At 44.1% G+C, this 71,291-nt stretch overlaps 3 protein-coding genes across 11 annotated transcripts in view; all 3 read right to left on the bottom strand.

The window, feature by feature from the left end:
- The window catches only part of SLC45A3 (solute carrier family 45 member 3), a 19,347-nt gene extending 13,964 nt beyond the window's left edge, over positions 1–5,383 (bottom strand). Inside the window, exons 1-2 of one of the 4 annotated variants that reach the window (XM_036909740.2) lie at positions 4,078–4,728; positions 3,800–3,954 (exon numbers count right to left, since the gene is read on the bottom strand). The gene's annotated coding sequence lies outside the window, so the exon portion shown is untranslated. Of the gene's footprint in view, positions 1–3,799; positions 3,955–4,077; positions 4,729–4,880; positions 5,006–5,283 lie in introns of those variants that run through there. The other 3 variants (XM_036909744.2, XM_036909737.2, XM_036909741.2) reach the window with 3 other exon arrangements.
- Positions 5,384–31,294: 25,911 nt separating this feature from the next.
- Positions 31,295–55,839, bottom strand: NUCKS1 (nuclear casein kinase and cyclin dependent kinase substrate 1). Of its 2 annotated transcripts, none has more exons than XM_036909747.2 (7): positions 55,689–55,839; positions 40,667–40,716; positions 38,952–39,057; positions 36,288–36,343; positions 34,337–34,489; positions 33,416–33,562; positions 31,295–32,501 (listed from the first exon to the last, which is right to left on the bottom strand). In XM_036909747.2, exons 1-7 carry the CDS (start codon positions 55,703–55,705, stop codon positions 32,302–32,304), a joined length of 729 nt encoding a protein of 242 aa, XP_036765642.1. In that variant the 5' UTR covers positions 55,706–55,839; the 3' UTR covers positions 31,295–32,301. The 2 variants fall into 2 exon arrangements, with proteins under 2 accessions (XP_036765642.1, XP_036765641.1); XM_036909746.2 differs by having other exon boundaries at positions 33,416–33,565; positions 55,689–55,838.
- Positions 55,840–62,714: 6,875 nt separating this feature from the next.
- Positions 62,715–68,717, bottom strand: RAB29 (RAB29, member RAS oncogene family). Of its 5 annotated transcripts, none has more exons than XM_036909750.2 (6): positions 68,620–68,717; positions 68,059–68,306; positions 66,086–66,157; positions 65,242–65,423; positions 64,846–64,967; positions 62,715–64,563 (listed from the first exon to the last, which is right to left on the bottom strand). In XM_036909750.2, the coding sequence occupies exons 2-6, from the start codon at positions 68,180–68,182 to the stop codon at positions 64,452–64,454; spliced, it is 612 nt and encodes a 203-aa protein (XP_036765645.1). In that variant the 5' UTR covers positions 68,183–68,306; positions 68,620–68,717; the 3' UTR covers positions 62,715–64,451. The 5 variants fall into 5 exon arrangements, with proteins under 5 accessions (XP_036765645.1, XP_036765643.1, XP_036765644.1 ...); XM_036909748.2 differs by having other exon boundaries at positions 68,059–68,301; positions 68,592–68,716; XM_036909749.2 differs by having other exon boundaries at positions 68,592–68,713.
- Between the last annotated feature and the right edge of the window lie 2,574 nt (positions 68,718–71,291).

Genomic DNA, 71,291 nt, shown 5'->3' with positions numbered 1-71,291 from the left:
GAGGGGCTGGGCAGACCTACAGATGGGCAGAGCCCTGGGCTGGGCGTCACACCAGAGGGCTGGTTCCAGCTCTGCCATTCCCACCTATAGGACCTCAAATTCAATGGTCGCTAAGGCCCTTTCTGCCTTGATAACATCATCAGAGGGCTTGGGGCTAGACTCAGCCTACGGAAATGTGTTCGCAAAACAGCCATTTAGCAGGGAGCTGGGGGCTGGTGGGCTCCAAAAAAGACATTTTTAAATTAATGAGCCCTACTTTGCCCACCCTTGGAGGAAGTATGCCTCAGTGCTACAACCTCCCCTCCCCTAAAGGAATGCCAAAGAGCGCTAAAACTCATTCATCCACCCACCCACCCACCACTCACTGAGCAACGAGCATGTGCAAGCCCACTGTGAAGTGCTGGGCACGGCAGCAACCGCCTGCAGCCCCCCTTAGCACAGGGGATAAAATCAGAGTGCACTGAGGTGGTACACCTGCTAACACTAGTCCCTAGAGTGGGGGCCCAAGCTGTAGGGCATGTTCATTTTTCCAGGGCTTCCTAGAGGAGCTAGCAGCTGAGCCTTCCAAGATGAGCAGGTAGAATACTCTGCATTAAAGGGCAGATGTCTGCAAAACACGGCCACTGGAGCCTAGGATTTCCGCACACACCCACCTCTCTTTTTTGCCCCCTCCCCCGTGAGATGTGATGGAAAGTGTAACGGAGCCCCAATCATGGGACTGGGTTTTGATCTCAGATCTGGGCCCAAGGTGGTAGAACTGATCGGCACTGGGCTTGTTGTGGCTCCCAGAGTAGTCACTGTGCTCCAGTTCCTTCCCAGGGATGCCTCTCCCTTTCCCTGACTCCTGCCCGGCTCAAGTCCCATACCTCCTCCAGGGCTCCCAAGCTGTCAAGGATCCCCTTTTTCTTCCAAATCTTGACTGCGCCTGCGCTCACGAGGCAGCCCTCAGGGTTGGATATGGTTCATGGCCCCCCTGCTCTCTGGCTTCTGGTCTGCTCCACCCCCACCCAACTGGCCCTTCAGCTGCAGGAAAGCAGGGAGGAGTCCCTGCCAGGCCCTGAGAACGGGGGCTGCTCAGCAGAAGGCCCTGTAAGTGAGGCTGCATCAGGATTCCCATCTGATGTGATTTGAACAGGGTGCCAGGGATTCAGGCAGGACCACACTCAAGGTATCTGGGTGCTCAGCAGCCTCTAGCAACAGGAGCCAGGAGTGGGAAGCTAGGTTGCCACATTCCTAGGAATGGATTGTGTGCTCCCAGTCTGAACACTATTTGCCAGCTCAAAGGATACTTAGGATTAGCGGAGATGGGGGGTAGGGGGGTGACATAGAACATTGAGGAAGGAGGGACTGCCGTCTCATGCGGCTGCTCCCAGGGGCATTTATCTGGCTGGGTATCAGGTCTGGCCTGAATATAGTGACTAACGGACTATATTCAGGGACAGGCACTGGTCTCCAACCGCCTTCTTGCTGCTCATCCCAGCTGCCCAGTGAGTGACCTCCAGGATTAACAAAGAAGGGGAAGGGGACAAACAAGGATGAGCCCCTGGTCTGTGCAGGCACTTTGCTAAACATGTCATTTAATCCTCACTGTCACCTTGCAAGGTGAATACTACCAAGTCTATGTTATAGACACAGAAATCAAGGCCAACCAGTGAGGCAGGTCCATCTCCAACGTCAAAAGCAAGAAGTCCCACAAGTCATTCAGGGTTAGTGGCCAAACTGTGGATTTTGCCCCATGGAGGAGGAAACAGACCCTGTGGTAGAAAAAGCAATTAAACAGGAAGCTGTGGCCAGAGAGCCGGACCATCCCGTGATGGCTCTGTCAGCCGCCGCCCCCAGGCAGGGACACTTAATACACTGGACAAAGCCCCATACTCCAGCTCTATTGCTGGGAGTCAAGTGGCATCAGCATTCAAGATACTGGGCCTGGTACCAACTGGTCCAGCCTCTATCTTCGCTGTCTAGAAAACAGGACCACTGACTGTTCAAAGAAAGCCAGGCTGGGTTTTTCTTCTGAACACTAAAAGCACTGCAAAGGATGCCAAGGGATAGGGAGGGAGGACAGAGCAGAACCCCAGCTTCAGAGCACCCCTCCCTCTTACATGGTTTCCCTATCACAACAAATAACCTTTCTGCTTGGACAGTTCTTAACCTTTTGGGATATAAATTCACTTCCATCACCAGATGGTACTCTCTTTCAGCTTGAGGAGCTGGGCAGGGCAGGGGGTTCAGGACTGATTAAAAAAAAAAAAAAACAGTTGTACTCAGTATCAACAGGAGAGACCGGGATGTCCACTGCTGGTTGTATTCTTTGCACCGGCCTCAAGTTCAACTGCAGATCTGTCATTCACAGTTTACGTATGTTATAAATGGTTTAATTCTCTTGCTAAGAAACTGGCTTCTGAGTGTTCACACCACAATGGTTGCATCCATTGTCACCAAACAGCAGCTGACAATTATCAAGCTCTTTCCCATGCAGCTGCTGTGCTCAGAGCTTTACCTTATCAGCTTGTTTAATCCTCACAGTACTGAGGTGGTGCTGCCCCCCTTTTACAGAGGACGAAGCTGAAGTACAGAGAGGTGAAGTGACCTGCACAAAGGAAATGGGATTCAAACCCAGGCAATGGGTTCTAGGGGCGGGTCTCTTGACTCTCCAAAGTCCAGGACACCTGCTCCCAGGGAAACAAGGTCTAGAGCAGAACCCAAGAACAGATTCCCCTGCCAGGGGCTGCTGTCTATTTGGTAACAGGTACAGGAGACATAGTTACTAATAGCCAACATTTATAGAGCACTTTTTGGCTATCAGGGACAAAGTCCAGTGCTCTATATGCATGATTTAATAAAGCTCTATTTTTAAAATATTTAATAGTATACATACTTATAGGTATTTATATTGGTTACATTTATTATTTAATAAGTAACAAAGCTATAGAGTAGCTATGTTCATTATTATCATCATCCCCATTTTGCAGGGCGGGACACTGAGGCGAGGAGGAGGTTGAGTGACGTGACCAATGTTCCATGGCGGTGAACAGCCAAGATATAACCCCTATCTTTCTGATAGTCCGGGTTTTTATCCCGAATGGTTTAGAAGACAGTGCTTAATTTCACTTTCAGAGTCCCCAGATCACCCCCACTTTTCTGCCCTTTCTCTCCAGAGCCCTGCCCGGGCTGAGAGAGGGAGCTCCACGCCATCCCCACCACCCAGCGGCCTGGAAGGACCTCTGTGGTACCCAGGGATCACTGCCCCCTCCTCCTCCTCCTCCTTTGGGATAACCGAGAGAGCCAGTGGGGGCAGGCAGGTTCTCCCCACACTCCGTGAGTACACAGGAAAACACCCCCTACTAAACCGGGGCCTATATGTCTACAGCTGTACATTCATTCTAAGCTGTATTTTGCTCTTCAGACTCATCCGGCTGCCTCAAGGTCCATTTTTCTGAGTGCGTTTAGAACACCAGGGTTCTGGCTCCGTGACAGCCTCCGGGAGGAGATAAGGGAGGAATGAGGAGATGGGACCCATCCAACAGAGGGGCCTATGACCTCAAATAACATCGCACTCACTCCCCAGGCGACATTGCTCCACGGGTTTCCGGGCTTCCCACCCAGCCTGCCCCGCCTGGGCCCTCTGTTCCCCGCCCCCACATGCCAGCCTGTTCGCCAGGCCTTGGGCAGGTGGGTACACCAAGGCTGTCTCGCTCTGAAAGATCTTCTACGTACATGGGAAAGGCAGCCAGAAGACCTCAGAGCCAGAAGACTTCCAGGAGCCCAGCAAGGGTCACTCTGGGCCCTGTCCACTCACTGGTCATGTCAGGCTGCGGACTCCAGGGCAGTAAGACAGCAGCTGGGCTATTCTTAGTGCCGCTCCACAGGGATCAGGTCTGCCTGACAGCTGAAGGACAAGTCCTCACCAGGTACCCACCATGCCAAACTCTTCCCTCCCGCCATCTCGGGTCCCTTGGGAAAGGAGGAAGCAGGGTGGGGGAAGTAGCCCTGGGGAACGGGAAAAGCTGAGCACGTCCAGAGAGCCTCTCAGGAAGATGGAAACTGTTTCGGAGGTCAAGGGCACGGGCAACTCACAGGGCTTCGGCGCCCGAGGGCAGCAGGTGTCTAAGGGCAGGGCTGACCTCACTCAGGAGGCACCTGCCGGTCCCTGGGGGGGCTTCTCCACCAAGCGCGCTGCCAGCCTCAGCCAGGGCCCTGGGACGCGGGGCCGAGGCCGAGGCACGTCCTCATCACACCTGTTTGCTGGCCTCGGACATTTCTCACCATCCCTACGGGCGCCCAGGGAGGAGACACGCCGCCTCGACTTTCCTCCTCCCCTGAGGCAGGATGGAGGCTGAGAAGGGGGCAGAGGGACCCGGACGCGCACACGCTCCGGCCTCAACTCTCCCCTCGGGGCCGCGCCCCAAGCCCGAGGTCCCAAAGGGCCCAGGCGCCTTGCCCTCCCGTAACCCCCTCGCTGCGCCCCGCGCCCGCCCGAGGACCCCGCGGCGCCCCGGCAACCACCCCGTTCCCGGCTCCCGAGTCCCGGACGGCGAGCGCCGCGGTGACTCAGCCTGTCCCTTTCCGGTGACGCCGAGCAAACGGGAGAAAATAAATGCAACTTTCCAAAGAAAACTCGGCCGCGCGAGGCTGCAGCTGGGGCGAGGCCGGGGCTCCGGGAGGGGCCGCCGCCGGCCCTGGGACCGCGGGGACCGGCGCCGCTAGCCCGGCCCGCCCCCGGCGGAAGGACGCGCAGCCCCGCGGGGACCCGGCGGGTGCCCAGCGCGCCCCGGCCCCGGCACCCCCCGGGACGGGCGCGGGGATCGGCGGCCCCTCCCCGCGGGGCGCCCAACACGCGACACAGCGGGGTCTCCGCTGCGGGAACGGGGCGCTCCTACCTGGCCGCGGCGCGCGGCGGGCCCCGGGGCGGCGCGTGCGAGCTCGGCCCCCGCCGCCCCCGCCGCGCGCCCGTCGGAGGCTTTTAAATCTCCAGGTTACTCCGCCGGGGTGGGGGGAGCATGCGCGCTGGGGCCGCCAGGAGGGGGCGGGGCGAGGCGGGCGGGGGTGGGGTGCTGGCGGGGCCGGGGGGTGGGGCTGGTGCCCCCGGGAAGAGAGCGGGACGTCCCGCAGCCGTGTTTGCAGCCGCGGCCGCGACGGGCAGCCCCGCGCGGCGCCTAGGCTGCCCTCTCATTACCTGGGGCAGGGCGCCGCCCCCTCGCCGCTCGCCGCCAAGACATTTCGGGGGAAGCCACCCGGGTCCGCGGGGCACCTCCCCTCCGGGGGCCGGTCTGCGACCCTTACCCCGCAAGTGCTCTTCTGGCGGTCCCGTCGCTGGGCAGAGCTGCATCCCACCCATGCAGGACCAGCCCTTGATGGGAGATGCCGCATTCTCCCTACTGTTTGCTGTTCTCGGACAAAGAGCTTCCTTAGAGCTAACTCAGTCCCTCTTCCTCAAGTTAAAAGCCAAATTCCTTTAATTTTTTTCTTCCTCAAGTCTGTGTTTGGGGAAGAGGAGGAGGGTGATAAGTTGCCAGTAAAATGTTCCCTTGTCAGCCCTTGAGCAAGGTCCCAACAGATACCTGTTTCCAGAACAGAATGCCTTTGACAAGAGCAAAGCAATGCAGCTGGGAAGTAGAGACCTGGAGGGCCAGGCTGGCCTTGGGGCAGGGGCCCTGTTGTGTCTCTTTTCCTTCATGGAGTTTTACTGGGGTGAAAAGAAACCCTATTTATGTGGATTGTTGACTTGGATACTACAGGATCACAGGACGGTGCCTGTGAAGGGGAGGGCCTCGTGGGCTGCAGCCCGGACTGGGGTTCCTGGGCTCCAGGCCTGGCCCTGCCGCTGGCCAGGTGTGATGTGAACAGTCCAAGGCATCCGTGCTGAGAATGAATTGGCCGGGTGGTCTCTCAGGGCCCCTCCAGCTGGCAGGTGGAGGAAAGGGAGAAGGGAGAGGGGAACAGTGGGGCCTCGGAGGCTGTGGAGAGTAGAGAGTGGGTGCAGGAGAGAGCAGAGCAGAGAAAAACCAAGAATCCACTTTGTGGGTCACTAATCAAGTTTAACTTGAAAACTGTCTCAGCATTGCCTCCCCGGGAGCACCTACTCTCCAGCAGGCGACCCTCCAGGGCCGCAGGGGCTTTCTAAAGCCTTTGGCATACCCACTGTGGCCTGCAGAGAGACTGGGGTGGAGGCCTGGGTCCCTGAACTGTTGTCCCCTGTGAACTACAAAAGCAGGCAGGAGGCAGGGAGAATTCCAGGTCAGCTGGAAAATTCCAGAGCCAAGGGAGCTGAAGGTGGTATTTTCCAGGCTTGAGGAAAGCACACGGATCAGGAGGGAGCTGTCCCACCTCACAGGAGTGGGGGTCCCTCTCCCCCACTGGCTTTTGCCAGGGGTCTGCTCACTCTATGCCTTGTGACTTGGGCACAGGGGAGGAGGTCTCAGGAGAGTGAGCAGACAGCATGATGTCAGATCCTGCGTCCCAGCAGGGGCCCAGCCACCTGAATCCGTGCGGTCACTCCTCCCCAGTGCAGGTGACCCTTCTTTATGGAGCCGGGTGCATGTGCGCTCCTGGCCCCACCCAGCACAGGGTGGTGAGGGCCCTCTGCCGTGAAAATGTTTCCTCCCCTCTTTTCTACTGGTGTAGCCTTATGGAATAGTAATAATAATAGTTATTGATTATGCCAGGCACTGTTCTAAATGCCTTTCATGTATTAACTCATTCAGTCCTTAGGGCAACTCAAGAGATGGGTACCATTTTCAGATAAAGAAACTGAGGCAATCTCAGTCCATTACTATCCCCTACACATACGTCAACATGCAGACTTCAGAGCCTTAAAGAAAACCCAAACACCCATACTGCTCCTTGTGATGATGGATTGTTCTGGACGAGTAGCCGCTTCTCAGGGCCTCAGTTCCCCACTAAGCCTGCTGCAGGAAAACCACCATGTCCTTTTCATTTCCTCCTTCCCCCTCCCCCACCACACACACACACACAAACCTGACTCCCATTTATAGGAAATGAGGATGACGTGAGGAGCAAAGCCATCCTTGGGGAACCGCTAATAGTCTTGCTGAATATTGGAGAAACCGAAGATGCTAGCAAAAATGCATTAACAAGTCCTGCCCCACCCCCCACCCACAGCCCCTTCCCATTATCCTTGGGCTCAGAACAAGCATTCTCCTTTTTCTACAGAGATAAGATTCCCAGCTGGGGTTTGGTTAGCCTGGAAGTGGGCTGAGAAGCCATGGGGGACTTGGAGCTCCCGTCTCCTCTCGCCATCTCCACCATCCAAGGCGGGGGGGGATTCTTTGCTTCTTCCCCTGCCTGCCTCAGGATGAGGGGTGAGCAGTCTCTAAGCATGAAGGCCACCAGCAGGGCCAAATCCTGGCTGTGGACTTGAAGGCAGGGAGATGGGGCCCCTGGACACAGCAATTCCAATTCTGGGATTTCTTTTGTGGCAAGATAATCAGAGATATGCAAATCAAAAGATGTTCGTCTGAGCATTCTTCACAATAGTGAAAAATTAGAATCAATTTAAATATAGAATGATAAGCTATTGGCTAAGTAAATCATAGGAAATCCATATAATGGAGCATTATGCTGCCATTAAAAATGATGGCATAGAAGAATTCTAATTGACCGGAGAAATGTTTACGTTACCAATGAAGATAGCTGACTACAAAATAGCATACACAATAGGGTATACATTTTTTAAAATTTAGGTATATAATAATGCAATGTCCCCAAATCCTGGATTGCACCTTAGGACAGAAAAGGGACATTAGTGGAAAAATGGGTGTACTCTGAATAAGGTCTGCAGCTTAGTAAATATTCCACCAACAATTTCTCAGTTTTGATCATTGTGCTATGGTTATCAGAGGAAACTGGTAGAAGGGTATACAGGAACCCTGTGTAATTTTGGCAACTTTTCTGTAAATCTAAACTTATTCCAAAATAAAGTCCTTAAAATCAGTATACATATATAGAGAGAATAAATTACTTTTTAAAAAAAGATGCAACCAAAAGGTAAAAACTGATTTTCTATGAGTGGGAAAGGCAATTTTGACTTGGGGGGTGGGGGAACTATGGAAACTTACCTGAATCTCCAAGTGTTCTGTATGGGTCATACATTGCTTTTTTAAGTAGAAAGAAAAGAATCGATAAATGTTATCCTTTAAAAGGGAAAGAATGAAATAAAACAAAGGAAAGAGGAAGAAAGAGGGACGAGAAATCCCCTCTGGGCTGCCCCCAGTGTGGACTCCCACACCTCATTTCCATTCAGAGGGCTGCGTGGAGGGGAGATCAAGGACCCGAGCAGCAAAAGAGGTTCCGAAGGGTTTGGGTGAAGGCTTGAGATGAAGCAAAGTTTGAGAAAGGTGATAAAGAAATGGAAGGAGCACCTAGACCGTGTTTCCATCACCACCAGACACTGTGCACAGAATCGACGCTGAGGCCACGGAGGGAACTGGCCAGGGGCACCTTTCTTCTCAAACCCCAAGCTTGGGAATGACCATGACCTCCACTTCCTGAGCTTGCCCATGATCCCCACCCCCCCATCATTGCTAGAATGCCGAGCCTTAGAATTGCTAGTGAATGCAGCCTCCTAGTCCACACCTGGGGGACAGTCAATCTGAGTGGGCACCCCATGCAGGGAAGGTTTTAAAACAACAACAAATACCTTCAAGGGGACTTGCTTCAGGAGGGATCCCTCCACTATGCAAAACAGAAATCCTTCTATGGAGAACTTTTCTTTGGATGGGAACTCCCTTCTGAGTCCTCCCCCCTGGCCTGTGGGTAGTCAGGGCAGAGACCAAAACTGCCTCCACAGCAGACATCCCCCTGAGCAGAGATCAGAGGTGGGGAAAGGTTGAGCCCGGCCTGTCCTGACAAGGTGTTAGCTTTTCTACAGGTGGTAGCAAAGTCAACGTCAACAAGAAGGGCCTCAGAGGGCCAGCCTAGACCAGAGGAGACAGTCAAGGGGAGCCCGATCACAGGGGAGTTCAATAAGAGGCAGGCCCTAAGCAGGTATGACCAGATGAACACGGTGGGGACGTGGCAGGGCTTCCAGGCTCCAGGTAAGGGATGAGTCTGGGTGAGCACAGCAGTCCTTTCCAGCTCTGAGAGCCAGCAAAGCCCAACCCACTCTCTTCTCAAAGGCAGAACTGAGTCCTTCAGTCTCCCATATTTTAGGGGCATCAGCAATATTCTCCCAGTCAAGGGACCCAGAACTGGAGCAGAGGTGGCTACGTTTTAGAAACCGAAATAACAGGGTGGATTGGGACCAGGGTTAGATGCTTGATGGGGATCATTCAGGCAGTGGAGCAGAGGCAAAATAATGCTGTCTTCTTCCCTGAAGGGTTTCAGGAACCAACCAGACAACCTCCTATACATCTGTAAACGGGAAAAATACCTAGTTAACCCGCTGGGTTCTGAAACGCCTGGAGCAAGGAGGTGATTACATCGCTGTGAATACTGGAGATTCTATCCTCTGGAGCCCAGATACCTGAGGGCCTAAGTACCAGGGTGGGGCTGGAAAGGGGGAGGGACAGCCTCTCAGGCTCCTGATATAGAGCTCCACCTGCTCCACACACCCCCAGAAATCTTTTACCGGCTAGTCACAGGGAGGCTGTGTGCTGTAGAGGAAAGAGCAGACAGATTCAATGTCACTTACTGTGCATTCAGTCATTCATTTCTCATTCAACACACACTTATTAAATAACAATTACGCATCAGGATTTGTGCTAGGATATAATAAGTTGACGCTTGCAAGAAAGACATTTAATCTAGTGTCTTGATCTTTGTGGAGAAAGCTTGTTGGGAAACATACAGGCTACTGCACAAATAATGTACTTAGAGCAGAACCTCTATGCAGGTTCATTCATTCTGTCTTATGTACAGAATCCTAAATGTGATGCTGAGCAGAGATGGAAAAGACTGTACAAGGTACATTCTCTGCCTTCATGGAGGTTACAGTTTTCTCTGGGAAACAGAAAGCGGTAGGTACAAAAGTAGGATTCAGCAACATGTTAGCAAAAATCTCAGGGCTACAAACCAACTCTGGAGGCAAGAAATGATGGGCGTTCAGTGGGATGAATCCCGGGAAGTGGGGCAGAGTGTGGAAGTTCTGAGCTGGTTTTTGAGGCCAACTGGCGATGGTGAATGATAATTACTTGCCTCTGTGCTATACATTAAAAGCTTACAAAGCTCTTTCACAGACATCAGGTTTGATTCTCACAAGTACCTCTAAGGTAGGCAGGTGCCACCTCCTTTTACACATTGGGAAACTGAGGCCAGGTATTTGCCCAAGGTGGCAGAGCTGAAGCAAGGGGGAGAGCCTGAGCATACCATCTGGGCATGCTCAGAGTTCTGCATTCCCTGCCTGGGGCAGAAGCCAGGGCTCCGCTCTCACTGAATCCGGGCTGCGCCTGGCAGTGCGCTGGGACAACTGCTTCAGGCCCAGGCAGAGCCCAGAGCAGGAGGCTGAAGAGCTCAAAGGGGCTTTGGTTGCTGGTTATGATTCCACAGACTTCAGATGGGAAAATAGAGGGGTCAAGCGTGGGGCAGGAGGGCACAAGGGAAGAGGCCCCAAGGTCTTGCTCCCATTCTCCCTGTAGGGCTCCCTGTCCCCCGACTGCAAGGCAGGATTAAAAGGACAAGAAGTCTGCTAACACCTACCCTGAAGGACCCTTACAATTTACTTACAGAGGCAGGGAGGGAAACCAGAGGGAAAACACTAGAACTGCAGCAAGAGGGATGGAAGTCAGACTAGAGGAGGGACTTCCCTGGACATCTGAGGTAAAGTGTAAAATCTCTAATGTCCCCACAAGCTATCTGTGTCCTGTGCAGTGCAGCCCAGGGATAAGGGGTGGGTGAAATGATGGGCAGGCCCATCTCGGAGGTCTGATGCTGGGGATCCTGCTGGTCAGGCAGCTTTTCCCATTCTGGAAGGGACGGTCCAAATGTGCCTGAAATTGTCGGGGATAGACTGGGGTTAGAGAGACTTTGTCAGGAGTTACTACTGGACCTGGGCCTGTGTGTGTGCGTGAAGGGTGAGGGGAGACGACACTAATTTAAGTGGCTATAAAGCCATTCTCACGCTCCTGATGCAATGCTCAAGAGAATAAGCAAGTGAGTAATTAATAATTAGATTGTGAACTAGCCTCTTGCCTCAGGGTACATCACCACTTTGGCATAATCTGTCCGCAGGCCTGCAGGAAAGAGAGGCACAGACCTGAGTCCAGGTGCAGGCAGGGCCAGCGGCCCCCAGACTCGGAGCTCCAGGGGGACCCCAGGTATTGGTGGGAGGAACACCTCTGCGGGGCTCCAAGGCCAGGAAAGGGAGGGGAGATAAACCACAAAAACTTGTTTGGTTTTCTTTTCTTTAATGAATCCATTTCTGAGTCCCTCTCAGGGCTGCCATGTGCGATTGTCCATGGAGGCTGAGCACCGTCTGGCCGTGTGGACCAGAAGATGCCTCCTTGCTCGGTGAGAAGTGGACCTAGGACACTAGGACACCCATCCTCTGCCCGTCTGGAGCGGACAGCCCGGCGGGGGAAGCAGCAGGGAGCCAGCACCCACACAGCTGTGCTTCCCAGGTGCACCGAGAGGCCGGAACAGCAGGCCTCTGGGCGGGACTGGGAGCAGACAGGCAAAGGGCTTCCCCACCTCCCTTCCAAACATCACAAACAGCCTCCTTTGACACCCTTTCACTTGCATATTTTTTCCCACATTTTTTTCTTATTTTTTCCACCCCTAGTTCCTCATTATCGTTCAAGTCCATCATCTCCTAGACTTTGCTTGGGTTTTCTTTTCTTTAATCAGTCCATTTCGGAGTCCCTCCCACGGCATTCATGCACCGTTGTACATGTTTCTCACTTTCCAAGCACAAGAGACAAGGCTCAATGGCTGTGTCTGCCTTTTTCTAAGATGCGTGAAAGCTCTTTAGGGGCTGGTAGGAGCCCTGGCACCTTCCATGGACCAGGCACTGTGCCTGGCACTGAAGAATACTTTCTGCCTCTTCCTTCCTCCACTGCAGTCCACTCTCCTCCTACTGCCTCTGTGATTTATGCCCATACCCAGAATAGGCTCATGAGACTTGGTGCAAAATCATGTACTCTGAGGTTAGACAGATTTGGGCTTGCTGGCCAGCTCTGCCCCCACTAGTGGTAAGCTTGGGGCAAATGCCCTAACTTTGCTGAGCCTTGGCCACCCTCTGTAAACTGGGGGTTAGAGTGTCCACCGCACAGGGCTGGGTGAGAGCTGGAGAATGCTGAGTGCAGCGCCTGACACAGAGCACTAAATGGTTACTGCCCTGGTCCCTTCCTGCCATCCCCTGCCTCCCTCCTCGGCTCAGGACCATTGCCTGCTTCTGTCCCTGTTAGCCTGCCAGTCTGTCTGCTCCACGTTCCCTGTTCCATACGTGTAAACGGCACTGTGTCCAGAGCCCTTGCACAGACACCTCCGCTTTGCTCCTCACCCTCTGAATGGAAGGCAGGAAGGGCGTCAGTGCCGCGTTTTGTAGGCTGAGGATACAGCTGGAGAGGCGACTGCCATAGCGGGGCAGAGCTGGGCCAGAACCCCAGGCCCGCTCCCTTTGTGCTGGGCTTCCCACGGGTCACACCGGGGTTCCTAGACTTCACCAACGCCTTCCAAGAATAACAGGGGAGAGAGGGGGGTGCCACCTGAAATCCACACATTCAAGCCTCGCAGCTGAGCAGCTGAGAGCCAGGGACCTGGAGGAGCTGTTGCACAGCCTTGGCGGGAAGCGGACCGCTATCTCCAGCTAACTGCCAGGGCTGACACAGGAAGCCTGCGCCCGATCAGAGAGATGCTGAGATCAGACCACAAGCAGGGGGCTGGCTGTGATGGGGCACTGATAGCTTCTCCGAGGCCTTCCTGCTCTGGGACAGCCCTCCTCCCATCACTCACATCTCCGAGATTGTGTGTAACATCTTAGTGAAGGTCTCTGGCTCTCTAGCTCTGTTGTGGGGCATGCTGTATCGAGCTCATTTCAAAACCTCAGCCCCTTTGTGCCTGTCTCCCTGTGCAGTAGGTAGCCTCCCTCTGTCCACTGGGATGTGGACACAGCTCGTCCCATGAACATTCCTTCCTGGGCTTTATGGCTTTCAAAGTAGTTTCATGTGCGGTGTGTCGTTCAGTCCTTGCAGCGACCGGGAGACAGGTGTATTAAAGGAGGGAAATGGAAGTTTAGAGAAGCAGTAAGTGACTTGCTAGGGCTACAAAGCCACTAAGTGGTGGAGTCTGGCCTTGACCTCTAGTCCACTGACCATGTCTGCTTCTAAGGAAGGCGACCCAAGGGCACAGAGGCTGCTGGGTGCTGGGACCTGGGGACAGGGGAGACAGGACACTGCCCCCTCTCCACCCCAGGCAGTCTATAGCAAAATAGGCCCTTTTGTCTGTAGAGGGAGCAGGGTGGCAGGTCTTGGCCCCAGGCCCCAGGCTTCACAGTGACCGGGAGGGAGGAGGAACGCACTGTGCCTGCCCTGCACTTGGGACTCCCTGCATGGCCCTCCTGCTGGCAGCTGCCTGTTCATTCCAGCACCCTGGCTTCACATGTATGTTTTGATGCTCGTCCCCTCCCTCCACAGCCCTGAGAATGCACACTCACCACCCCCAAAGACACACAACATCCTTCCACGATGTGGGCTCCATCTCTGGGCCCAGCGTCTCTGCCACACAAAGGGGGAGCCTCCCAAGGTGATTATAAGCCCCCCAGAGAGACAGGCCTGTTACTGGGTGCAGACTTTCCACTTCCTCAAAGCAGCCAGCACTCCTGTTTTTATTCTAAGACTCTACCAGGGCTCTGGCAGGCTGCTTCCTGCAGGGGGCCTGCAGGGCTGACGTGCACCGGCTGTGGGAAGGAGAGAGGATGCCTAGGGCTCCTCCCCGGGGTAGGTTGCCTTTGTCTTTGACAGTTGATGTCTGGAGGTTAAGCCACTTATCACCTTACCTCCCACCTTCTAGAAAAGACTAAGAGAAATAGAGATTAGATGACCTGCAACAGAGCAGGGCTCCTGTGGGGCTCCCCCCTTCCCCAAAGGCTAAGCAGCTGTGCAGCCCCCCTCAGCCTCCCCCTGGACTCCGGGAAGCCAGCACTGCCCAGAATCCAGTGGTGAAACGGGGCCCTCAAAGGCCTGCCGCAGAGCCCTGAAAGAGGACAGATCCCCGGAGGCCATGCTGTCCTCTCTCTGCCGTCAAGCAGCCTCTTAGACAAGCCTTTAACTTTTTAGAATCAGCCAGGAATCGGCACACTTATTCTGCAAAGGGCCAAATAGTAAATATGTGAGGGGCCCCGTGCTCTCTGTCACAGGTAGTCCTCTCTGCCCCTGGAGTGCAAAAGCAGCCCAGGCGGCCACATGCGATGGGCATTCTGATACAATTTTATTTACCAACTCTGACATTTGAATTTCCTACAATTTTCACACATCACAAAGTGGTCTTCTTTGGATTTTTTTTTCCAACCATTTAAAAATGTAAAAATCCTTCATCTCTCGTGGGCCATACAAACACCCGGCAGTGGGCTGGCTTGGTGTGCGGCGGGCGACTTTCTGTTGCTCCCTCCGTCAGACCTGTCGTCTGTGTCACCCTCCTTAAATAAGAAGCACGGTAAAGTTGATCAGAGTGGAGGGGAGGTTCCTGTGGAACAGCACCTCGGCTCCGTTTCCCTGTCTTTGATTAACCATGTGGATCTATTTCTAAACCAGCACTTATTCCATATCTATTTTGTACTTTCATATTGTCTTATCCTCACCACAATGTTACGAAGCCAGGCGGTAGCTCTTCTCTTTTATATATGAGGAAAATTAAGTGCAAAGAGGGAAAGCGACTTGTCTGGGACGACACAGTCAATAGATGGCGAAGCTGAGATGCAAACCTACACTTGGTGTTCTAGGACCCAAGGCCAGCGTTCTTCCCACATTATGGGCCCTTCCTACCCCACTGCAGCTTCAGGAGGATTCACCTGCCATCCAACAAAAGGTTATCCCCTCCTGGATGCTGGGGACACACTGGTAAAGAGGACAGGCAACGTCCCTATGGACCCTGATGTATATAGTAGGGAAAGCACAGACTTATAGCTAAATAGTTTCAGCTGCCTGTGAAGGAAGTAAAAGCAGATGATGAGTTAGAGGGCCTGTGGGAGGGGACAGGGAGGGAGGTTCCAGGAGAAAGGACCCTCCGAGGAGGTGACATTTAAGTTAGATCCTGAAGATTAAGGAGGAGCCCATCCCAGGAAGATCTAAGAAGAAATCATTAGGACATTGGGACAGCAATGCAAAGGCCCTGAGGCAGGACTAGCCAGTAAGGCAGGTGATTGCCAGAAATGGAAAGCAAGCCCGAGCAAGAAGGAGGCAGAGGCGGGGTGGGCTATGCGAGCAGAAACCAGAGTGTGTGAATTTCATTCTTATGCTATAGGAAGACACTTAGGAGTCAAGCAAAGGAGGAACATGAACTAATTATGTTTTTAAAGATCATTTTGGGAGGTATGAGTTTCACAGGGAGAAATATGAATAGATCCAGTGAAAAAAGTAGTGATGGGCACAAAGAAGTTTGGGACAGAACAGGACATTTGCTGTGGCCATTCGGGTGACATAGAAGGCCCTGAACATGGGGTGGGGAGGGCTCCATTTGATTGGCTGCACCCAAGGGAACTCTGTCTCCATCTTCCCGCCCCCGCACTTGAGGCGTCCAGCCCTCTGAGATCCAAAGGGAGGTGGGATGGAGAGATGGCAGAGAGAGGAGGCCGGAGCATTTGGGAGAGCCGTGACCTGTTGCCTCCTGCGTCCCCCACTCTTCGCTCCATCCTGGCTTCAAAGGCCAGGGGCCCTTCCCAGACACATGTCTGGCCCCAGCGTGGACCTGGGAGGCACCAGAGGCAGGAGGAGTGGATGAAAACAGGTGTCAAAAGCCTTCAACATCCTTTTCCAGAGGACAGACCCAAAAGGGAGCTAATCCTTGTTCAAAAGAAACTAGAGTGGGAACAAGGAAAGGAGGGTTCTGTTTCTCCCTCCCCAGCGGCAGAGGGCTGGGAACCGCCCCAGGGATGGGCTGGAAAGGTTAAACATCTTTCTGAGATCAAAGACTTGGCTGGGAGGGGAGCTGTGCGGGGTCCAGGCTGTTTCTGGAAAGCGCTGGAGGCACCAAGGACTTTGCAGGTTGGGATTTGGAATTTGAAGGGGCTTGCCGGTTGGGGGACAGGTTGCATATGGTTGGCAGGGAGGGCATCCTACTTAGCACACCCCAGTTCCAAAGGGTGACACCCACTGTCCATCTCAGTCCTTTCATACAGCAAGGAGTAGCTCCCCTTGTAAAGTACAAAAAAAAGGGTGGGTGGCATGTCCAGCCATGTGCTAGTGGAACTGCCACTCCTTGGGGCTGAACCCTCTTTGCTACTGTCCCTACTCTGCTTTGAAGCAACACCAGGGTTGCACAGAGGCAGCCGGTGTCCAATCCAGTCCATGGCTGAGTCCACCCCCCACCTTTGCTCGAAACCACCCTGTCCGGGCTCTGCGGGCTTCCTTTAAACCAGACTCCTGCGGTCCATCCTGGTGAGCTCTGCTCCCCTGTCTATTACTGCTTCCTTCCCCCTGGGAGGGGAGGGGGGAAGAAAATAACATTTACTAGGGGGCTATGGTCAGTCAAGAACTTTATATATCCTGTTTTTAATTCCTTATGACTCTTAGGAGAAAGAGCTTATTTTCATTTTACAGATCAGGTAGTGGAGTCTCTGAGAGGTGAGGTGCCTGGCCCAGAGCATGCAGCTAAAACGTGGTGGGCAGGATGCACACCACATCTGCTTCCAAAGCCCCTCTTCTCTGCACGGGGGCTCCCAGCAATCCCCAGCCTTGGGTGTTGCTTGCCACATGCCACCTGTCAACGGTGCTCATTCTCTTTCACCTGCATCTTGAACCATTCCCTTTTGTTTCTTGATATAATCTTCTCCTGTTGTCCCAACAGCTTAATGCTCATAAGGGCCATGTGTCCCCTGATGAATCCTTTCTTCAGAGGCACCGTTTTGGTGCATTATTGAAGGTAATTCCCGTCATGCATCACGATACTCATGTTTTCCCTCAGCCCCGCCTGGAAAGAAGGGTGGCAGCAGATTGTCTTCAGTCATTACCAAGGAACAGTGGCTGAGGAGCCACTGTGTGCCCACATGAGGCTGCCACTGCATGGTGATGGTCACATAGAACCCGGACACGAATGTGCATAGCAGCCCTTATTTGTAAGCCCCAAATGTTGTTTGACTTGTGAACAGTTAAACTCTGGTACTAACATAGCAGGGGTCACTGCTCACCAATAAAATGGGATGAACTACTGATGTGCACAGGAACCTGGATAGACCTGCAGGGCATGTGCTGAGAGAAAAACCAACTCTCCAAAACCACATGCTCTAGGACTCTTTATGTAACATGTTTGAACTAAAGCTTTAGAAGTGGATTAGGGATGGGTAACAGGGGCTGGGAGGGTGGTTATAAAAGGGCAGCAGGAGGGATCCTTGTTCCCTGTGGCCGTTGTGACTATTCAGAATCTGGACTGTGACGCTCGAATGTACACAGGAGATAACATTGTATAGAACTAAATACACACCACCCCCACACATGCACAAACACGCACAGTAAAACAGCCTCTCTGAGTAAGATTGGCAGATTATATCAGTGTCAACATCCTGGTTGGGGTATTACGATCTGGTTTTGTGAAATGTTACCATTGTGGGAAACTGGACCGAGGGTACAAAGGATCGCTGTGTATTATTTCTCACAACTGCCTGTGAATTGACAGTCATGTCAATAAAAATCTCAATTAAAAGAATCGATTGGAGAGATTTCCTGCCCTCGAGGGGCCTATAGTCTCTTTCCTTGGCCTCTCCATCTAGTCCTGGGCTGAAGTAATTGAGGCATAATAAGTGAGTGGCCTGGTTTTTCTCAGGGAAAAATTGCCCAGTGATCCCTGGGATCATAAATTCAGGTAAATCTTCACTCCTCTTCCTGGTTTCCTCAATCCCAATCTCCTCCACTTTGGCATTTTTAAAAAGAATTGGGAAGGGAGGAGGTGCTTAGAAACTTGGGGGTAGCCCTGAGGTCAGGGGTCAGGGAAAGACTACAGAGAAGTGGCCAGAGAGATCCTGTCCTGTGTGGCTCCACACCCAGGCCCCCTCCCACTGACCAGCTTTCACCTCACCGTAGGGATGGAGGACACTGGGGGACCAGTGGGGGATGCTTCTCTCTCCCTCTCTCCAGGAGTGGAAGGCGGGAAGGTGCACCCACGCCTCACATCCTGGCATCTGCTTCATGAGTGACCTTTCCAGGGAAGCAGCAGCCCGGCTGTTTCCTGCTCCCAGAACTGCTCTAGCCACATTCCTCTCATCCACAGTCCCATGTGGGACTGTTTTCTAAAACCACCTCCCTGGAACGGTGCTGGCTGAGCCCTGGAGGGAGAGGAGGACCGCGCCGCCCATCCGGGACCCCAGCCCGTCTCCCCTGCCTCCCCACTGAGCGCCGTCCTCCCCTCCCTGACCCCCAGCCAGGCCCGGAGCAGCCGTACACAGCAGGGGTGGGGACGGCCACACTTCTCCCTCCCAGGCAGCAGCTGAGGGGCTGTGGATAAACAGCTCCGCTTCCTCAGGACCTTCCTGACGTTCCGCCTGTGTCCACCACCTGACCGCGTCCTTGGCCTGGCTTTCCTCGAAGGATCCTGCATGGCCATGCCCAGGGGCAGGGCTGGAAGCTTCTGCTGGAGGGAGGAAGGACGCCCTGTCTCCAGCCTGGCCTGGGCACTCCTGGAGAGCGCAGGGCAGGCAAGGGGTATGCGAACAGCCGCTTCCTTCCTTGTCCTTCCCCTGATACCCACAGCGAGGGGGCACCAGGGACTTGGGTTTCCCAGCTCGCTGAGAAACTGTTTCCTTTCACAAGGAGGCATGTAATTAGCCTGGGGAAACGGGAGGCTCCCGGAGAAGTGCACGTGTCCTTTGGCTACACTGACAAGAGAGGGGCTCCAGAGGGATGGGAAGCCCCCCTTCCAGCTTCCCACCCTCCAACACACACACACACACACACACACACACTTGAGACTCGGTTTCTCTCTTTTACTCACATGCAGGCCAACGTGCAGACGAGAAGTAATATTAGGTGTGCTAGAGAAGATGGAATTTTGAACTCACGGTGAATCCGGAGCCCACTGCAGCAGGTCGGGGAGTCAGATGCAGGACCCCCCCGGCCACCTAGAGGGAGGGACTGTGGGCCTTTTCTCCCTGCTTCACAGTTCATGTTCACTGTCCCCTCACTGTCAGCAGTCCCCCGATGGAGACCCCTCCGGAGGTCTTCACAGGCTGGCAGCTGCGTCTCTCACCTGGGTGTGGATGTACCTACCAGGCACCTGCCCCCCGAGGCTCCCTTAAGGAGCATTACAGCACTCCCAACCCAGCTGCTCGCCAGCCCGCATACCACCGGCCTACTGCCTAGGCAGAGCTCCCATACGAAATGCTTCAAGAGGGGGGTTAGCTCCCTGTCGTTTCCAGCACGCACCCCAGCCCCCAACCAGGGAGATCTGAGCAGCTCAGAGAATGTTCTGAAGCAGGCGTTCCAACTGAGACCCCTGTCTGGCTCCACCCACAAGTACCAAACCGCGCATAAGCAGCCTGTTGTTTGCCAGCTATTTAGCGGGACAGGTGTAAATAAACAGACAGGGCCCGTGCCTGGGCCCCGCGGCAGACAGGCAGCCAGGAGCGGGGTGGGGCGGGGGGTGGGGTTGCCAGCCTTCCTCCCCTCCCCTTACTTACCTGGATCGCACCATCAACCCACCGTTCCCTCTGCAACAAGAATGAAAGGTGCTGTGATTCACAGCTGAGGCTGCTTCCTGCTTCTGCTATTAACCCGTCTCAGCCCCAGGGGGCAATCCTCCCGCGAGGCCCCCCCAACAACCCTGAGAAGCAGCTGGTACCGACAGAGTTAGGGAGGCCAAGTGTCCTGCCAGGGGCCCAGCTGGTTAGGGGAGAACAGGAACTCAAACCCAGGTCCCTGACTTTCTGTCCACAGTTTCTTTTGTTTAATTATTGTATCTCTCTTTTCATCTATTTGTGGTTAGTTCACTGCTCCCCGATGCTTTTGCTAGTGGCTGATATTCCGGGAAGCAAGCGAAGGGAACCCACAGGCAGGTGCTCAGTGTTGCCCTTTGTGTGATCACACGTCCAGTCGCACGGCCAAGCGGGCAAGCCGCGACGGGAAAGCCCTCAAGAGGCCGAAGGAAAGCCCTGGAGACTCCGTATGAGACATGAGGGCTATTGGGACTTACGCACGGGAGTCCAGGAGCGGCCGGCTGGACGAGCTTGCACATTGCTCTCGTGGACAGAGAGGGAACTGCTTAAATGGGGTGAAGGGACAAAGACTATGTGCTTTGCAAGAAGGGATCGTCCTTTTTTGACCAGTGCCCCACGGAACAAAACCTCCATCAGAGGGGTCTGCCTCACCAATGAGATGTTTATAACGATAAGGCAAACAGGGATTTGGCCAGCCCCAGGCCATCGCCATACCATGTACCTAGCATAGTGCCTGAAGTGGGGCGGGGGAGGCTGGTGGACACATGGGTATCCTGGGACGGATGGTTACCAGCAGGCAGTGCTTAATCCCACAGCCATCGTCCACGGGAAGGGTGAGTGCTGTGGCCAGCAGGCCACGTGGTCTGGGCCGCACTGTGTGACCGTCTCTAGGCTCTGGTTCTCCTCTGGACACTGGAGACGGTGACTTTACCCGCATCTCATGGGACTGTTGTAAGGAGTCCATGATGGAAGGCATGGTAAATGTTCAAGGCGATTCCTTCTGGAACACAGGCATTCAAAAATACGAGCTATTGTTATTATTAAGACAGTATTGGAGAAGTACAAGTTAACAGGCTGAATGAGTTTTCCAGGGAGAGATGTAGATTATTGAAGGATGGTACTATGTGTATTCTCTTGGCTCCACTCTCGAGCATGAACATCTGTGGTTTGTCAAAGACATTTTCAGGGTCAGGCTGTCATTCCAGAAAGCAAATGAAAAGACTTGAAACCAAGGCCTGAATCTGTAGGAAGTCCAATAGCAGGCAGGATTATTGGGCCACAGGAGGTACATGACAGTGGGATTCATCAGGAGAAGAGGGTCAGTTGTACCTCTGGTGACTCCTACGGAGGGATGGGGCTTCCAAGAACGGAGAAAACTGTTTCCAGGACGGGCAGATAAGGATGGGACTATAGGTTTTAATTGGTGCTATTGAGCCAAACCCAGATGGATACAATAACTATCCCATCTCAGTAACATCAACAAGGCCAAACTGCCTTTTCTAATAAGAAGAAAAGGGCAAGGATTTGGTGCAAGCAGACATTCCTGTTAAGCATTCCCCCCTCAACGAAGTTTCTGATTCAGTAGGTCTGGGATGGGGCTGAAGACTTTTGACTAAGTACCCAGCTGCTGCTGAGGCTGTTGGTCGGGGGATCAAATTTTGAGAAATACTGGTTTAAAAAGAACTTTTCTATGGGCAGCCAAAATGTATCGAGTTGCAGAACCCTTAATGCCTTGCTTTCCAATACATGTAACAGTTGTATTTAGTTCTTAGCTTTTTTACTTTTCTATCACATGGATTAGAAAATGAAGATGTGTTTTCTCAATTAAGAATTGTATGTTGAAAAACAGAGAAAAGAAAACCACCTCAAAACAAAGAAATCTCTTTTGAAAGTCTGATTCACCTACACAAGAACTGCGTTGGCCCGTCCAGTGAGTCGAGAAAGGAACCACAGGAAAACAGGATTTCTCATGCCTCAGGCTGGTCCGTCCCTGCTGCCGGCTTTCACGCCGAGAACCTGCCTGGTGTGTCTCTCTGTGTGGCCAAGCTTGGGTTCTGATTCTACAAGAATGCTGTGAGAGCCCAGGGGAAGAAAGCTAGCTTAGTATTCAGCTAAATTTCTTTAATACCATATTCTGAAGAGGGAACAAAATCCAGTTCTCATGACCTTAAATGCTGACACTTGTCCAAAATGTCTAACAAGGGAGGAAGCATATGTCATGCACATTAACAGAACTCAGTGATGGTAACTGGGTTGAGAAAGTTTTACTAACGCCAAGATCACCACCAGTTCTATCTACTTAAGCAAGATAACATGACAAGAGGAACTTTTGCCTCCTGGGAGTTATCTTATCTATACAAGCGGCTCAAATGATGTTCTTCAAAATCTGATGAAAGAGGGTATTACAAGATAAGAGGATCCTGACCATAATCTCAGTATTTATACAATGTGACCGTTACTCAACTCACATTAATCACATTTTTAAAAGGCCTTCTCGCTATTGGTTGACATTGGGCCTTTCTTCCCTGAAGACTGAAGATAATTTGTGGGGAGTGTGGGCGGGGGGGAGGCGTCCATCTTGTAGCCCGTTTCTGGGGTTCAGTTGCCAACATGCTCTTTTATCTGTGACGGGGTCTGGCAGAAGCTCCCCACAGCACGCACCCTAGTAAGGCTCCAGTGTCGTGAGAACACACGTATCAGTACAACAGTTCTGTTGCGCTCCTGGGTTCTGTCCCTGATAATGGCTCCGATATTTTTTTTGTGGCTTCTTTTCTGGTGTTAAACTTGAAAGACCAAAGACAAAACTATGGTATTTCGTATACCGAAAATATGCTACTGGTGAGTTATCTCTAAATCTGTTTTCCAGTCCAAAGGGCTCTCCCTCATTTGCAGTCTATGTAACTAGGAATTCAGTTTGCAACTATTGGATGAAATTTTCTTTTTCCTATGAGACTGAAGAACCATCCAAGTGCCAATCAGTTGTGCTACTTACACTATGAAAAAAGACCCTTCACCAGTGCAGGTGACTTGGGATTGTCACGCTTCCCTCCCCTCTAAAGCCACCCTACATTGCAGGCTGGTTAAAGTTTGCTCTTTTGCAAGAGTTCTTTCTAATAAATAACTCATTTGGACTTCAGAGACGAAGTTGAAAGGATTTCAGTTGTGCAGGAATGAAGCTGCTACCAGGCAGCAGGCAGCAGGGACCTTGCCTGGAGGGACCCTGATGCTTTCCTCTGAGATGGGTTGGTCACCAGGACCAGCAGCAGCCTGGGGGCACAGAGAGCCTCTTCCGAGTGTGAGGTGCTCACAGCCTCACTCACTCGCTCAGCGCCCCTTTGAAGTGAAGGACAATCAGTCCCTTTTTATCCTCATTATATTAAAAAGGAGAATGACACTTGGGGTGGTGAAAGACAGGGAGCAGGGGAATAGGTGACTTGCCCAAGATCACCCTGTAAACGGATTTTTTTCTGCTCCATGGGCAACCAGCTCCAAACTTCTCAGGTCACAGATGAGGAAAGGTGCCTGGGGGTTTCCAGAAAACAAAACAAGTGATTGCTCAAGTGGTGTGTGCTGATGTCAACTCCACTCAGAACACCTGTGGCGCTTTTTTTTACCGGTCACATGAATTTCCTAGACGAATCAAATTTTACACATTTCATGCTTTAGTTCCTTAAACCATAAAAATATCCCAGAGATGCCAATATTCTGAGATCCAAACTCTATCTCAGGTTTTCCTACTAAAGAGTAGGACAAGGTTCTCCATTATACCATAGGTCCCAATTTTGGGTTTGGAATCTAGTCACCATAGTTTTCATTGTCAATAAATATTGCCGGCTAATTCAGGTGGAGTCCTCTAGAATGTCCTAGGCACTCCCATTTCCCAGAGTCGGGCATCTGTGTCTCAATGACTGCTTGGTGGTGTTGAGTTCTGGAGAAGTGAGTGACCCTGGAGCCAATCATTGGCTCTTATTGCTTCACTTGAGGGTGTGGGAAGGCAATGTGGGCAAGCAGGAGAGAGGACTGACCTGCTTTGCTGATGGCCCAAGACTGGCCCATTGTGCAAGGTCTAGGACAACCACTGCTCTCTTAAACGAGGCGCTGTGTGTATCCTGTATACCTCAAGTCATACCGCCAGTGCCCTAAAATGGAGCTTTGGAAACCAAGCTTTGCATTGTTCCAGGTTTACCAGGAAATGATATTTATCTTGTACTTGGGCCAACTGTGTCGTTGTCTACAGGACAGCTGGTTCCCCAAACACTCCTAGAACTACCTGGTTCATGTATAAACACTACATCTGCCTCAAAAACGCCAACCCCATGGAAACTGTTCATTCACAAAAACAAGAGAAGGAAAAGAAAGAGAGTGGGAAATTACAGCAGAGGTCCTGGTAAAGACCAAGCAGGAGGCGCTTGGAGCTTGTAACTGAGATGTGGCACATGCATCAGGTATGAAGTTGGGCCGCTGCAGCCCCAGATCATGTTTCAAGATCTAAACAGAATGTTAGCCGAGTCCCCGACTACCGAAGATGTTTAGTGACTTACAGAAGAGCTTTGCTGTATTATTGTTCTTAACTACTTTAGAAGTAAAAGCAAATTGTAAAAATGCTTAGTATTTTATTCCATTAGGCTGAATGAGTGAACTACAAGAGAACCAATTTAAAGTCACAAAGTGAGGACCCAGTATACGTCACTGTCTCTACACACTTCCTGGGTACAGATGAGTGTTTCACAGTCTTTTGATTAATTATATCGGGATAATGTCCAGTTACTGTGGATGTGCACCACTTACCACATAACCAGTTAGCTGTAGCTACCAAACGAACAGTTCTCTCGTCCTAAAATACAGGCTATCATTTTTCTTGTTCCATCATTTTCCTTGTTTCTCTGCCTCCTTCTGAGACTTACCTAATCCATCTCCCTAATCTCTTACAGTCAGGAGAGCCCCAACTACATACAGACTACATATTCTTGTTCCTACCTGAGGTGGAAAAAGTGTAGCTATTAGACACGTCAGCCAAGGAAGTGGTCTTACACAATCTAATGAAAGGGTTTGTGTGGGTGCATAGGATGTTACCCACTCAGGTTTTGGGGGCTGTAAAAAGAGAACATCAGAGGCAGACACACATACACAGACACGCACACATATATATATATATACATATGTTCACAGATTTACAGTAACACACACACATATTTAATAATGCAAACATTATCAGTAATAGTAATATGCATGTAATCTTCCTTGATCTACCTATTCCTTAAGAGTTAAAATTTTAGACCAATCATTATGGGAGCCAGTGAGAGCTAAATCAAGCCAGTATAGAGCTAAATTATAAATGAAAATTTCATGTTATTGTATTTTTAAGTAATTATTTGCTTTACTAGGATGGAAGCTCTGGGTACACCCTCTCACTCCCTGATTCCAGAGCATTTGTTTCACAATATTTGTCCAGGACGTTAATACTGAAACGGGGCACACCCGAGGAATGATTTCTCCTGGTGGTGACACAGCCCAGACACGTCAAAATGGGCACTTGTCCCTTCTATTAAGATAACAGGGGGAAAGAGAGCATGCCATCAAGATAAAGGAACACAATGTACCACCTTCCCTTGAAAACATGCTTCAGTATTCCCTGTATGCAAGTGCCTATCTGTGCTGTTTGTGCAAGATACAAGGCTTTAGAGCTAGAGGGCAATTTCAAAAAGCGACACCTGTTTCAAAATAGGGCCAAGAGTTTGCATGGCATTTTTGAAATCTCAACAAACTTTCATTTTGAAATGTTATCCACATAGGTTTTGGGAGTTGTAAAAAGAGAACAAGGTAAGCAGACAGATGTGCCTGAATCAAGATATCCTACTTCCCACTAACAATCTAGAAAAGACTGCTGCTTTATACACTACAATGTGAAGTGGGCACAGTGATCACCGAATATCTCTAAACCAAGTAGGTGGTAATGTGTCCTGAATGTTGAATCTGGGGAACAGTTACATGTCTAAAAAGGAGCTGAGAGCAGTCCCACTAAGCTAAGTACTCTATATGGAGGACAAATGCTGCCCTCTACTGGTAGAGGATTAGGCTGTATAGACAAGGTGATTCATACTTTCCTTCACACAGTCACTATCTACAGACTTAACTAGAAAATAAAGCTTTTTGAAAAAATAATTTGAGCCTTCATATCTGGGGACCACAGGGATTTTCAAGTAAATTTGTGTTTAATGAGAAATTTTCATATCTCATGGAAAAGAAAATTTTCCCATTATATCTTTGATTACCATTAGATTGGTTCAAGTATGAGTGTTAATCAGCAGATGCTAAAGAATAGCAATGTTCAAAAGGTTATCAGGAAGAAGGCTTAAGGGACCCATTTATACAAGATAATGGGAGCTGGCTTTAGAACTAACAACCGTGACAACTTAAAGCACACAGAACCATCCACCTGATTCAAAGCCTGTCAAATCACATCCTACCTGAACCAGCTTATTTTCTAGAAAATTAGAGGAACATGGCCGATCTCAGTCGTGAAAACGGAATGAGTAGTATGTAAATAAACACTTCATAAACTGAAGCGCTGTACAGCTGCAGTGTTCCATTACCGTCACGTGCACGGACAGAAAGTGAGAGCTCCAAATGTTTTACCAAATCCAGCCTCTTGCCTATTTGTTCACCTGATGGTGTTTGAAATCCTTTAAAACCAGACTGTATTTCTTCAGCATTGCACTGAAGCAGACATTTGGTATGTTAACCATAAACCACTGACAGGTTAGGAGGGAAAGTGGCAGGTTAATGTTCTTCAGAAGTTAACTCTGACCTGGGACAAACAACTCCTTAAGAAATAAAAGTGAAGTTGTCTAGTCACTGAGGGATCACATCCAGCAAAAAGCATTCAATTCCAAAGTCAAGGTGAGTCTGTCTGTTAATTACAGTATTTGGATGACAAGTTAAGAATGTAAACAAGGGGAAGCGTTAAAAAGAAGTTCTAATAGCTACAATGTCAGCTCAATTTCTAAAGAGGGATTTTATGCCATGATCTTCCTTTAAAATAAATAGCAAGATAGTGTAGTTCTCAACGATATTTGAAAACGAACGCGTATCTGTTTTGTGAGTACAAATATTAATACAAAATTATGACTGAAGAGAATTTTGCCCAAGCACTTCATAAGCTTGAATACCAACATGAGGAAAAACGCTTACCAGGAATCTGCATGCACCCAGTCCGCCGCTCCCTTGATTAATGAAGCTAGTGAATCTAATGCATCATATACTCTGAACTGTTAATTACTCCTTTTGACACACAGGACCAGCAATAGTGATGGTTACAGTTAGTGTCTGAAGAATTCATTGAGGAAGCAACCCCCACCCCGGACCTGAAGCTGAGAGGCCAAGGTGATCATCTGTGTAAGTCAGTGTATTTGCTTGCAGGTGTTACAAGAAGTACACAGAGCACACATCTGGGTTATAAAAGCCCTTTTATAAAGCCATTTTTAAACAAAACAAAACAAAAAAAAGTTTACAAAAGAAAAAAAGATACAGAAAAAGAATAACTTGCTTCATATGTCCCAAAAAGAAAAGAAAAAAAAAAGTAAAGGGGACAATGCCAACATGCTCAACAATAAAGGGTTCTTTTTCTTATTTTTTAATACAAAATACAAGCAAATGATACACATACTTAAAACAGAGCTCAGGAGCAGACACGCAGTCCTGGAAACCCTTTAGTGAAAGAAAGCAGGAGTTTGTTTTTAATTTGTCTATGCAGATACATATAGAGACTGGGATATGTAAAAATTAAGTATCACAAAAGACCATCACATAAGTCTACCAATGCATGTTGCATCTATAATTCACGAACATGGTCAACAAAATCATGTTCACTTCAACCCCATTTTATTTAAATTAAGAAAAAAACCTTTTAAATAAAGTGGTTACATTCAAACTAACTTCCTTAGTACCACGCTGCAGACTTCAGCGCACTGTTAAGGTATCGCAAGAATGCCCACCCCTCTGGTGTCTGATGACTCGGCATTGCAGTATTAAGGAAGAGATGCCCCGGTCTCCGCTCAGGGACTAATTACATACATTTCAGCAGGTTCCTCTCTCTAACCCTTCCTGCTCTGAACATAAAAGGTTAAGGACTAAAATCAAGGAAGGTGGGGGGAGTTTTAGGGCTGGCAAAATGAAGTCTGGAGGATGAATCAAGGCAAACAATTACTGAGAACTTGACTGCTGCTTAACCTGGCAAGTCTTAAAGTCTTTCCCTAAATCTTGCAGGAATTACACATATAAGGTTTGCTGCAACATGTGGTAAACAAACTAAGTAGAGCTCTTATTTACAAATCTTGTAACAAATACTTCTGGAGGAAAAAAAGAAAAGAATTCACTAATTTCCAGAAGACCAAGGTTTAATTGCCAGACATATACAAACACTCACACACACCCACACAATACTTTGGGGGTTTTTATACGTTAAGGGCATAAGTTGAGTGAGTACTCTACCCCTATACCCCACTGAAAAAGGAACCAAAAAAAATCCCCATTTTACCCACCCCATAATCTAGAAAACCCTCCCTTCACCCTGATGTACAAAGTGTATGCACAATGGTGGCACTCCCCCAGCCACGCAAAGCATGCTCAAACATGTCCCCGGCTCACTCACTCCATTGGCATGGCAACAGGCAGGCTTACGGGACTTTTCCCAATAGTGGTTAATGCAGTCAGCACCACTGTGAATTTTGTGAACTAGGCTTGTAATTTAGGGATTTGGGGTTCAAAAAGTCATTTTGAATTAAGTACATCCCCAAAGGGAAAATAGGTTGTAGACAGAAACTTCACTATGGATAGCTTGATGTCCCAATATCCAAACAATAAACTCTCTTTTCAAATAAACCCAGCTCCACGCAGAGAAAAGGATGATTTTCTAACCTCAAGGGCAATCAGCTTGTTGTATTTTCCCTGTCTCTTGGCAGGCAATGTCTGTTACTCGTTTTAAGTATCCATCTGAATGCCATCGGCCGAGCCCCGCTTTCTCCCTGTCCCCACTCCTAAGGTAACGACGGCTCCTTCTTCTCAGTGCAGCTACTGGTGACGCAGGCACAGGAACTGTGTACACGGACACTCCCATTCTTTACAACAGCAACGACGGCCACGACCTTTCCGTTGCTCCTGATCATCAATTCTGCTCTTGCCTTTTCAACCCTTTAAAGCAGCCCCCGAACTCCATTAAGTTAAAGCGCTATTCCCTCCCGGCAACCAGTATTTCTAAAATCCACCCTTATTTGAATGTTCAAGGATAAAAGAAACGTAGCAATTAAAAAAAAAAGGTGTCAAGTTCAGTCTCACTGACCATATCCACAAGTCAGAAACGTCACTGAATTATAACCTCAAATTCCACCTGTGAGAAAATGCTATTTGAACCAGTACCAAGAATAAGTATTGAGTTGATGGCTGAACCTGGGGCAAACCAGTTATAGCGGGGGGGAAAATAAACCAACCAGTATCAAAGCTCCTTTGTGGGAAATCAACTACTAATCTTCCAGGTTAAAAGATTTCCCCCAATTGCCTCCCTCAAGGAGGACACACCGATTAATTTTTTTCAAGACTCAATAGGGAGTGAAGATGTTTACGGTCGAGATGTTTTAGAAAGCAGGACCATCCACCATTACTGAAATTTAAACATGTCCTTTGGGCCCACTCTATTGATTCCAATCTGAGGTGGGGAGGGCTAAAAGCAGCAGCAAGTTACAGATTTTAATAAGACGTAAGCTATCCGGTTCTAGCTGTGTGGCACACTGGGAAGGGAAGTCTGGAAAACAATCTTCAGAACTAGAATGTAGTGTCAGTCAGCATAGCTGCCAAAATCCATGTTCAAGAGGGAAACCTATTAAGAGCTAAACAGAGAATTCCAATAACACAAACAAGCATCTTCAAAGTTTACGTCTCATGTCCTGAGCACTGCAAATCCAGACAGTGAATGCTATTGCCATTTCACGATAGGCACACTGGAGAAAAAGGGAGCTAGTCAAGGATGGTGCCAATGGCCAATGACTATCAGCTCACAGCTTATGACCCGTCCTGACATCACTATCAAGCCTGACTACTGAGCACCCGTTTCCAGTTGAGACACCACAGCTGTCCTCCTCTATGTGTGCATGACTTGAGGGGAAGACTAGAGTGTGTTTTAAATCAATAGAAAGTGGAGAAAACAAAGGTCATTCAGAGCCTGTCTCACTTGGGGACAGAGAGCCTTTTGTCCAGTCTATTAGAAATATAAATACATTTTTTCAATCTCATGAATTTTTAAAAAAGGGATCCCAAACAAAAAGCCCAACCAAATGCACACAAGTCACCCAGAAGACACAATTACCTCTAAAGCATGTGCATGTATCACAGAGACACCAGCACAGATTAATAAAGAGACCGTTACATAAAATATTCAGTTTTAAAAGACTCCTCCCCTCAATCGTCACCAAACATAATCTAAGAGAAGCCCAAATGTTACTAGGAATGTAAGACTTATTATAAACCCCTAAAAACAGAAGTGCATGGTGGAAACACTGATAGGTCTTTTACTCTATGAACACAAACCTTCTTGCTAAAACCAGATACCTGCACAAACCCATAAAACAAATAGATTGATCTTTTAACACCCTCACAGTTAACCATCATGAAAGATAATCACCCACCTGCTACTTAATGTTCAAGTTTTGTATTTTTGGCCAAGTACTAAAATCTCCAAATTCATTCTTTCACACACAGTGCAACAGTGAAATGACTTCTCTGCCACTGGATGTTTTTTAAAAAAAGAATCTGAGTTAAAATATTCACTAAATAACCCTTTGTCCTAGAACAAGAAAGCCATGTTGTCTGAGAGAAAAATATGCTGTAACTTGTAAGGCAGAAAGAAAACCATGTTAAGATATTGAAGCAAATCTTCAAAAAAAAAGGCAGAGGTTAAATTTCACTAATTTTTCAACTTATTAGCACATTAAAACCCCTAAACCTTGCTCCCATTAGCTCAAGGTATCAGCATGTGGAGGATCGAACCTACAGATCTGTCTCCTGACTGCTTTGGTAAGGCATGTAAAGTCAGTTATCAACTTCACACAGGCCCCCTGAACACAAGGTGTCTCTAGCTCTTGAGCTCCTTAAATTCCTGCTTTTTAGCAACATGAGCAGGGGCACCAGTTAACAAGACAAAGCAAATGGAATTTGAAGGAAGCAGCATTTAACACACTCCCATCATCAAGCACTGGATGTGAAGAACAGCACAGCTGGTAGGCACTGGGTGGGGTGTGCAGTGGGGTCCTAGTGGAGGGATGCCCTTCAAACCAGCTTTCTACAAACAAATGGGAAGACAGGTGTATGAAAAGGAGAATGTTCTATCCCCAGATAAAAACAAAGCATGGTTCATGGGATCTGAATGCACATTTATGGCACAAAAGACTTCCAATTCTGTTTTTGTAAAGGAAAAATCTCAAGTCTTTGTGATCGAGTTTCACATTAACTGGTACTTTATTTGCTTAAAACCTAAACATTGTCAGTTGAGAAGAAATCCACTGTGATGTATAGACCTTGCCATTTAAACTCTACGTTTTTTTTGATCCTTGGTAAAATTTTATCCAAGAAACAATAGATACATATATATTTTAAAAACATGAACCATTAAAGAATGAAACAGGAAATCAAGAGTGATTTAAGTTTTGGCGCCTTTGCTTTTTTTTTTAAAGTTCCTTAAAGACTGAAGCAGGATAAAGGGATCACTGGCTCCGCCTGAGATAACAAGTAATGATATTAAAAAACAAAACAAAAAAAACCCCACCACACCCTCAAACAAGGTCAGGTAATTCCATTCCCTGCCCTGCACCCAAGTTAAAAATATGAATACTTTCAGTAACAATTCAGAATTCCTCTTTTATCTCTTACCTGCCCCATCAGTGGAAGTTTAAAGTCGTAACTTTTTTAGACATCTATACTTGTGTATATATACTTGTATTAGGTGACAATTGATTTTTTAAAGAGTCCAGACAAAGCAGCAATCATTTTTTAACTAAAACCCTTTACATTTTGATTACTGTTCAACTTGCTACTAGTTAGCAAAAAGCAACATTTCCTTATAGTTCATCTCTAATCTTATTGCTTTACAACTGAGATACACCTTCCATTAGAAATGAAAAGATGAAGCAGCCAATCCAGTGATGAAGTTGACATGGCTTTCACTGGGAAGGGGGGAGGCAAGGGTGATGGCAAAGAGAAAAACAACAGACAAAAAGGTAAATTCAACATACTATAGTTTGTTTAAAAAAAGAGAAAGAGAAAGAGAAAGAGAAATGTTATTTTTGACAAAAGGAAAAAAAGCACGAAAGCCCAGGAGTTGAGCCAGAGCCAAGACCATGTTCTACCTTAAGTAGGTTTTCTTTTTTTTCTCCTCTTTTTACTTTTTTCTTTTTTTTTTTCTCTTTTTTTTAATAAAATCTCTCCCCAAGCCATCATCCCTTTTAATCCTCCCCAGACTGGGCCTCATCCTCAGACCCCTCGTCCCCAGACTTCTCGGGCGGGGGGCTTGCAGGCGTCTTCTTCTCCGGGGGGCTTTCTGGGTCCTCGTCGTCGTCTTTGGGAGAAGGAGTCTTTTCCTTCGATGCCTTGGAAGCTGTGGGGCGACCCACTTTCCCTTTGCCTTTCACAGGACTTGGCGTCACTGAAAGAAGAACAATACCAATTTGGGGAAGAGAAAAGGAGAAAATGTCCTTAAAATCAGCTACAGAACAAAAGCTAAGAATAAAATCTATGAAAACAATAGCCCAGCTTACTAAATATCAAGGTGGCACTCGTTTCCACTTTTCACCAACACTGTAATGTTATGTTAGCAGTAAAGCTTACAATAAAAGAAACGGGATGCTGCAGAAACTGCACCTCATCCTCAGTGGCTTTAGAGACTACAAGTTGTTTATGTTTATAAAAAGCAGGTCAAGGAGAAAGGATATAAAGTCTGAGGAAGAAACTGAAGACATCAAATAACTTCTGATACTTTCATGATTCCCAATGAGAGTAAAAGGTTTAAAAAGCATCAGTCCTACTTGCCGAATAAAAAAAAAGCAAACCCAGCTTTTGGATTTAAGGATAAACTTGCTCTGACCAGGAGAACATCTGGCAGAAACCACAAGGGCCCAAAGACAACGAACACACGTCATCAGGTGTGGTTTCATTCTGTAAGCACAGAGGATGGCGTGAGCATCCGAACACAGACTTAAATATGTTACTGCATGTGTGCATTTCCCCAATTTCAAGTCTTTACTGGCTGCTGGGATTGTACGGCATCGGTGGGAAAAATGGGGGTAACAGCTGTGCTGATGTAGTGTTTCTACCACCGTGCCTGACACAAATAGGTCACTTCCCAAACCCTGATTATGTAAGGCAGCAGCGGAGGAACTGGGCTAGGCCAGCAGACTCTTGGAGAGGCTGGAGTACTTATTAATAAATAAGCGATCACTTCAGGTGTAGGAGACAGGATCCTCTCTGAATTCTCTTACTCTGTTAAGTGTGTGGCCAATGCCAAGCCTGAGGAAGAATTTCGGTCGAGGAAGCTTACTCATCTCACTCTGCGGGGCTCACCTGTAGCCTTTAGCCTGGGTTTGGGCATTTTCTTTTCTTTTCTCTCAGGTTTGGACTTCTTAACCATCTTCTTGTTTTTCTTTTTTGAACTGCCGTAGTCACTATCGTCATCATCTTCCATTAAGAAATCTTCATCACTGCCAGAATCTTCTGAGAGGAAAGAAGAATTTCAGTGTCTGACTTACCGTACACAGCCTTCCCAGTGAGTACAGGGAGAGTGCTCAGAATGACCGGAGGGCAGGGCCTGGGAGCCAGACACCGTGGGCCTACTTGCAGCTGCACTTCCAGCTGGGCTGGGGTTCCCAAAGGCCCCACCGGTAAAAGGGGTTTAGGATTCACGTGAGGATTCCACAACTGATTAGTTTGAAGAGGAGGTTAAACACAGGAAGAGATAAGACTTAGTCTGGATAAAACTAAAGCCATCAAATAACTTCCGGTAGTTCCATCATTCCCATAGTGTACTGGTGAGACCAGGGAAATGAAACTGAACTGATTTGACACATTTGGTCCAAATACATGAATAAATGAAACAAGAAAACTACATACAAGCAAAAATGCATATAATTAATCTGAGTGACCTGTAAAACATCTGAATTCTGTTATTAGCCCTTTTTTTGTCAGGGGAGGAGGTCTACAGCCTTCTCCACCAGGCCAAAATACAAATCTTAATCACAACATCCACTATGTGACTATCATTCTAACAATTATTCATTCAATATTTGAGTACAACTGATGGGCATCACAATCATGAGCATCTTTGAACCTTTTAAAATATCAACAGATAGCAATACAGTCATCTCTTTTCATCGTGAGTATCTAATTTCAGGTACTGGCTGTATCGTTTAGCATCCACAAAAAAGCCAAAGGGACCAAGGTCACAACCCACAATTGTGACCAGAGTAGCAAGCCAGCTTCACATACTCTCTTGGAATGGCGCCTCATCCTCTTCTTCTGGTTCTTCTTCACTGCCCACGTCTTCCATGAGCATCTCTCTCTGTTTAGAAGCTGCTTTAGAGGCTGCCTGCCGCTGCTGGCGCACATTTTTATGATCTTCCTTTTCATCTTCACTGTCCTCTGCAATTATCAGTTACAATGCAATGATCAAAGAGTTTGCATTTATTTGACAGCCGACTAGAACAACCAGTATGAGATATAACATGCAGCTTTATATCATGCAAAAAGGGTAAATCCTATCCTTAAAAAATTCCTACAAAATATATAAAAGATGAGCTAAAATTCAAAGAATGAACTTGAATAAGACTATTAAAATAACTCAGGCATTAAAGTAATAACCAAGTTGAACGTAGGTATAAACAAATGGTTTCCATAACATTCTTTAAACTTATATCACTACTTTGTCCCAAAATTCTCAATTACACTCAAATCTATGTTCAGTTTTTAGAAACTAAGGTTTGAAAGTATTTTTAAGTACAAGAGGGAAGACTGTATTCCAATGACATTTACTCTAAGATACAAAACATGTAGACCCTAAAAGAATGCCAAATCACTACCCTTTCCAATGAATGAGGTGTGGCCATTTCAATTTAGAGAGGATTGAGGGAAATCTCTGAAACTTATTTAGATCAATTAGCTCTCAATACAAGTTTCTAATAAAACATAATTTTCATATACTATAGTCTATTAATTAAAAAAAAAAGTCAACATACAGATGTATTTGTGAATACATTTGTTTAAAGGGCAGGCTGCGAGCCCACAGGCTCCAGACCAAAGTATGTCTGTACTAGCATCTACCTACAGCCCTTCTGGACTCTGGGGCTCCCTTAGACTTAAGGTTTAGCCACTGCTCCTCTGAAAACTCACAGTCCCGTAAGCCTTCTCATAGCCAGCGCTCCAGCTGTTACTTTCACTGCCCAAAACCTCATCTACAGACAGACAGACACAGGGAGGAAAGCTGCCTCTGACAGACTCAGAACTAGCCACCTTGGTGGCAGTGTGCTTTACACTAGTACAGTTTCATAAACCAATAAATGTAAGAGATTCAAATTGGGGTTCACAAGGCAGACGAATAAAAGTATGTGTTAAATCATCACAGCATAACTACACAGTGCAACAGGCTAGTATTTCTTTTCAGCTTAGGCTGACGGACAGATCTGAAAAGGAATGAAAACAAAGCAGCTGAGAGGTGTGCAATCATCAGGACCTTGGTCTGCCTTCTAGGGGTCAGCTAAACAGTGTCTCCTTCAAAGGGTGACACAGGAAGGCAAAAGCAGGGGAATGTAGGTCAAAACCAGTGGCCGTGAACCATACGGAATAAACTCAATTCTTGGAAGAGTTAAATTTAACAACAGGTAATCAGGATTTAGTATTTTATTTAATATTTATTTTATTTGGGTCTTTCCATTAATTCTTTTAAGTTAAAATTCTTACAAAAATCTTTCTCTGCGGCTGTTTCAAAGCACTACTTTCCAGCAAAAATTAGGAGGATTGAAACTAACAATTTGCTTCGTTTTCAAACCAGCATCAATCACTCACCCTTTTTTATACCCATGTTTCAAGGTATATTCTTATTATTCTATTTAGTTTGATGTCTCTTGTTTGTTCACACAAATGGTATTCAATCTTAACTATGCACGAGAATCATCTGTAAATATTTTAAAAAACCAAAGCCCCAATATCCCACTTAGATTGAATCAGAAATCCTAGGGTGGGATGGAGCTCAAGTAGGTTTAAAAACAACTGACACAGTGACTATAAGCCACCAGGATTGGACGAGTTCCTTGAGATGGAAACACCTTTGCAGTGCCAGTATTTATAACAATGCCTGACATTATTATGAAACCACTTATTAAAGTGTCCAGTCAATAAATACATAAACAGAATTATACCTATTACATTAACACCTGTTTAATACCTGCTGAGTGAGAATCATCCTTCTTGGTCTTCACATCTTTTTCTTCTGAGTCCTCACTGTAAGAGTACAGAGGGAAAAGGTTAAAACTCTTAGATCAAAATCAAAGTGAACATACATCTCTGGGATCTAACAGGAAAAGAACACTGGAGAATACCTTTTATACATAAAGTGCAAACAGATGCCAAGTGAAACTGCTTCCATTATTTCCCTCCTTTACAGAGACGCTGGTGAATAAGCACAATTTTATCTACTTTTGTAAAAATGCTTCCAAAGATCCAAAGTAAAAAAGATGTCTCAACACAGGCTAAGAAGTCTCACCTCTGGGCAAGGCCTGGTTCATAAGAACACTTAGTAAGAGAAATAATCCTCTGCTATCAAAGGCAGAGTATAAAATAGTAAAAATAAATTACATAATGTATCAGTGGTGGTAAAGTAGGCAGACAAATGGAAGCACCAAACACAGATGCAAAAAATACCTAAAATACAATTATTAAAGAAAACTTGAGTTCAGTTATATAAATTACAATATCCCTAAAAATTTACCCTAAAACAGAATGAAAAAAAAATCAATTAACTAATTATCCCCTAACATTTTTTGTCTCCCAATATTTCTACGTATCAGAAACACCAACACATGGATCTGCCTTGTATCATGGAGCAAATAAAAATGAGCTCAAGATTAATGCAAAGTAAAATAAGGAGTTAAGGAGCTTCAAAGGTCAATGGAGAGTTTCATAAAACAATTTTTTTAAAGACACAAAGATACACATTTATGTCTTCATAAATCTTAACTCAGGAATCTGGGGGCTTTAGTGTCCTGTCTCTGTCATTAATTAGTCATGTGATCTTAGGCAAATCACTTGGTACTCCTTTCAGTGCAAAAGTATTTTGATCCTGTAAGAAATTCTGACAAACAAAAGAAACACCTGTAAATTGTTCAGTATTTCCAATAATCTAGACAACATTCAAATGAGAAATGACTGAACTCAAGATTCCTAAGCAAAGAGAAAAACAAACACATTTCTTTACTAAGTAATCTGATCAAAGACACACTATAATTATGAAACCTGTGGCTGTTTATATAAGTGTTTTATGCAAAATAAGCATTTTGTCTATTACAATGATGAAGAACTACTATTTCTCTAGTTCTTTTATTACTGAGTTTATAGAGACCATTAATCCTTGAACCCCATTACAGCAAAGTCAAGTAAAAGCTGATCTTTTAAGTAGAGACCAATAGAAAAATCAACTGGTCTGAGGGAATAAACATACAAGGCACTTAATACAAATGGCAGTAAGAGCTGTATTTATTTTAACCATTCCTGACACTTAGGTGAGAATAATAAAACCAAATGATTGTAACAAGGAAAAATTTAGCCTAGCTATTAATTACATCAACAACACATTTCAACAGGAAACAGGCCACAAAGCAGCTCATTGCCAGGAGAGAGATAATAAATGAAAGTTGGGTTGCTATATGAAACTGGATTAGAGATATGCTATAAAACTGTGAAGACTTGTCTCCCCACATTATAATTTGTCTTATTTTTCCTCAAAATCACTTTTCCAAAATTCTCCAGGGAAGAAAAGCAGTAGAGGTTAGTGATATAAGCAAGTAGAAAATAATAGGTACATGTATGCATTTAATACTCTTATTTCTATAAATTTAACATCCTATGAATTCACAATGGAAAATTTCTGCCTGGGACTTTATTATAGTGATTTTAGTAAATATTTTAGTAAATAAGAAGGAAATACCTTAGAACTAGTGAGAAACAGTATCTAATTTCTCTGAATTACTCATACTTAACAGTACTTGGAAGTGGTATAACCCAATTGTTAAAAAATGGACTTTGAGGTCCAACAGACATGGTTCCAAACCTGTTTGGTCCATTTGCTGGGTAGCCTTAGGTGAAACACTGAACTCCCTCTCAGTATTACCAACCCTAATAAAGATGTGAGACTTAAGTGATAGCAAATGTACATTAGCACACAATAGAAACTGGCAAATAATCATAAATGGTAGCCACCACCATCATCATCATCACCACCATCACCCAGCAGGTCTTCAAGTTACACTACCTTGAATATGAGGTGTGTCCACCTGTAAAAGCAGAGCCAAAAGCTACTATACCCTGGTCTCGGGAGGCAAGTAAACTTAAATTCATAAAATTAAGGGAAAGTAAATGGCACAACATGATTAGATTATCTAAACAAAAGAAGAATTGATTATAGTAAAACTTGGTAGGCCATACAACATAAGCTTTAGCAAGGATTCTGCCAGTGATTTGTGAATCAGAAAGGTCACTTCACTTATTCTTTGCTAACACTACAATGAAAAATGTCAATTCTAATGTTAGGTAACAAATTACACACTTAAATATTCCTTCTGCTTATGTTCAGAGGTTTGAGGTAGCAACAAAGGCATTCTTGGAGATCACCTTGGGCTCCAGGTTGAGTACAAGCAAGCCTCAGGACCTAAAAAGGCTAACCTCTAGGCTCAGAAGCACTGCCTGAGATAACAGGAAATACGCAAAACAACATTAAGCAGACAATAAGCACTTTCCCAAAATAAATGGGAGGCCACCAATTCGGAGATCACGGCCTACACTCATTTCAGAGTAGTGACAGTATAACCAGGAACAGACTGACAATGCCTCTCACCTATCTTCCTGTGAATTCTTTCCAGATCGCCTCTTATTTTTAGCTTCTCGGGGAGATGACCGAATTTTCTTAGCTGGAGGGCCCGAATCTCTTCCATAATCTTCATCTAAACAAAGCATTTTTAAATTCAATGAACTACATTATGATTTTTACACGTAGAAATTACTAACCACATTTAATGAGATAATTCTCTCTTGCGCTATTTAAATAGTGAGGGGGACAGGATTTCCCAAATAATTTTCTTTCATTAAAAAAAAAAATTCTACTTCAGTCTTCTCTAGTCTTTGGTGTCATTTATTATACCTGCAGCCAAATAGCTCTTATCGTTTTATATCCTACCCTTTTAACTTATTCAAGATTTTCCCATGTTTCAAGATCTTACTTATTTGAAGGCTATTATAGCAATATGGTTTTATTACAAGCATTTTAGAATATAAAGAATCCACAATTCTACAGTTCTAACAATTACTGTTATCACGTAAATTATTTTTAAACTGAATTATTAAATATAGCCTACTCTGGTACTTGAAAACACCTCCAATTTCAAAAGCCCTATAAACATAAAGAAAATTACCCTGCCTTAAAAGGTGATTATTTCCAAAACTGTTCACTATATACCATATATAATGGAGAGGATCTGCAAGTAGTCTGGAGATTCAGCAATTATTAAATGGTTGGATACATTATAAATTCCATCACGAAGTATCATACAACCATCAACAGGAATTCTTCAAGTAACTTTTAGTAACATGAGAAAGATACTCCTAAGTAGAGGTAGGGGTGGGGTGGGGTGGGAGGAAGACAGACCCAAAATTCTACAGCAAGACTTGAACTATATTTTTAAAAGGAAAACCAAAACCAAACAAACAAACAAACAAAGACAAAAGGCTTTTCTACCAAAAGGTTAAAATGGCCATATGTTGGCTAGGGGAACTTGAGTAATATCTCTGCCTCAGTTTTCCTTACTGTAAAATGGAAATAATAGTATATCCCATTTTAACAAGACTGTTATGAGGATTAAATGAGTAAATGCAAACATTTAGTAAGCATTTAATAAACGTTACTATTACCTCTGGGAGGTTGGGTTATATGTTATTATTTTTATTCTTCTTTACAATTCCACATTTTAAAAGTTTTACCAAAGTGCATTTATTATCTTTATAAAGTAAAATTAGATTTCAAAAAAGAAAAAAGAATAGCAAATGCATGTGGGAAATAATGAGATTAAGGACATAGTCTAAAGAAACCTTTTATGGCTAAGATTTAAGATACACTACTACTCATTCTCATAGAATTAATTCTCATAGAATTCATTCACAAATCAAAGATGTCACAAAATACTCTGATCTCAGTTAACTTATTGCAAAAAAAAATACTCCCTATTACAAGGTACAAATTTTACTGTGATTATAGCAGGAGGTAAGTTAACTAATAAACACTGCAAGAGAACTACTGCACGTTTAAACTCTGGACTCCAAAACCAGGTAAAGAAAAAAATTATTCAAGTGTTTATTATCAATGATTTACTAAGTAGAAGTTAAAACTCATGCAAGTTCAATTCTGTTTTTAGTGACACAGATCTTGACATAATTTACACACATATATGCCATCTGAAAAATAAAACTCATTCCAAAAGCATCATAAATATAATAAAAGTACATAAGCTGGCGAACTACTTGTTCTAACTTGCAGTTTATTGAAATCACAAAACTTACCAGCATCATCAGATTCCTGAAACTGTGAATAATCAACAACCTTCCTATTTCTGTAGAAAGAAGAAACTCTGATTAAGATCACAAAAATGTAGGACAGTTCTTAATTTATTAGAACATTTCTATTTCATTAACAGAATTACAACTTGCTCTCAGAAAATTTTTTTCTCAACAACCCCCCTCAGCCAAAAACCTCCACTCCGTTACAGCAAAGTGCAGCTTAAACCAAAAGTATTTCAAACTTAAGTTCTCGTGTTACTCACCTCAATGACAGCTCAAGTACTATTCTTTCGCATGAAACCTCTCACCTCCCCAAACACACATACATAAAACAGCAAAATGAGCCAAACTACTATATTTTACACACAGAGATGGTATCACATGTGCACAAACCAAAACTATGTTTTACATTTTTATTCTTACTGCTATATAAATATACACATGTATAACTGATAAGCAAGGTTATTACTGAGTTTTTTCAAAGCAAAGTGGTTTTTAAATATAATTACACTATAATATACAAATTATGATGACAGTAAATTAAGCATTACACAGAAGGGGATGGAAAAAAATTAACTGATCCATTCAAAAGATGCTTTTTTATTAAAGAGCCTATAATTACAAGTTTATGTATCTGCTTGACTCAATGATTCTAAGTACTTCCTACTAGGTAACGTAAGGCATTTTAAAAATCTCAAATGTTATTTTGCATTTCCCTACTTCATATTCTAAATCTAGAAGTTTAAAATTCCTCCTCTAGAGATACATAAACCCTCCAAATAGCCTGGCTTTGAAGAGCCTTAGGTGCACTGTGGATAGATACTAAGTCAAATGAAAGGATTAAGAGAAACATACCACCAATTGCACTTAAACCCAAGTTTTATAAACTCCTGATTTTATAGATTGACACCCTTAAAATTCAAAGACGGACGGTCAGAACTCAAGCACAATGACAACTTCTATAAATATGCACAATGAAAGGTGTGGGGGTGAATTCTGAAACATGTTTGAGGCTTAGTGGAGGAAGGCATAGCCACAACAACCTTGTCTTAAGAGATAAAGGCTCTTAAGGAATTTTGCCGTCTGCTTTTCTTTAGTGTACCAACAATGAATTATCTTCTTACTTAACCTCACTGGGTCAAGATGCAAACTCTAAAATATGCTCCAACTATATGCTCTGTTATAAGAAGCTGAGTTTTATATCAAAGACACCATTCTATTAGGAAAGCTAATTAAAAAAATATGACTATTAATTCCACTTACATGTGGTTCCTAGAATAGTCAAATTCAGAGACAGAAAGTAGAAAGGTGGATGCCAGGGGCTGGGGTAGGAGGGATGGGGAGTTAATAGTGTGTATAGTTTCAGTTTTACAGGAAGAAAAGTTCTGAAGATGGGGTACAGAACAATGTGAATATATTTAACACTATTGAACCATATACTTAAAAATGGTTAAGATGGTAAATTTTGTTATTTTACCACAATTTAAAGAGTGAATGAAAGTATTTTCTAACAACACCAAAAAGACAATTTTGGGGGATCAGTAATCAAAAACCTTCCATGTTCTAGCAAAATAGTGATTTTTAATGACAGATGCCATGAAAAACAGCACTGTGATTATAATGCAAAGATGATCATTTTCTGTATTACTCAGATCAAGGAGAATGGGACATGGAACAAGGGGAAGGAACTTATCTAGGAGAGGTAGTTTTAAATCTTAAATCTTTAATTACTGTATAGGTTCTGAAACTGCAGACATGATAATGCTGTGGGATCAGAGTAAAACAACGGCACAGTTTCTGGATACCATGTATCAACATCCAATGAGCCGCTGTGGAGGGTTAACCAAAATGGTGAAGAGTATGTCATTATAAAGAACAGTTGAATAAACAGGGATTTGTAATTTGCAAAAGGGAAAACTCAGCTACTTTAAGGCTTTAAAATGAAGTGGTAAACATTATCTGCTTAGTTTTGGTGATCAGATTCAGTGCCAGCTCAATGTAAGAAACCTTGTAACAGTATTAGTGATAGTTACTTCCCCCACCTCTCTTGAGAAACACTCCACACAGGAATTATATAGTGAAAAGCTCAGGATCCTTAGTAGGAATCCTGGTTCTAGTTCTAGAACCTAATTTCTCTGGGTCTCCTCAGACCTTCTGTTGGAAATGATGACCTAAGTTGCTTGACATGACCAAAAAGTTCTTCTATTAAATTATTATTTATTAAAGTTTAATGAAAAAGATTTTTTCAATTGCAAAAGTGCTCAGTTGTCCTTTTGTACACTACATCTTAACACATATTGCTGTACCATTTATTCACTCATCTGAGCTTCTTGAAGGTACCAACCACATCTTACATCCACATTTTATTTTAAACTGCATTTCATTTTTTACCAAAAAGCAAGGTAAAAAATGGGCACTCCAATGTTTTCTGACCTTTTTGCTCTTAAGGCCCAATTTAAGAGCTCAGTTAGAAACCTAATTTTCAGGACATTTTAGAGGATAATACCAAATCTCCTTAGTCTTAAGATTTCATCTCTTGCCACTTAGTCAAGCAACCCAGGAAGTTTAATTCCTCCAATCACGTTGTTTCTTACCACTTTGGTCATGCTGCTCGTTGGCCTAGAATTCTGCTCATGTCACTGTCACATTAAATACAATCTCACTTCTTCTCAACCCCTTTAATTCTTTGTTAATACTATATAATCTACTGAAGTATCTGTCTTCCCTACTAAATGTGAACTTCTTGAGGACAGGGATTGCTTTCCTTGTTTGGGACACCAAATGTAAGAAATGCATTTGATGAGTGAATGGACTGCATCTGCAAAGGATTAGGATGGGAAAGGGCATCATCCCAGAGGATGTTAAGTGCTAACTGGAGTTTCCAGCCTATTAGACATTTAATTCCCACTGCCCTTTATGACAAAAGAAAATTTAGTTTCCTCCATAGTAACTTATTTGAAACCTTTAGTACATTTTTTCTATCCTAGTTTTCAAGAACTACAAAAACGCCATGTAGATTATACTGACATTATATAAGCAATTCAATTTAAAATTTCCAAAATTAAATAGAAAGATTACTCCTTCCTTTGAAACACAAAATATTTTAACTTTCAATTATGTGAAAATGACCAAAATTGGCAGAATTCTTACATAGATGTAATTTATCACAAAAACTATAAAACCTGTGTAAAGCAAAACATGAACATAGAAGCCACCTTGTCTTAAGGGTAGTCAGAAAAATGCATCCATCTATAAATGGGAAAAGAAAAAATTTAAATGAAAGACTGTGATAAAGGTCATTCACAATAACTCAGTACAATGATTTATAATACTACTTTGGTTCATTTCTTGCCTTCTAAAGATGCTTATTCAAAGCAACATACTATATATTTCCACTACTTGAAGATTTACCTTATTTAGGGTTGAAATACATTTTCAATGAACTTATACCTATATAAACTGAAACTTGAATAGATATATTGGGATAGAAGCTCAACACTTAAGAGTAAATTTAAGTCTAAGGGCCTGGGAAGTTCTACTTCTAGCTGAAAACTAAGAAATATTCTTACTTCCTCAAAATACCATTACTTCAGTGCCAAGCTAAACCAATCAGTGTAAAATGAGCATCAACAACTAGAACTGGGAAGACAACACAAAATCTCAAAATAGCAGAGGTTAAAAACACAGATTTTTAAATTGGGTTTAAATTCTGGCTCTGCCACTTAACTAGTTTTATGACCTTGAGCAAGTTCCCTCTCCTCACTGAACTTCAGTTTCCTCATCTGTAAAATAGGAATAACAATACCTATCTCTCAAGACTGTTTTGAGTACCAAGTACACAACTATCCAATAAATAGCAGCTACTGACTTGTAAGCACTAACTTGTTGCTCCCAGAATACCACTGCAATCTTGAACGTACATGAGTTAACATTCTTAATTATTTGAACATGATTAAGTCACTGTTTCAAAATATGTCTCACAGTATTGGTTCCAGTACCATTTAGAAAGATTGTCTTATAAGGTTTGTTGTTCATTTCACTAAAATGCAAGACCAATTTTTATAATGATTCCAACTTTGTGATATAGTTTTCAGGTTACCATTCAGACCAGAGTAAAACAGCAGTAGCAGCTATTTTAAAGCCACCACACAAGTTAGAGCTATTTCTGTAACTCAAATCAACTGGAGTTAAGTCTGAAGAAGTCTGAGAGTTCTAGAAACCTTAACTAGAAAAAGAACTCTAACCCAGCAAGGAAAACAAATGTTTAGTCACACACACCAAAAAAAGAACATAAAAACTTAAATTATGTCCCTGCTTTTTAAAAGCTGATATAACCTCTGCATTTACATTCTGAAGGCATCTTGGTCACAATGAACAAGTTCCAGGATAATCAGCAGAGAAGTCCCCACTTTGTATTGGTTTGAAGTGCAAAAATGACAGGTAAAGTGGGAAGCTAGATAAAGAACACTCAGATCTGTTTTGGGCACCAAACATGGATAAAATTCAGGCAATAAAAGCAACAGGGCTTTTTCCTTCCACTATCTTAATCATCAACTTCTTTCTACTAAAAATGCTAGTAAGTTTACCCCTCAAATGCTTGCTTGCTTATAGCAGCAACCATCTAAGACCAGAACAATTATATTCCCGAAATGTGAGGTATGTAAAGCCAACATTCTCAAGACTCAAGGATCACAGTATTTGAGATAGAAATTATTACACCTTTGAGCCTCTCTCACCTAACCCTCTTAACTTTACAGGTAAGAAAACAACCGAAACTACATAATCCAGCTCTATTTTTTAACAAGCCTGCACATCAAAACATGGAGAAAGATACAAGCAAGCTCCAGGCAAGAAAGAACTTTCAAATATAAAACCACATTTAATTATTGACACTGTAGGCTTTACACTACTTAAATAAAGTACAAAACCATGTTCTCAAGGCAAATGGGAGAGATTGACAGTTTACTGCATTATTTATTTAGCTCACTCATGCTAACTATACTTCCATTTTTTCCCCTAAGTTACATTGTTCTGCTTAATGCAGGAGGAAGAAAAAACATGTACCTAACTTTCTAGAATTTAACAGGTTTCTCATTAGACAATTAAAGCACATTTGAAATTCAGGTTTTGAAAAACCCCAAATAAGCAACACAACTCTTCACTTATCACCCAGGCGGTAAAGATTTCATTTCATCAGATAAATGAGATCCTATAGAACATGTTTTTCAATCTAAACAAAAACAGTGTTTTTCACCACTATACTACTAGGTCCTGAAATGAATTTATTTGGTGTATATCGAGCATTCTAAAAAAAAAGAGCAAACAAAAATACCCAAGAAAACTACTGAAATAAGGATAAGTTCCTGAAACTTTTTTCAGATGTTTGTGTTCTTGTGTGTAGCAAACTGCAGCATACCATGTATTTCTTACTGGAACCTCATCAGAAAAGTTTGAGCCACTGCTTTGGAATAAAAAGTAGACTGCAAAAAGAGATTTCCAAAGTAGCTTCTGGTTTTACCTTTACAAGAAAACCCTGTTATTGATCCACACAAAAGAGCAACATCTCTTCCTTTTTTAATTTCATCTTTTGTTTTTTTTTTAAATCACCATTTCAAGCTTACCGCGCTCATACAACCTTTCAAAGTGTGATCAGTGGGAAGGCGGGGAGGGTGACATTATGATGACAGTACATGTTATATACTAGGAGCCATTAGACCTTAGACAATCTATTCCAAACTTATCAACAAACATCCCTAAAAGGGAATGACTGAGAACTGCTCATGATCTCACAAGGCAGCCTATTCTAAGAAAACTCAATGAAGCCGTTCTTCTCAATGAGGTGAAGTCTGCCTCTAAAGTCTACTCACTTAATTCTATCTTGTCTACCTCCTGGATTACCATGGTCTAAAGTGAACCCCTCCTCCACAGAGTAGCCCTTAAAATTTATGACAGTCTATACTTTTCTCTTCAAGGCTAAATGCTAGGGTCCCTTTAACCCTTACTCAAGGCTCATTTCAAGCATCTCTACAGCCTAAGATGCTTTCCTCTACATCATCTCTGATTCAGTAAAGTCTGTAAGGCAGTGTGCCCTGATCTAAACATAACAATATGGTTTAGAAAAGGTATGTGTAAAGGTAGGAGGGAACAGATCAGTAACATGAGCTTTCTCTTCTCCTTTGTACTTATATAGGAATGCAATGCAAGATCCCAAAGTTGCCTTTGGGGCTGTCAAATCACACAACGGACTGGATATTACAATTCCAGTGACCAAAACCTCCTTTTTCCAAAATCTAACTTCATCAGCATGGGTCAAGAACAAAATCCTTTAAAATATCAGTGGAAATATTCTTCCAGGCTGACATCAACCTATTAACCTACTCGCCGTGCCCTCTGTTTAAAACAGGACATTCATCTCTCCGTTTTTTGGTAGATTTGGGTGTGGGTACTGAGGCACAAGTTCACACAGAACTGTCATTCTGCCTACATTTCTTCATTTTTTCCACAAGGACCTCACCCGAAGCTCTGTCAAAATCCTTGTTGAAAGAGAAACCCAGTATTTTAAATCTTTTACTCTAATAATTGTTTTAAGTGAATTAATTCATTTAAGCCAATGATAGTTAAGACTTTTGAGGAATAAACCTTTTTTGTTCAAACAAAATTCTCCAGGAAACAAAATAAAGCACAGCTAATTAAGAGAAACATTTTCAAAGCACAGTTTTGTCTTATAATTTCAAATTTAAAAGATCTTCTCATTACAGATTTTCTAATTTGTTTTGTCAGGATAGTTTTCCTAAAGATTTCATAGTCAGATCAGTCTGGATATTATCACCTCCTTAAATACGTTAAAGCTTTGCAAATCCTGCATTAGAGCAATCCTGCTCAACTTTGATCTCTAAAATTACCTGTATTTTAAAAATAAAATTTGAATCAAGTGCTTGAGATAACTCATCTATGGAGATTACTGACCTATGATCCTAGTTTTTCTGTGAATCCATGCTGAATTTTACCAATAATTACAACAGTAGTTACTATTGTACCAGATACCTCACTTAAATTCTCATTTATTACAATAATCTCACAAGAGGAGTTAAATCAGCAGTAATTCAATTATATCTGAAGAATACATGGCTCAGAAAGGTTGAGTAACTACAAGCATCAAGTGATAGGCAATTTTCCAGCTCAAGCCCACCCAACCCTGTACGCTACAGGGCACTGTTGATGCCTGTGGCCTCTCAAATTTTCCTTTCCTAAACATCCACAAATCAACTCCCCTACAGAGCTGATGCCATTAACAAAAGTTTCTGCATATTAATTATTCCCCGCACCCCCTCTTTAAAACAGGACATTTACCTCTCCATTCTTCTATTCCCAAAGATTATTCACACGCCCACCTTTCTCAGGATATAAAAATGTTACTTCACAGAAGCCAGGATTAACTCAATTCAGAGCAATTTCTTACAACTGTCCCATTTATCTGTTTCAAGTTCCCTTTGATTAATATGCTGCTTTATTGTACTTTATGTCATTGTTATTCACAAATATAAAATTCAAGAGGTCTCAAGATACAAGAAAACAAAACCAAAATAAAACATTATATAAGAGAGCTCTTGAAAGTTTTTCAAATGGATAGTTTCTAATTTCTGCAAAAAAGGGAGTGAAGGAGCTCTGAACAGGGCAAGCTCACAATCGCCTACTGTAATTCGTATTGACTTGTAATGTCTCAGTCCAGATGAATGTGGCACTTATTCCCAATATATTCAGTTCCATCATATTCTCTCCATATAAGAAAATATTTTGTCACACACACACATACAAATTTCAATGAGCATTAAGTATTAAATAAAATGCGCTAGATTTTTCCCAGCTGTAGTGCAAAACCTATATAATTAGGGACAGAAAAACCTCAAGCAGGTGCCACTGAAGTGGTCTCAGATTGTACACATTACCAAGCTAAGTCCTGTCTGCAGTACAGGGGTCTCAGAAACTTCGGTAGAATTTTCCGCAATTGTCTTAACCCGATCACCAGGGAGAAACCGGTAGCCTGATGGGTCTGTTGACTAATGACAATGACGGCCATGGCACATCAAAAGTGTGGAGCATCTTGCCAAAAAAGGGAAAATTTAAAGGATTTGGGCAAGGGTAGAATTTAAGTTAAATTTAAATGAAGCAGCGTCTTGATAGGTTCAAGGCACAGAAGGACTGAGCGTAAAGGCGTCACCTTTGGGTCTGGACTGCAACATGGATCTTGGGTCCTAATTCTTGGCAAAGAAAGTAGATGCAGAATTTTGTGTCCAGCAACCTCTCACCTGAAGCTAACCTTGTAATTGAGGATAGTTACACTGTCAAAAGGATTTAACTTAGCTCTTGACACAAGTGTGAGGTTTCATTCTTACTAATTTCAAACAACAAAGTTTCTGATAGTCTCTGCTTTCAGAGAATAATTTTCTCAGTAAGAAAGCAGTAGTCACAGGACTGTTATTCATCTTTACAGCTGCAGCCTATCTGTGGGAGACAGTTGTGTCTGGTGGCCCAGCTCTGTGAATAGCAGGGTGGATTTTTACTTTTTAAGTCAAGCTAATTTTTAGTTTCTCAAGTAGTTCATCTTCTGGGTCATTGTATATTGACAAATGCAATCTCCCTGAAGATCAGCCAGTAACGGAACAGGTGCATGATTCAAACAAGCTGACATACACTAAGCAGCCCCTGAAAGTATGCTATACACCCAGTTCACTCAGGCAGCCTGAGGCCTCTTCACCTGAAGCATTTCTAAGACCTGTAATTACAGCCGTTTAGGTAGTTATAATATGACAATGCAACCCCCTGAATAAGTTCCATTGCCTAGAATCTAGACAGTAACACATTTAAGACCAAAGGATGCCCCGGTTTGACCAAAGTGATCCTATGCTATACCAAATGTTTCCTATTCTGCACAACATGGCAGTCTCCTAAATGCTCTCAAAAATCTAAGAAGCTACTTCTCCATAATATGAGTAATGAGGTCACATTTATTTCTATTCTAGCAGCTAAGAATTTTTAAATGCAAACAGCATTCTCAAGAACTTCATTAACTCCAAGTAACCAAAGTTTGCAAAGCAACCTACTTGGCTATGCCAACTCCAAGCCGTGTTAACTCCAGAGAGGCTATACAGACTGCAATATGCATATAAAATGGATGGTGTGCTAGAATTACAGCGCAGTGACCTTGTTTTAAATTTCTAAGAAAAACAGGCCAAATACACAAACAAGTAAATAAAACAAATCTCCCTTTATTCAGAATTACATTCTCCTTATTTTTGTTTTTAAAGTTGGAAGAAACTTGAGAAAAATTATAAAATGCTTTGTAAATGCAAGGCACTATTAACATTACCTCCCCCCAGTAATTTTATTGCTAATGGATTTGCACGAAAACTCAACCACTTACCTTGGTTTGTAACTTCTGTTGTTAAATCAACTCCAATTTTTAATTAATATCCTTCTAATTGTAATGTACCGACGAGTTTTATAACAGGTGTTGAATTTTTTCAAATAACATGGTTTTCTTTTAGGATGATGAAGCAGTGATATATTTTAAGTTTTGTTGCTGGGACAAATCCTACTTGATCACATCTATTTCTAAAATGCAGAGGATTCAGTTAGCTAATACACTGGCATTTTTGCATCTGCAGGTATGTGTAAAATGAGCCCATGAATCTTCTTGTAGTGTTCTTTAGGCGGCTGGGGGATCTCTATTCACTTGCTTTACTAAGGGGACATGTCCCTGTACTGAGCTGTACACTTGAAGCAATGCCGCTGCTCCACCATTCACATGTGTCACAAAAGCCTCACACTATTCCACGCTTCCCTCTACACTCAGGTGTTAGCTTCCTTCAATTCCTTCACGTACTCCCCTAATTCCTTTCAAAAATACCGTCTTTTCATTCACCCCATCCTCAAGCTCTTACAAGTTGACCTTCTCCACAAAGTCCTGTTCTGAACTGTACCCACCAAAAATGCCAAGCAAGGGCACGACCAGAAGCGGTAACCCCGTGTGGCAGCGGCTCCTGGCAAGGACCACACTTGCTTTGTCTAACTTAGGTGGCCTGGACCAATTAATTTAGACAAGCCTCAGCTACCTCACATATGACATGAGGGTAATATACACCTTTCTGGAAGAGTTGTGTCAAAATTGTGATATTACGTGTAAAGTGCCTGGCAGAGTATTTGGCAGGAAGAGTTGCTTGGTGATAGCTCCACTGAATTCGGGTGTCATTTTTCCCTAAGGCTGAGAAAGGGACTTCTGTTGTTAAAAGTCCACAATCTCTAATCCACAATTAGGGAACTTAAGAAGTTATGAAATCCAAGTTTTTTCATAATTTGTATGATGTGAACCTGACTTGACCTAAATAATGAGTGACTTTTTTTTTAAATGTTGAAAATTCATTAAGTTTTGCCACAGGGTATTTATCATGTTTGATTGTAAGAGCGATACCCCAGGCTCATGGTGACAGGGCACCCACTAATACACAGTAGGTGCCCTGTCACCTTTTTAAATCTGAAAATATTTGAACTTCTAAACACATATGGCCCCAAGAGTTTCACATTAGAGACTGTGACCTGTAATACATTATATAAGGAATCAAAGTAAATGAAAATGTAGTAGAAAGGAGACTAGATAAAATTCATGCCATCTAAATAGAGTTTTGCTGTTATTTCTACACTTCAATTCCTTCGAATTCAAAGCTATCACTGGTAAATTGAAGGAACTAGACCAAATCTCTGAAGTTTTAGTTTTCTTAACAGAAAAACAAAAAAAAGGTAACTTTTGGTTAAAAAAAGTATCTCTGAACATTATTTTGAGTTGAACTGCTCCTATTTAAAACAAAACACTTGGGCCATATTTTCGCTAAAATATTTCCTATACAGTTATGTATACAGAATATACTCACCACGGAAGAGATTACTAAATAAAAAACATTTGACTGTCTTTCCTTTAGGCCAAATACTAGGAAGAGCAGTACCATGGAAAAAAATGCCAGCTTTGTATTCAGAAAATCTGGGTTCAAATCTTGGCTCTGTTTTAATAGTTATTTGAACTTAAGTAACATATTCTTTAAGCTTATTCTGTCAATTGTTACATAGGTTAAAAAAATCCTACCTTACAGAGTTGTCGTAAGAATAAAACAAGATAAAGTGAAAGCCTTTAGCAGAGTGCCAGACTGCTTATTTTTCAGTAAACATTTGTTCAGTAAATTACTCTAAAAATCACATTTTAAACATTGTATTATAATTTTCATCTTAATACCTGTATATTGGGGAAATGTTGAATATTTCAAGTGTTGCTATAACCCCCCCATTCAGCCTTTCCAATTATGTGATTATCTTTGAAGATAGTCTATAAAAGTTTATGACAAGTAACAAAATGTACAGATCCACATGTACAGAGAAGTGTTAATAAAAGCACACTTCTCTCTCACACACAAATCAGAGAATGGAGAGAGTAAGAGAACAGACACCACTCACCCACAACCACATGTTGTAGGGTACTAAACTAATCAGTGTCTTCCAGTGTATAACTTGGTATCATACATTCCATCCTATCTCAACTTTTCAGGTTTCCAAGTTTGCTCTTTAACTGAGGACCATTTAAAATTAAGTTTTTGGTAAGTGAGAATAATGATTTTTAGAATCCAGACACATCCGAAACAAAATTCTCTTTGAAAAGAAAGCAATCTGGCATCTAGGGAAAGCTGTTAATTCTCAACGTAATTATAAATGACAAAACATAATTTTGTATCAATCTGCATGAGCCTATGCTTTTCACATCTCAACTTTCTTCAATGATACAGATTCCTTACAATCTTAAGTACTAAACAAAGGAAGACAAGGTAGATGTTACAAAAAAAAAATCACACAGATTGCTGATCCGAGTGACTTGGATCATTTTTAACAAAGGAGCATCTCTGGATAATATACCACACCAAATTTTAAGAAACCTGTTTTCTAATTCTGGGCAAGTCAGTAAACCTCTCTGAGCTTTCTTTCTCAAACTTTTTGAGGGAATAGCATTTTTCCTTCTTTTTCCACAAGGATAAGAATCATAAAAGCACTTTGTAAAGTTAAAAGTGACATGCACTACAGTAACATCAATAGTTATCAGGCATAAGGCAAGGCAACTATTATGCAGAAAGGGAAGGTTGAGAATGAACAGGACTGGGAATTAAGAAATCTAGGTTCTGGGACCTATCTTGGCATCTAGTAGTGTGTGATCAAAGGCATTTCACTTGTCCAGATCCCCATTAAGTCATTTGTAAAATGCATTTGCCTAAATTTTTCTTTAGCTCCAAGACTGTCATTTTATGCTATAAATTTGGATCCGAGGCCTAAAATATTCAAGCTCTCATTCATATACAATGAATCAGATACTGTAAAAGGTAGAGAGCAATACTATACAAACAAAACTACTCTAGGTGTTACACAAACGTCTTTGGAAAACTCTGTTGTAGCTGAAGTTCAGCCTTCCCTTCATTTGGAAATTGGTGCCAAACAGCCATGCGTAAATTTCTAAATCTTTTTTAAAGGTTTAGGTTAATATAAAAACGAAAACGAGAAATATTTACGAACGTGAAAACCTCAAAATTATATGTAGGCCTAAAAGCAGAAACATACCCCAAAAGAGGATGTGCTGACACTTGTTATTTTTCAACACGTGTTTTTTTGGGGGGGACTGATCAAAAGGCTGATCATTCTGATATTGGGCCCATATCTTATCATTTTTAACTTTTTGTTAAATGGCCTCAGGCATATAACTTCTCCAATTATATCTTGAAACAAATTCATTTCCCTAGATGGCTTTTTTTATTGCAAAATTTAACAGACCACCAAACTCAAGTTTAATTATTTCTGCTTTATTATTGGTCATGAATATATTAAAAAGTTAAAAGAGATAGTTACAAAGTTATATTATCATTAAAATATATAATCAGAAACCAACTTGCTTTGAAATTAATATAAAAGTGACCAAAAAAAGCCCACAACATTAACTTCATTCTCCAATTCGGGGCAAATAAACAGTTAAAATTATTTTTAACAACATACTGGGCAAGAAAAAAAGTTATACAGAAACCCGCATGCCTAAAAAAATAAAATAAAATAAAATAAAATATAGAATGTGCTTAATAAACTTAACCCCACGAGTGATAGTTAAAGTCAAGGTTTTCAAGTTAAAAAAATAGCTCTGTTCTTGTTCCATTACGTAGATCTGGGAACACAAATTCAGGCAGATGAGTATATGAAAGTCACAACAAAATAAAAAAGTCAAAACCCAGTGAACTTAAATTAAAAGGTAGAGGAAAATAATAGTCCAATTTCACCACACAGTGATTTTCTTCCAGGGACAGATGATCCAATCCAGAAGAAGCAAATCTTTATTATGATATTGTATGACCTGATCCTAAAGAAAATAGTCTACATAAAATAACGGGATACATCGGTCAATTTCTATGCCAAGAAAAGTATGCATACTATATCCCGAAACACGTATTCAGACTCCTTGCCAAAAGTCGGCAAACTCTTCCCGGTGGGTTATCAGAGATGCGGGTTGAAATTAGAAGGCAGGAAAGCAGTCAGGTAGTTAGCACTCATTATGCCCACCCCGAGCGAAGAAGTATGCAGTCCCATACCACCACCAGTTGGAGACGGATGATCTAGTCAAGAGACGGAATGGTGTGTAACAAAACCCTTTCCGGGCTTTCAAACCTCTTTGAGAGTTCTAAGTCAAAATACTTCCGTTTCTCACAAATCTTGGAATGAAGAGGAAGCACAACTGTTAAAAGCATTTTAAAGCCAAACCTTTACCTATTTATCCAGAAAAAACTATCAAAGTAGACAATTCCTTACAGCGAAAAGCGAAATGGACACTGGAAGTAGTAGTATTTGCAAAAGTTCCCCTTCCTAAGGCCTCGACCTATTGGATCAAGCCACACCCCTCCATAAATGGCACATTCCATACAATAGCCAGGAGGACGGCAAAGGGCGATTCCACCGTCTGCTGGGGAACAGCAAACTTGTTGAAATTCTCAGAATAACGTCTATTAGTTAACTAAATCTAGTCCCTTTATTGTTAAAGTTATTTGGGGGAATGGAGGGTCACAAAAACATCGGAGACTTGTACGCCGGGTGACAGCAGCGACAGGTAGCGGGAGCGAGAACCACACGGGATTTGGGTCGTGCTGTTAACCCGCGCCTCCCTGAGTAGGGGCATTTCCCCGAGAAAGGGCATCTCGCGTCGGAGGAAAACAGCGAACTCGGGGGACTAACCGCCCGGAGCTCCGACTTGGGGCAGAGGGAGCAGGCACTCCTTCCCTGGGCCGCGTCCCGAACTCTCACTATTGCCCGAGGGGAAAACGGGTACCGCCCACGCCTGTCCGACGGAGGAGGCGGGGCCCTGCGGCGACCCTGGTGGACGGAGGCGGGGCCGTGGCAGTACTGCCCCACCCCCTTTGCGTGGAGCACCCCCGTCCGCTGGAGAAAGAGGGTTGAGTCCCCTTAACCCCACGCAAGCCAATGGGGACGGGGCTGTACGGGCGTCTCCTCCGCTCCAAACTTAAGGTGGGGAGGCGAGCTCGACTCGGACTGCGCCGGTCTCCCCTGCGGGCTCCGAGGGGTTGACCCCGAGGAGGTGGAGCCTGGGTGGGGGCCCTGACTTCAAGCCCTCCCCCTCCGGCCGCGGGCGGTTCAGGGAACACCCTACCCGCCCCAGTGCGGCGGGTGGGGGAGGCAGCAGAACAACCCGGAGCCCTGCAGCGGCGCGGGGCGGGGAAGAGCGCGCGCATGGGCGCGCGGCCGCCACCCCCGCGCAGCCCCGCGCGCCAGCAAGCACCCCCCACCCCACCCCCGCCTCCAACTCCCAAGGGCGCGCGCGGATCTCGACAGGGAGGAGGCCGCGCGTGGCACAGAAGAGGGCCGACTCTAAGCTTCAATCCCCCCACCTTCACCACCCACCCCCAACCCCCGCCAACCCGCTCCAGGCCTCGGACTCCGCACTGACCTGACAGGCCGAGACATGTTCGCTGTCGAAACAGGACCGAGTCGAGAAGCCAAAGACCAGGACCCCCCCCACCCCGCGCGCTGGGCGCCCCACCCCCCCCAACTTCGGCCGATGGGGCCGCTGCCACCGAACCCTGAGCTGCTGGCTTCTGAAACTCCGCCGCTCCTTGGTTCAGGGCCCCTTAATCAGACGAGCCCCCCGCTCCCCCGTCTCTTCAAAATGGATGAATCAAACCAGCCGAAAATGCGCCAAAGCCGCGGTGCAACCAAACCCACTGGGGACCGTGGGCTCCGCCCCAGCGCGTCTGGTCATTGGTGGCTTCTGCCAGATGCGCGGAGCTCATTAGTCTGTTTGAATCATCACGTCCCCCAGGCCCCGCCTCTCTCGCTGATAGGCCCACCTCCTCGGTTCGGTCCTGTTAGTCAAGATACTCTGAGAATGCACAGCCGCAAAACAAAAATGGTCGCTACTCGGCCCGCTCCCCCCGGTTTCTACTCCGGAGTCGCAGATTCGTCTTGGGTCGCATCTTGGAACGATTAGAAAAAAAGAATAAAATAGGGTTCAGTGTCATTTAGTATTAGTTTAATAATATTTTATTTCTCCTGCCTTGATCATCTAGAAACTCCACTAACAGCGAATCGTGTGGGACAGGCAGCTGATTCGTCACTAAGGGGCTGCTTCAGAATTGGAGGGAAACTTCATAGGTTCAAATATGTTGACCTTAAACCCACAAGCCCCTTCCCCGGGCTTCAGCGTTAGCGCTCACTTGGCCAACGGCTGTTGGCTCAGCGAGGCAAGATCATAATCAAGGATAACTTCCCCAGTTTCCATTCTCCACTCCGAACCTTGTGATCCACTTCAGGGTGAGCGAAGTCCCAGTATGGCACACTACTTGGGGAGCTTAACGATTAGGATCATGAGCCCCGGGGCCGTAAGGTGTTTCAGTTTGAACCACTTAATATTGAGTTGTATAACTTTCTCTCTCCGTGCCTCAGTTTTCTCTTGTGTAAAATGGGGAATGATAGTACTTAAAGGGTTGTTAGAATTAAATTAGTTGATACATGAAAAGCTTTTTAGGACAGTCTCTGGCATACAGTAAGCACTATGTAATTGTCAAATTCAATTTTTAAAAAGATGACATTCCTGGGAATGGGTGGGTGGGGCTGGCTCACAAGACACAAGTCAGATAACTTAGAGTAACTCGGATCCTTCCATTTAGATCCTTGAACATTTGTTGGATACCTGAAACTCAGGCAGAGCTCGGGATCTCTGGGAACCGCTAAGGGTTACCCTGCCGTTGTAAAATAGACTTCAATCCCTGCCACAGGCAGTCTGTTAATAATCAACTGAAGATACACTGCATAAATAAACAAACAAAACCATCACCATCTTTCTCTTGGAAGTCTCCCCTGGTAAAATCTGGCTTCTCAAAGGGAAGAGAATAAATAGCACAGTCCACTAGTGAAGCAATAAGCATGTAACCTCCTGCCTTTTGCATCATTCCATCCTTTCTTCCCTTAATGTGGTTTTTCTTTTTTGAGGTAAAAAATTACATAAAATTCACCATCTTAACCATTTTTAAATGTATAGTTCAATGTCATTAAGTATATTCATATTGTTGTGCAACAGCACCATGCATCTCCAGAGCTTTTCATCTTCCCCAACTGAAACTCTGTACCCATTAAACACTAATTTCCTAGTCCCTCACTCCCCAGCCACTGCCATCTACCAATTTACTTTGTGCTTTTATGAATTTGGCTATTCTAGGAACTTCATGTAAGTGGAATCATATTTATCCTTTTGTGATTGGCTTATTTCACTTAGCATAATGTCTCCCAGGTTCATTCATGTTGTAACATGTATCAAAATTTTCTACCTTTAAAGGCCGAATAATATTTGTGTATCTCTACCACGTTTTGTTTACCCATTCAACTGTCAATGGACATTTGGATTGCTTCCAGATTTTGACTATTGTGAACCATGCTGCTATGAACATGGGTGTCCAAGTATCTTTTTGAGACTTTCAATTCTTTGGGGTATATACCCAGAAGTGGAATTGCTGGATCAATTGCTATTTTCAATTTTTTGAGGATGCTCCAAACTAATTTCTGTAGCAGCTGCACCTTTTACATCCTCACCAACCTGTTCCCCCACATCCTTGCCAACACTTGTTATTTTGCTTTTAGTTGCCATACGAATGGATGAAGGGGAGGTACAGCTGAACTACCCATATAGAGAAAAACTTGGAAGAATATTCAAACGCTTAATCTTTTAGAAATGAGATTACAGAAACATTCTATCACCTTTTAAAAAATGAATTACTGTTTGAATTAAATAATGTTATTCTTGGTTCTACTACCAGCTAGTTGTGTGATCCTGGGCAAGTTCCCTAACCCCACAACTCCTGTTTTCCTATCTGTATTGGGCATAATGACCCCCGAAAAATGTCCATGACCCAATCTTGGGAACCTGTAAATATGGTTGCCGATCAGCTGATCTTGATTTGGGGAAATTAACCTGCATTATCTGGGTGGGCCCAGTATTATCACAAGGATCCTTAAAAGTGGAAGAGGGAGACAGAAAAGGTTAGAGTGATAAGATGTGAGAAATACTTGACTGGCTTAAAGATGGAGGAAGGGGGCCGTGAGCCAAGAAGGTGAGCGACCTCTATAAGCTAGAAAGGGTAAGAAAATAATTCTTGCCTATAGCCTCTAGAAAGGAATGCAGCCCTGCCAACATCTTGATTTCAGTCCAGTGAGACCCATTTTGGACCTCTGACCTCCAGAACCATAAAATAATGAATTTATGTTTTTAACTACTTATAAAATTAGTAATGTCTATGTATGTCTTACCAATGGGTTTCAGCCCTGGGCAAGTTCACTATGGATTCAATGAGACCAAAGAATGACAATGGAATGTTCTTGGTTTATACCCAGCTTTATTCCCATGGTGGCAGATCAATCACTAAAATCCCGTCCACTCAGAGCGAGTCTGCACGCAGCAAGCTGGTCTCTGCCTCTGGGCCTCTCTATCCCTGCAGCTGTCTCAGTCTCTGTCCTTGGCGCTGCCACCACTCCAGTCTCTGCTCTCCTGCAGCATTGCAGCTGTGTGGCCATGCCACCGAGTCGCTCAGAGCACTGGGCAGAGCTCTATATAGAGTCAGTAACAATGTACTGCCCACATGTGTGTAGTGAGCAAGCTGATCAGGGCCAGGTGAGGATCCTGGCCGTGGGAACCTTCACCTTATCCACAATGTATTTTTCAGTAAGAAAAAATAAAACTCTCTAATAGTTCCCCACTAAAATATGAAGTTCAAATGTCTTAGCCTAGTATATGCAGCGCCCTTGATTTGGCCCTGCTTCTTCACAGTCCCCTCCTCCACCCGCTGCCAGCTCCAGCTATAATGAACATCGACTGTTCTCTGAGCAAGCTCTGTTTATCGCACGCCCCCATGCCCTCACTTTATTCTGCCTGAAATGCCATCCTCCTGTAGTCCTCTAGTTGGCAAGTCTTACCCAGTGCGAGGGCCTTCTCTTCCCTAAGGCTTTTCCTGACCTCCCATCTTGTCTTCCATCACTGCAGGAAGTAGACTTGGCACTCCACAGGTTTGGCTCCCGTCTGGATTACGCTTCCTGGACAGGACCCGCTCTCTTCCCCAGGCCTTTGTCCCACACATCTATTAAAATACCTGGCACATGAGAGGTAGGCTGCTATTGGTTAAATTAACTAAGGGCCTATACAGTCTGTGAATCTTTATAACCTTATTTCAAACCTCACTACAACATGAGCTCTTTGGTTTACTGGCCACTTCCCAAGCCTGAGTAAGAATTCTAAACTCCCTTTCTTCCCAACCTGAAATCCTGTCACAACTCTTTCTCAATTTGTATCCACCTCAAGGCCAACTTCCTTTTAAGAACTCTGTCTTGATCTCCTTCTCCTTTAAATTTTTATGGCATAGATCTTAACATCCCCCACAAGTCTTACTGAAATACTAGATACATGAAAGTTTGTAATTGAAATGATTTAAGTATAAATACAATTAAGAGAAAAAATCTTTGCATTACAAAAATGGATTGAAAACAGATATATCCAAAGGTAAATAAAGGTTTTATTTGGGTTCTGGGGCTAGGGGTGGTTTGGATTTTTCTTCTTTTCTCCATTTTCCTTACTGAGTAATTTATAATTTTTCATTATAGAAAGTATAGAAGTATTAGAAAAACCGTATACTCATATAATAAATTACTCTGTTTCCATCATACTGCAGCATTTCTTATAGGGAGAAACTTCAAGGATGCCATTACCATCAACACGCATACACATGCATGCAGTGAGAGTCAGTATGTTATAGTAAAGGGCCCAGTTTCTGGAGTTACACTGCTTAAGGCTAAAAATCAGCTTGCCCCTTGATAGCTATCTAACCTTGGGCAAAGTCTTAATTTTTTGTGCCTCAGTTTCCTCATCTATATATCATAGGGTTATTGTGAAAATAAAAAAGAATCCACGTGAAATGCTTAGGAGAATACTTGGCTTGTGCAACACTCAGATGTTAGCTACTGGCAGCAACAGTTGAAAGTAGAATGGTTGTTAAAATCCCCGTACTTGCAAACAAGAAAGCTAATACTCAAAATTAAATGACAGTCACTGCATTTAATGGGCAATATATCTTAGTAAGTTAAACTTGTCAAACATCTTAGCGTATATATGCACTGCATGCTACTCAAACTGCACTTAATTTGTCCCCAAGTTTAATTATACACATCGCTATTCCACATATGAACATGATCTCAAAAGCTAGCACAAAACAGGAGTTTCGAACCCCAAAGGGGCCAGTTCTGTTTCTCTAAATGTCTGGGCTTATGTTCTAAAATAGGGTTTTCAGGCCAGATGTTCCCCAGAAACCTAGAAGACAGAGTGGAGACAGGGAGTTAGAAGACCTGCAGTTAGGCCTTGGCATTATTGCAAATTCCACTGGATGCCTTTCTCAGCCAATCAGATTTTGAGACATTTGTTCCCTCAAACATAAAATGGGAAGAACGGTTTGCTTTCTTATTTCCAAGATAGTGTCAGAAGCATACACAGCTCACACACAGATGAGGGAAGATCTATGCCAAATCAGATACAGGTCTCTGTGGGTATCCTGTAGTACTGAGCTGCCCTTCTCTTATCATGGTAAATCATAAAATGACCTTATCTCCTTCTTTTTCCTATCTGTTTTCTCCTCTTTATTACCATTACCATTCACTTAGCTCCTATTCTAATGGACTTTTGAGTGTGAATCAAATTAGAGTGTAAAGAATAGGCACCAAAATAGTAACATCACATAAAGCAGTGAAGGGCATGCGATAGTTAGTTTTATGTGCAATTTGACTGTACCATGGGGTAACCAGAGTTTTGGCCAAACATTATTCTGGGTGGTTCTGTAAGAGTGTTTTATGTGAGATTAACACATAGATTGGTAGACTGAGTAAAGCAGATGGCCCTTCCTGTGGTAAGTAGGCCTCATCCAATCAGTCGAAGGCCTAAATAAAACCAAAAGTTGACTCTCCCCTTAGTAAGAGACAATTCTCCTGACTGATGGCTTTTGAACTGCATCAGCTTTTCTAGCCTGCCAGTCTTGGGACTTGAACTAGGATGTCAGCTCTTTCTTTGAATTTTGGACTTGCCAATGTCCATAATCACATAAGCCAATTCCTTATAATAAATTGTAACAACAATGGAGGCCATATGCAGATATATTTTCAAATGTCTGGTATTTATGGCTGAACCAAAAACACATGTAGAGTCCTTCCCAACACAGTATTTGCTAGTGGCTTCCTACTTATTTCATTTTGCAGCTTTGGGGATTATTTGACTTTAATAAATGAGTCACACAGTTGAAGAGTCTTCCTAAACATAGTGAACCGTGATGGGTTGAGGGGAAACAGGCACTGAGGTTTATTTCCGGGGCAATCTGATCACTGGATTTTATAGACTACCATGGAGACTTTTTATGTCCTAACCATGGCCTTAGATCATGTTAAAAGCAGTCTACTCCCTACAAAAGGACAGCAGACAGAAAAATCCTGATGTTAGATGGGACTGTGTCCTGAGGACAGAAGACAGACTACCTAAAAAAAAAAAAAAAAGTTAAATCTAGAGACAATAGAAAAAAAATGAGGAAACCAACATACCTTAACAATAGGTATGGGAAGTGAAGTAGGGAAATCATCTTGGAGTAATTTCGGCTTATTAGTAACAAAAAAGAAAACCATCCCCTGGCTCCTAAGGGGCATTCCTTGACCTGCGGTCTTTTCCCTGCTCGTTTTGGTCACTCAGCTATTTTGTTTAAAGTAGAAAGCCAACGCAGTCACAATCCTAGAGCTCTGTTCTCAGTCCTTCCTTGGGTGTCTTAGAACACCATGTAAGGAATGCTTATGTTTTCTTTTTCCCCAAAGATCAGCTAAGTGATTGGAGGGGCATCTTGTCGCAAATACAGACTTCTTTAGGGAAAGGCTAAAACAATAACCATGCTCCAATTTCACCCAAGAGGTAGCATCCAAATAAGAGGATGTAATTATTTTTAGTAATCACATTTCTAAATGTAAGTTCTTCTTTCTTATCTTCATCATGTTCCCTCTTCTTTATGGATAGGAACATGGAGAGAAGTTATATTTCAATTTCTTTAGTTAGTTTCAGGCCTATAATGTTCACCAATTGAGAAAGAAAATCCAGAAGGGCTGGAAGGCCAGCCTCTATTTAGCAAGGCTTGAAAACGCAGGGAAATCCTGAGTTAGCAAATGGGAAAAGAAAATATATTCCATTTTTTAAATTAAAAAAAAATTTTGGTCACATTTCCAAACAATATTTGGAATGTTGTATCAAGTACTGAATTGGTACTAGGCAGTTAATACTAGTAAGTTCACAGATAAATAGAATAACATTTACCTTCATTTAAAAAAAAGGGATTAAAAAATTAAGTCCTCATTTCCACAATACTCTTGAACTGTCAGTATAAAAGTACAAACTTACATGAAACTACCATGAATACAAGACTTATTTTGCATTTATTGTGGTTTTTCAGGGGTTCAAACCAGCAAATAAATCAAACTTCTCTTCACATAAAGGTAATTTTTTTACTCCATTATCTTCAAAATGATTGTAATAAAAACCCTACCTGAAAAGGGTAATACAAAAGAGACTTCAAGGTCTCAAAAGACTGTAAATATTATAATAATAATTGGCATTAAAAACAAACGAACACTGAAGACTTGGCCCCCATCCTTTCTCTGCTACTTGGTCTTTGGTCTGTTAGGACAGTGTTTTTCAAAGCCTGGTGTGCAGAACCACCCGAAGACCCCGCAGAGCATACAGAAGCCCAGGATCATTCAACAGGGGAGGCCTGGGCCTCTGCAACTTTACCAAGTTTTCTCCAGCAACGGTTCCCACACCAGGCTGATCAGAATCATCTGGGAAGCTTTGAAAAATAACAACAAAAAATTCCCAGGCTTCATTCACCCCTGGAAATTTTGGTTCAGTAGCTTTGAGGTTGGGACCTAGAAACCTTAAAATCTTCTACTTTAAAAATTTTAACAAACTCCTCAGTTGGTTCTGATCACATTTGGGAACCACTGACCTAGGACACTTTTTTAGGTAAGTTGTCTTTCAAAGAACTCCAGGCCTCTGAGTTCACTAAGAATATTCATAACATCGGGTAGGTTATAAATCACCCTCCTATGAACATTTAACAAAGTAAACTGTCTAGAAGTGATTTGATACTAAAAACTCTACCCAATTTAGCACTTAAATTACCTAATGATTTTCTATTTATCCACTCTTCCACCACCTGGCAAAGGTCTCTACATAATATTGGTTTCCTATGGCTGTTAAGTGCTAGCCACCCAGGATGCTGATAAGCAAGTTGCCCCAAAGGATTTGTTCTATGAACCACTCTCTCTTCCATTCAGATTCCCAGAGCTGTGAGGGGCAGATCCATTCCAGGCCAACAGCTAACTGATGTCACTCCAGCATCTAGACATTAACCCAGAAACCTGAAAATTCTGCCCCCACCACACTGGCAGGGAGACACTAAGCCCTAATATGAGAATAAATTTCTTTATGTCTTAATGCATAATGCTGCAAGTGACATCATTTGGCTGTGCTTTCAAAGCTTGACTAGTCTTGAAGCCAAGAGAAAGTTAAATTATGACTCTAGAAACTTCAAAAAATACGTTGACTTTGGGTTACTTCCAGTAGCCCCAAACCTATAGGTATCCATCCCCACTCCTTCTGCACCTCAGAACCATATATTTAAATTCAGAGTCCAGGACAGAAAGAATCTGACATTGATAACGTACAAGGAATTTGGGAAATGACCTCTGGCCTCATTTTCCTTGAAATCTGAAGTTGTATCAGACTGAGATATCAACACACATCACCTGGGAAAATAAACTCAAAAGTAGATGAGAATTATGATCATTCAAAACATAGATGCTGATTTCTAATTCTTCCCACAAAATCCCAGATGGTAAACCGAGGGATAAGGTGATCTTTCTTACATATAAGGCACTCACTGGGCCCCATGAGCCAGCAGCAACTAAGAGCCAACTTGTAAGCAATGCAGAAACGCACACAGGTCCTGGGTGTTTTTCCTTGGTGGTGGGCCTCCTTACTGGACAGTCGGCAGGAGACAATTCAAGTGAACTTTATAAAATTACCAGGAAGGCAACCAAAGGGAAGAGATGGAAAGACCTCCTAGAACTGGGAGGGTAAACAAGCCAAACACAGCTAGCAGCAGGCCCAGCTGGAGGAGGACTTAGTTTGTAAGTTGATGTAGTCCCCTTGGGAGGACAGAGACATATCTTCTCTGGAATTGCTCATCATCTTTTCTATGAGGACTCTAAAAAACAAACACAAAAATTAGCCTCAGAAGCTGGATGGAGAAAAGGGAGAAATATCAGACGCTGGCCGTCTTATCACCAGATGGTACTCAGTACAGCCACAAGGTTAAATGCCCCTTCGTCCCCAGTTATCTCGGGAGAAAGGACAACATCTCCGACCTTCAGAAGCTGGCATTCTGGTGGCTCAGTCTGTCATTGTTTGCTCAGAAACAGGAGAAGACCCAAGGAGCCGCAGTGGAAGCAGGTAAATCTGTGTGCCCATCCCCAGAACAGCTACTCACCTCATGGCTTCATTAATATTTTTGTTCTCCTTGACTGATGTTTCTGTCCACCCTGTGAAACCATTCTCTTTACTGAACCGGTCAACTTGGTCTCGGCTGACTGCCCAAGGGGATAGATCACACTGGCAAAGAGAATAAATAAAAGGCAACGCCATAAACTTCCTGGGAAGAGGAACTGTGGATTTAAAACATTCCCACCAAGGGCTAAGAACACCAGCATCTAAAATCTAGACGACACTGTCCCCAAAGAAAGTCTCAACATCCCTTGAAAGGAAGCAGAGATGATTTTGCCAATTTGAGAAGCAGAAGTGGATGCCCAGAATCACAGAGCATTCTACAGGTTTCCTCTCTGACCACAGAGAGGCCAGGGGCCAATTTCCTAAACTGATCACATACCTTGTTGGCCAAGAGCAGGCAGGGTACAGGCTCTCCATTAGGCAGTGTGAGCTTGCTGTCCAGGTCCTGTTTCCATCTCTGGCTATTGCTGAAGGTTGTAGCATTGGTAACATCAAACATAATAACACAGGCCGACGCATCCCTATAGTATAGTCGTGTCATAGAGGTGAAGCGCTCCTGCCCTGGGAAGAAAGGAGAGGGCTCTTGAGAAGGTAACCCCAGGAATCAATCTCAGAACCCCCCTTGACACCCTGTCTTTTCTGCCTTCAGTGCGGAAGAGAGGGCAGGATGCAGAGTGCTTGAGTCCAGATTCTGCATCCAGACTTCCCAGGTCCAGCCCCCTGCTCTGTCATTTACTATCTATGTGACTTCAGGCAAGTCCAACTGCCAGTGCCTCAGATTTTTCAGCTGTGAAGTGGGGATAAAAGCACTAGCTTTCATCACAGGGCTGTTGTGAGGATTAATGAACCAGTGAATCTAAGTGCTTAGAAAGGAGCTTGGCACATAATACAGGTTACTTATTTTATTATTATTATCTCTATTTTTCTGGGGATCTTGTTTCCCACCAAGGTCAGTGGAAAACCTGGAAAAAGCACCCCCCCTCTGGCTGCAGGAGCATCTACCTATTGTCTGGACAGTCCACCACCCTGCCAGCCACTCTACCCACACAGAGGTCGCTCTACATTTATTTGAGGCAAAACATCTATTAAAGCTCTATATTTATTCAACGTATATAACCTCAGAGAAACTCAATCTGGGGTTTTGCAGCCCCACTTTTTCTCTGAGAGGTTGCTGGTTAGATCACAATTTCTTCCCTTGTTCCTAGCCAGCCTTCCCAGCCTACCTGCAATGTCCCACAGCTGCAGCCGCACCATCTCTGAGTCAGACCACTGAAGCACCTTCAGAGCAAAATCCACTGGAAATATATGTATAATATTCTTGAATAAAATTTACCTTTAAAAAAAATCTATGGATAAACTCAAATCAAGTATGCAGTTACAACCCTTGGGAAGCACAACTCCAGTTGTATTTATTTATTTGTAAGCCCTCAATGGGCTGAGAATAGCCCGCACTCACATAGTAAGCATGGGGCAGATTAGTGGTACTCACTCTCTGAAGGGGTCTCCAGCTTTTTAGTCTCGTGACAAGCCAATTTATTTGATACTACAAGTCTCCAAGGCTAGGAGAGTGGAAGTCATTATGAAAACAACTAATCTCAGATGGAACGGTTTCTGGGAGGTGTAGGGGGTTTTCTCTGGGGAAGGAGGATGGAGTAGAAGGGAGAAATGTAAGTGTGGTGGCTTTTTCATCTTCCACATTCAATTTCACTGTTAGTTTCTAAACCCAATTGTATTATAAGAAAACACACCCTGGAGGCAGTCTACATCCTCTATAAGGTTGTAGGAATTATCTTGGGCAGCAATGGGCCAAAGCGAAAAGGTCGCAGAGGATTCCCAGGAAAACACCGCATCCATGATGCCTAGGAGCCCTGCTGGAATCTAGGACCACACGGGTAGGTGCTGAGGGAGACTCAGTGAGTTAAGTCTGAAAGCTTTGCCAGGGGAAAGCTTTTTGGTAAGGAGAGAAATAAGATAATTTTCAGAGATTGGACATATATATTTCCACCTCTGTGGCAGAGATGAAAGCTAGAATTTAATTTAGAATAAACACTGAAAAAAAAATTAACCAGAGTCAATTATATTCTTTATGAAAGGCAAACTAGGGCAATTGCTAAAAACTCACCAGCAGGACACTTTTAAGCCAAGTCCATGAGATAGGGACCCTCATATTATTTAGGAGTGGAGGGTAGAGTGGTCAGGAAACCATCTCTGAAACTTAAACCCTATATTTTGTGGATGTTCTTAAGGAGGATGTTTTAATCGCCATGTAAATGCTTGTTAATGTTTTAAAAATTCCATAGCGAACGCCAGAACCCATTTGCAAAGTTTACACTACAGAAAGTGTTTTTCCTTTAAAGGGTTATTTTAACAGAGATAAATGCTTGTTACTTTCCCCATTCACCTGCTCATCCCATCTAAACACCTAATAAACAAAAAAGGCATTTCTACTTCTAAAAAAGTTGAATCTAAAGGCCAGAGAGAAGTGAATTAACTCTTGGCATGCTCTCCTCAGTTTGAGAGAAAAGGGGATGGGAAGACAGGTCAGAGAAGTGGTGTATTTCATATTCTTTGAATTTCTAGGTTGCCTTTATCAAAGCAATCAGTGGACAAAAAAACACCACAGCGCTTCAGACCTGATAAGGCATCACGGTGTGGTGTGTGCCAAGGGGCTCTCCCACGCAGACATACCCACTACAAAGCTAGGATCCTTGAGACCAGGTCAAACACCACTCTGTTCCTTTAACGGCTGCCTGGAACTCCCACGAGAGGCAGGACAGCAGCCCAAGCTGACACCTTGCCAGGCTCTCCAGAGGGTCTCAGCTGCCCCTGCCGACCGCAGAGATCTGCCCCTGAACTCTTGGAAGGAGGCAGGAGGAGATCTGGGTTCACAGTTCCCCAGCAAAACGCAGCAATCACTCATTTTCTCATCCTCCCTTCCCCATATCTCATCTTCACACCTTCGCCCTCTCTCTTTCCAGCATCAGCTCGGGGTGGGAAAACCTAACTGGGGAAACCCAGTAGAGGCATGCAAATCAAACACCTAGAAACTGCTCCCTCCAAGATCCCAGACACCTACTTCCTGACCAGAGGAAGGGCCCGCGGACACCAAATCCCCCGCTCCCCCACCCCAGTGGGGCCCACAGCCCAAGACCGCGGTGGCGGCCTCTCGCCCACTGCGCCCGCAGCGACGTCTCACCTCCCACCGTGGACTTGTAGTGTCTGCTGAAGCTGTCCTGGGAATAGCGCTGCACCAGGGATGTCTTGCCCACTGCGGCGTCCCCCACCACCAGCACTTTGAACAGGTGATCGCGGCTGCCCATCGCTGGCGGGAAGGACGTCGCAGGGAGGCGGGAAGTGGGCGAGTCGCTTATTTTAACCCTTCTGGCACCGGACCCCCTTCAGACTGATGCTGGGCATGCCAGACCACCGCCCGCTGGGGCTGCACTGACGAGAAAGCAAAAAAGGAAACTTGGCACGCAACCTAGACGCGCTTCCTTCCCGCGCGCGGCCGCAGGCTGGGTGGGGCGCAGGGCGCGAGCGCCGAGGCCCCGGCTGTTCGCACCTTCTCCCCGACCCCGCCCGGCCCGGCTGCCAAGAAACGGGACGAGGCACCTAGTAGTGCCTCACCCACTAGGACCTCCCCGGGCGGCCCCAACGGCGACGGACCCGCGGCCGGCTCATTTCCCCCTTGGCACCAACAAGTGGGCACCCACCCCCCACTGCACAAACCAAATTCGGGAGAAGGGGCGGCTCGCACTTTGACTCCTTAGACCGGGTGCAGCCTCAGGCGGCGCGTTCCCGGTCGCCTTCCCCGGCACGCATCACGTGCAGTTGCTTGGGCACTGCATTTCCCAGCGTCCCTAGCGGTGAAAAGAACCCGCAGAGTGCGGAGATTCGCCCGCGAGGCCTCCTGGGAGATGCAGTTTGTGCACTATTAATGATTTTTTTTTTTTTAAAAACAAATCCGCACAGTTTTGAAGGTTTTCAAACTCCTTCAACCGTTCCGAATCTTATTTTAAAAGAATTCTGGAGTAGAAAATATCTTTCAGAGACGATTTGTTCTACATGACCTCACCTGCCTAAATCCGTCCCAGATAGATTTTTTTTCTCGTTATCTTTGAAGGTTTTGTGGAGCTAAAATTAAAAATTATTCTATGGAATCCATAAATTATTCGACTAATAAAAGCTCTAGTCCCATCCCTCATGCTCCAAGTGAAGTACATTTACTATTCCTTCAATTTCATAGACAAACATAGGATCTTTTGAACATGATGAAGGCTAGCTCTTAGATTTCCCAGATGACCCAATATCGGTCAAGTTCAGGGGCACTTGATCAAGAGACTGCCACTTAGAAAAAAATCTCTGCCATTAAATATCAGTTTTTAACATGTCATATTTAGTCACCTCAGTAAAGATAGACAGAACACGAGAGTTGCCCATTCTCACTTCCACAATTCCTAGGCTGGTGACACCACTCATATATCCTTTGAGCTGGAAGCTAATTGGAGGACACTGGGAATCCTCCATTTCTTGTTGCTGTTGCTCATGAATAATGATTCAACTACAGTTTTGCAAATAATTTGAACTCTTCAACCTGTTAACTTTTCTGACCTGCCTGACCTGTAGGTAAGAATTAAGGGCACATGTGCTTCATGGCAAGCAACATAAGCTCCATTTTCCAGGCTTTCTTTCCCATAGGAAAGAAAACAGCCCTGCCCAGTTCTCTTTGATAGAGAGGCTGCCACTTAACATTCGGTGAGGAAAGAACATCAATATGGTTCACAGCTTATTTAGCCCAAAATGTTTGTATGAGAGGTCAGGCTGCGGTACACCTCTTTCAGGAGGTTTCTTCAATGTTTTTTTTTCTCAATTCCCTTTTGGCTTTGACATAGTTGGTACTACGTGTCAACTAGCGGAGGTCCCGTCCACACAATGCCAGTAATATCTCAGAAGTTGTGACAAAAACAGAAACCACCTTCATAACTTTCCAAACACCTTCTGGGGGTTATCATGATGCATCTCTTCCTAACCCCCAAAAGACAGTGCTGACCTCTCCTTGACATTTGTTTCTTGTTCGGCTTCTGGGAGTGTTCTTGTGATGTGTCCTCTAACTTCTCTGAGATGCCTTTTTCTTTACGATTTCTTCCCATCCCTCAGCGGGTACTTCCTAAAGCTTCATTCTTGGTTCAGGACTGAGTTAATCATTACTTAAACTCTTTAGTGTGTTGTCCTTTGTTTCAGCTATCTCTTTTTAGCCTTGACTTTATATCTTTATCCCCAATCAACTATGTTCAGCTGCCCTAAAAGTACCTCCACTTGGATGTCCTGTGACAGCCTCCCTCTCACCACATCACCACAGAAACAACTCCTTTTCTGGGCTTCCCTATTTCTGTTACTGGCTTCATTGTTTCTTCCCTCCACTCAGACTTCAGACCTGGAGCACTTTTAAAAATTTTATTTTATTGTGGCAGGAGTACTTAACATGAGATCTACCCTCAACAAAATTTTAAGTGTGCAATAATACCATACAAAACAATACAAAATTTTAAGTGTGCTATATATAGGTATAGTTTTGGACCACAGATCTCTAGAACTTATTCATCTTGTGTAACTTTAACTTACGCCCCTTGATTAATAACTCCCATTTCCCACTCCCCCAGTTCTTGGCAACCCCTGTTTCACTTTATGATTCTATGAATTTGGCTATTTTAGGTTCCTCCTGTAGGTGGAACCACACAGTACCTATGATTTGGTTATTTCATGTAACATAATGCCCTTAAGGTTCATCCATTACTTATTGTAGAATTTCCTTCTTTTTGAAGGCTGAGCAATATTCCGTTGTATGCATATACCACTTTTCTTTATCTATTCATATCTGTCCACAGGCATTTAAGTTGTTCCCATATCTTGGCTGCAGTGAACATGGAAGTGCTAATATCTCTTCAAATCCTGATCTCAATTCTTTTGGATAAATACCCAGAAGTGGGATTGCTGGATCAGATGGGAGCTCTATTTTTAATTAATTTTTGAGGCACCTCCCTACTGTTTTCCACAGTGGCTTGACAATTTAGCATGTCCTCCGACAGTGTGCAAGGATTCCGATTTCTCCACATCCTTGCCAACATGTGTTGATGTTTTTAATAACACCCAACCTGACAGGTGGGCAGTGATCACTCATTGTGGTTTTGATTTTTATTTCCCTGATGATTAGTGATGCTTAGCATTTTTTCATGTAACTGTTGGCTATTTGTACATTTTCTTTAGAGAAATGTCTATTCAAGTCCTTAGCCATTTTAAAAATCACGTTACTGGTTTTTTGTTTTTGCTCTTGCAGACTTTGAGCATTATTAGTATTTCCTTTTACACACATCCCTTTACACCCCCCTCCCTAAAAGTCAGTCACCACATCCTACTGAGTGTTCCTTGAAA

The sequence above is a fragment of the Manis pentadactyla genome, chromosome 9 (assembly GCF_030020395.1).
Source record: "Manis pentadactyla isolate mManPen7 chromosome 9, mManPen7.hap1, whole genome shotgun sequence".
Lineage (NCBI taxonomy): Eukaryota > Metazoa > Chordata > Mammalia > Pholidota > Manidae > Manis > Manis pentadactyla.
Note: the sequence above shows the minus strand (reverse complement) of the source record. Positions and strands in the feature narration are given on the sequence as shown.

Excerpts from the sequence above, each read along its gene's own strand:
- NUCKS1 (XM_036909746.2), bottom strand. Across the intron at positions 39,058-40,666 it reads TCAGGAATCTGATGATGCTG|ATGAAGATTATGGAAGAGAT; the intron begins GTAAGTTTTGTG and ends TGCTTTGTTTAG. Across the intron at positions 32,502-33,415 it reads ACCCAGGCTAAAGGCTACAG|TGACGCCAAGTCCTGTGAAA; the intron begins GTGAGCCCCGCA and ends TTCTTCTTTCAG.
- RAB29 (XM_036909750.2), bottom strand. The coding sequence starts at position 68,182 with ATGGGCAGCCGCGATCACCTGTTCAAAGTGCTGGTGGTGGGGGACGCC. Across the intron at positions 66,158-68,058 it reads CTACAAGTCCACGGTGGGAG|TGGATTTTGCTCTGAAGGTG; the intron begins GTGAGACGTCGC and ends ATATATTTCCAG. Across the intron at positions 65,424-66,085 it reads GCAGCTGTGGGACATTGCAG|GGCAGGAGCGCTTCACCTCT; the intron begins GTAGGCTGGGAA and ends CTTTCTTCCCAG.